This window comes from Rhipicephalus microplus, chromosome 5 (genome assembly GCF_043290135.1).
Source record: "Rhipicephalus microplus isolate Deutch F79 chromosome 5, USDA_Rmic, whole genome shotgun sequence".
NCBI lineage: Eukaryota > Metazoa > Arthropoda > Arachnida > Ixodida > Ixodidae > Rhipicephalus > Rhipicephalus microplus.
In genome coordinates this window covers 98,526,902-98,598,990 of record NC_134704.1, presented here as the reverse complement: position 1 = coordinate 98,598,990, position 72,089 = coordinate 98,526,902, and the positions used below count along the sequence as shown (strand labels likewise).

The following is a 72,089-nucleotide window of genomic DNA, read 5'->3' as shown; positions in this document are numbered from 1 at the left end:
GTGTCGAAACGAAAGCTCGATGGGCGTGCCCAACATCCCGGGAAGACGTACACTTCGTACATTGAAAACGTCCTTGCCCTTTGCCACCACGTGAACTCGGCGATGACAGAAGCTGATCGTGTTCGCCACATCATCAAAGGGATAGGCCATGTCGCGTTTAACGCTCTGGCTGTTAAAAACCCTACCACTATTGAGGACGTCATCACGACATGTCAGCATCTTGATGAACTCCAAACCATTCGAGTGCACCCAGACGACCCAGACGCCAGATACAGCCGGCCTTCCTCGGATGCGGATTTGCGCGCGCTGATTCGCACTCTGATTCTCGAGGAACTTCAAGCGCAAGGGTTGTCATGTGCACCCGCCCCTCGGCCTCACTCTCAATTTGCTGGTCTGCGTGACATCATCAAAGAGGAGCTCTCATCTATGGCTGGCGCTCTCCCATCGAACACTACGGCACCACCAACACCACCCATGACGTATGCGCAAGTCGCTGCCATGCCACCTGCCTTGGTTCAGCACGCGCATCCTGTTCCTGCGCATTCCAACGTAGCAACATTTGCACCACACTCGTCTGTCCCAGCGCCAGTACCAGCGCCTGTGACAGCTCCAGCACACTACGCCCCCTGGCGCTCGCCTCGCCCAATATGTTACTATTGTGGCATACGGGGCCATATTTCACGATTTTGCCGCAAGCGCCAACAGGACGAACGCCGTGGCTACGATGTTTACGAAAGGGATTCGGAACCATTCCCGAACCAGTACCAGCGACGCCCTACGACACGTTCCTTCTCTCTGACTTCTCCACTCGCCGCACCTCGCCCCTGCTATCCCGGACGCCGCCGGTCCCCTTCACCTCTGCGACGCTCAACATCGCCTCTGAGACCGGCTGTACCTACTTCTGACTAGCACTCGGAAAACTATCTGGTGCAGTTTTTGGAGGGAAAGCTGCATTGCTCGAACAAACACCAAGACCTCCAGAGGGCCCAGCCTATTTGTTATTAGTGTATGCGGAAGGGGTACCAGTTAAGGCATTGGTGGACACGGTGGCTGCTATTTCTGTTATTTATGCGGATTTGTGTACTCGTCTACGTAAGGTTACCACACCTTATACTAGCACTCTCTTACGTAGCGCAAATGACTCGCAGATACGGCCATCAGCACAGTGCACCGTTAGAGTTTTCATTGATGGAATCCGGCATCATATTCAGTTTGCCGTGCTGGCTTCTTGTGCTTTTATGCTTATTTTACGATGGGACTTTCTTTCTGATGCAGCTGCTTCCATCTCTTGTCGACAACGACTCATACATATGCGAGAGACGGATGATATTTCCCCGAAATCATCACGTGACCGGCTACGAACAGCCAATGACTTCCTTGTGCCACCTAACCACGAGCACGTTATCATGGTTATGCCTGACTCCATTGACCACGGTGACGTCCTACTCAGTCAATCAGCCCGTTGTCTATCCAGAGGGATTGCACTTTCATCGAGTCGTGTCCGCTTCTCCAACGGCACCGCATTTCTCGCAGTACTGAATATCACCAATGAGCCGATTCTGCTGACCAAGGGCACTGTTGTAGTTTCCAGCATGGACACACAACCTATCTCTGTAGTGGCTTCGGATACTATTCTGGTGGAATCACGTTCAATACCAACAGATGCTCCACCTACTGCGGCTCTCGTCAATGCCATCAGCACGGGTCTCACTCCCCCGCAAGCAGACGAACTACTGGCGTTGTTGTCTAAGCATAAATTCACTTTCGACGTACATTCCACTGCTCTAGGCCAGACGTCTGCGGTGGCTCATCGCATACACACCGACGGAACTTCTATTGTCCGTCGTCGACCGTACCGTGTTTCTTCCAGCGAATACGAGATCACCAACAAGCACGTTGCTGATATGCTCAAGCAAAACATCATCCGCCCCTCCTCAAGCCCTTGGTCGTCACCTGTCGTTCTCGTACGGAAAAAAGACAATTCGGTGTGATTCTGCGTTGACTACCGCGCATTAAACAAAGTAACCAGAAAAGACGTATATCCCTTGCCTCGCATTGATAATGCCTTAGATTCCTTACACAGAGCGGAATGTTTTTGAGCCTTGACCTGCGCTCCGGTTATTGGCAAATTCCAATGCACGACGATGACAAGGAAAAAAACTGCCTTTGCCACACCCGACGGACTTTCCGAATTTAACGTCATGCCTTTCGGCCTCTGCAATGCGCCAGCAACGTTTGAACTACTGATAGACACTGTATTGCGGGGCCTTAAGTGGAAAACTTGCTTATGTTACCTTGACGACATCGTCATATTTTCTTCAACATTCTAACAGCACTTGCAGCGCCTAGATGAAGTTCTGACGTGTCTTGCTGCTGCTGGCCCTCAGCTCAACACCAAGAAGTGCCACTTTGCTTGCAAATGTATTAAAGTACTCGGACATCTCGTCAGCAAAGATAAATTCCGGCCTGATCCCGACAAGATTACCGTTGTTCTTCACTTCCCGATGCCTCAACGCGTAAAAGAGCTCCGAAGCTTTCTTGGCCTTGCATCGTACTTCCGGCGCTTTATACGAACTTCGCCACCATTGCTGCGCCACTTCACTAACTCCTTTTTTCGGGAGCGTCATACGTATGATCGGGCGATTGCCAAATGGCTTTTGACACCTTGAAGCCTGCCCTCACGTCTGAGCCAGTGCTTTGTCATTTCGATAACGCCGCACCCACTCTCCTCCATACTGATGCCAGCGGACACGGACTCGGCGCTGTACTTTTGCAACGAACAGAGCGTTATGGCGAACGTGTGATCGCATACGCTAGTCGCACCCTCACTTGCAGCAGAGAAAAACTACACTATCACCGAGCAGGAGTGTCTCGCCGTTGCCTGGGCCATCCAGAAGTTTTGACCCTATCTTCACGGCCACCACTTTACCGTCGTCACTGACCACCATGCTTTGTGCTGGTTGTCGACGCTGAAGAATTTGTCTGGACGTCTCGGTCGCTGGATACTTCGTCTCCAAGAATACGAGTTTGACGTTATCTACAAATCTGGCAAGAAACACAACGATGCCGATGCCCTTAGCTGCTGTCCTTTACAATCCTCATCAGGCACTCCTGGCCTGTCCCCAACTGTGAGATAACCCATCAAAGTGTCCCCGTCAGTTCATTCACTCGCTGCTGTCGATTTTCTTTCTACCTTCGGCAACGAGACGTTTGCATCCCACCAACGCAGCGACACTTACTGTCGCTCTATAATGCAGCGCCTTCAAGGCTCCTCTCGTTCTCCCAACGCCCGCGCCCATCAACAGCTGCAGAACTTCAAGACTGAAAACTCAATCCTTTACCTCTTTGTCTTCCACCCCAAAGAACAACGCTGGGTTCCTGTTGCTCCTCGTTCTTTAAGGGCGCAGATTTTGGAGGCGTTTCACGATGACCCCAGGGCTGCTCATCTCGGGTTTTCAAAAAACCTATGAACGCATCCGCAGTCGTTTTGCCTGGCCTAGCCTTTCCAACTGCGTAGCGCGATATGTTGCGTCATGCTCGCTATGCCAACGCCGCAAGTGACCCACTTCCTCCACGGCCGGTCTTCTACAACCTCTTCCGTGTCCTAACGCTCCCTTCGAATTTATTGGCATTGACCTCTACGGACCGCTATCAATATCAGCTAGCGGCAAGCACTGGATTGTCACAGCAGTTGACCACTTAACAAGGTACGCCGAAACAGCTGCATTTTCTTCAGGATCAGCAGAGAACATTGCCACATTTTTTCTGGAGGCAATCTTTTTAAGACTTGGTGCACCACGCATCTTATTGAGCGATCGCGGCAAGGCGTTTCTCTCGAAACTACTCGAACAACTCTTCCACCCATGTAATACGATTCATAAGATGACATCCAGCTACCATTCCCAGACTAACGGCCTCACAGAGCGCTTCCATCGAACTTTGACCGACATGATATCTATGTATATCAACGCCGACCACACCAACTTGGTTACCATCCTGCCATTCGTGACTTATGCGTACAATACCGCTACGCAGCGTACCACGGGCTATTCCCCATTTTTTCTAGTCTATGGCCGTCAACCAACATCTCCGCTCCACATCTCCTTTTTTGACGTTCTGTGAACTCGTCATCGTCATCGAGGGAGCACTTAATCTCTCGCCTGGCCGATTGTCACCGACGCGCCCACCTCAATACACAGGCAAACAAACAAGAGCGGAAGACTCGCTACGATGGCGTCCACCACGTAGTTCACTTATACTGAAGACGAAGTACTGTTGTGGACCCCAATGCGGGTTCCCGGCCTGTGTGATGAGTTTCATCGGCCCCTATGCTATAGTCGAGCAGACGTCTCTTGTTAACTATCGAGTAACCCCTGCTCTCATGCCTTCCGATGGCCGTTTTCATGGTACGGAGGTTGTTCACGTGTCACGCTTAAAACCTTCATGTGCCGTACACCACCGTCATGAATAGAGGCCTAATTGAACGCTTCCGCGCGAGGGGGAAATCAGTGTAAGCACAATATTGACAACGTTTGACCTTCATCTTCTTCATCTGTATATAATCATCATCACGAAGAACGTCTTCTTCGTTCGAAGGGTTGATCAGGCGATTCGGCCGAATAAACGCCGTCGAGACTCCGACGCTGCTACTGTCTTACAATATATATATATATATATATATATATATATATATATATATTATTTAGTTTTTCAGACCATGCATTGGAGAAAAAAATCACTGCATGAAGCTCAAGTCTTCTCAATAGCATTCTTGCTCTGACCACTCCTAAACTACAACTAAAGTCAATGAACAACGTAGTAGTGGTAAATATGTGGTGGTTGAAAAGTCGGGAGTGATTTTTGCCTCGGTGAGTTCTTTGAAGTGTACATAGAGCAAAAAGAGACAACTCAGCATACCATATTAATATTATTCAATATTCCATTGGTCCCGTCTCTACTTTATGCTGATTATTGATCATCGATGCTTTAACAAGCGCAGATTTTTTTTTGCGGGTCTCCTATTAGTGTTGGGAATTGATAGTACACGCTTATCGACGAGGCTTTAGATGAGTCAGAGTGGCATTCATGAAGTTCATTAAATCACCTCAAAAATACAAATGCTCCTTAAAGCTTTACATTGCATGTGTACAAAGCAGTATTTCGGTTCTCAGTGCAATTGACCTTACCGCGTGAACGGTATCGAAGGCGCATCTGTTTATTATAAACATTGTTTCATTTTGCTTCATTTAAACGTTATTTCATGTTGACGATAGTCAACATTTTGCAGATTAATCTCACTTTTTCCTTTAGCTGTAGAGCTAACGTCTCTAACACGTTCAATGGTTAGATAGGCGCCGCCTAAGAACCCGTGATCACAGTGGCGCGATCGTCTCACGTGTGACTTAAATCCTGTTTTCATAAAACTCACTTTTATTATTATCTTTTCCTACAAAATGCCTTCTAGTGTGGGAAATTTTTGAATTTATCAGCGTATATGCATTCGTTCCATAGTACAAGGAGCGCCATCTGGGGCAGGATTGGAAACTCAACAAGCGATGGTTACTACGATAACGGGACGTTCGGGGGACGCCATAAGGAGCATCGCCCCTAAAAGATCCAGCCGTGACCAATAGTAGCAATAGTGAGGCAAGAAAAAGGAAATATGCAGGAAAAGACAGTGGTGGGAATAATCGAAAGCCTCATGTGTGATGTACGAGGATGTAGTCGATCTTCTTGTTTACCTTTTTTCTGTTACGTAATATTTCCGTCGATCTTTGTCAATTGGTCAATGAGAATGGGCCTTTACGGTCACACTTAGACACGAAAACTTCATAAAGAGCAAGGATAGTGGGATTGAAGTTGTGAAGAGGCAGATTGACTGCCCCCCCTCCCCGTACAATAACACTAGCAACATGACAAGAACTTCCAAATGTTGCAATATTGAAACACAGAGGACACTCATAAATATTACTAATAAACACATTTCCAAGCAACAAAAAAATAAGGTTAACGTTCATAATATTATTAGAATTTATGCGACTTTAGAGAAATAACGTATGTTTTCATAGCACAATTGATACTTGTCTATTGTTGAGAGAAGAAAGTAGCAAAGTGTTCAAAAACCGTAGTTTGTGCGAGGTCGTGGAACCGCACAACATTCGGTGTGTCGGTTTAAGCTAGAGGACCGGCTGGTTCACAAGTTACTGATGTTGCTCATATAGGTTAGTCCTCAGCCTTTAGTCCCTTCGTCCTTAAAGTATTGGCACCTTCTGCGCTGAGAGGGCGACACTCACTGATTTTCAAAGACCCATTTTGTGAAGGACGCGTGTCCTTCGCAGGAACAAAGCGATAAAGCAGCTCTCTGAGAGTCTCGTTATCCCAAAAGGCAGCTTTCCCAGAACCACGTGCTCCTAAGTATTTGTCGCGCTTCACACAGGTCAGTGCGCTGCTTGTGGCATTCTTGCCCCACTATCACTGAGTCAAGTTCGACAGTAGGCGACCCACATCGATACAGACATCTGGGCATAAAGCCAACGCTTACCATTAATGGCACTGTGGCAACGTTTTCCATGGCGTATTTTACACCGGTATCTCCAGCAGCAATCAGCCAATTGACCATTATTAGAATAAAAGACAGAGCTGAGTTAGTTGGTACGTATTCACTGAATAAAGAGGCACGTCAATACATCACTTCTGAAGTGTCATTGCATGGTAAAATTCACGGTTTTTTTACAAAAACCTCTCAGAAATATTGGCCTATGTGTTGGAACAAAAGCGGGAACAGAAGATGCAACTCGAACTTTAATCTGGTAGGGCGACTGAACTGATGTCACGGCCATGATGTCTGAGCTTGTTTGTTTGTTTGTTGCCTGTGAACTGTAGCACATGCCCACTCTGGGGGATTGGTCAAGCAATCATATAGTAGTCTATATGTGATAACCACACAATGATTGTATACGTATTACTGAAATGTACAAATAAAAAAAAATAAATAAAAAAGAAAATCAATTAAGAAATAGTAAAATAAATTTATTCATAAAAGAAAATGAGAGCTAATACTATATCGGAAGACTGAAACTTTAAGCTCACCAAACAGTCGAGTTTGCCTCACCGGATCAAAGTCGAAGGTAGGTCGTACCTGTGTTCACATGAACGATTATACCAGTAGTATTTGCCGAATACATATTGGTATGCGTTTGAATTGTTGAATAAAATTACATACAGCATTCAATACGTTTCTGTGGCAATGTGCCAAGAGGCAGGTATCAAAAATCATAACAGTATCTGCAGTTAAACTTAGCGTGGAAAACGGAATAAATAGAGGTCTTTTCGCAGTTGATGAATAGTTCTGACAGGATACAAAATAGTGCTCAGTTGTTTCTGTTTGTTCGCAGAATGGGCACAATGGAGATATGACCAGACCAGCTCTGTGCAAATAGAAGTTTAATGGGGGTCAGGGCATCGAACTTTGGTCGACATAACTTGTAACTTTCTAGATTGATTTCGCTGAGGTATTGAAAAATATCTGAGGGGCTGATGATAGTCTGTCTCTTTAGTAATACTCCCCATCATGTTTGTACAAATAGCTAGTTTTCTATATCTGATCTATGCTATATGTTCTATTTGTGGAAATGGCGAAAAAATAGAACTATCAAGCAATACTCTGGATAACGAATTAGTCGGTTCACTTATCTGTATGCCACACCTGAGACCCATAATAACTTCAGGAATTTAAGTTGTTGCGGAACTAATTTGCACAAAGTCAATGGGGCTAGTGATTGTTCCGAAGCTGTGAGAGCTGAAAACACGGAGAGATAATTTGTGATGATGATTGCACTGACTGCGTTTGAAGGTCGTTTTCGAAGCCCCAAAATATTAGCCATGAGCACGGCTTCAAAAACAGGAGTGAAGTCTGGCAGGCTTACTGAGAACGACCAGCCGGGGTAATCAGAGGCAATTCCAACACCTTCCTCTTCACTATTCAGAGAAGCATCTATGGTTATTGTGTTATTTTTTCTGTATTAGTTATGTAATCGCTTAGTTTGATGTTAAAAATTGGAAGGAGTGGAGCTTAGACTGCGAGGAAAGAATTTCATCCTATTTTATTATAATATTATGATTTATCTATCAGTTTCAATTCTCAATATTATTCCCAGCTTTATGTTTTCCAGTTTCTTCTAAATAAAGATTGGCTGGGGTGTACAAAATCGGGGCAATGAGCAAGAAAGAAGCTTCAGGGTCACTGATGCAGGCGTACTAAGATATTCTAGCCAATGAGCTTTGAAATTCCAAGAACGTTTGTACCGTTAGGATACGAAATCGGCAAAGAAGGGCATGCACGCGTACTTCTAGATACATTTTGTTAATAGCTACAAACCTGGGTATTCCCAAACAAACGTAGCGCTTCTCACTCAAACACAACTAAAGCTTTTGTTCCATAAGCAGGGATACCTGAAAATAATATGCACCCTAATTCTAATATTTGGCGCATGTACATTTTATATAAATATAATAAGGTGTTTCTAAGTAGCCCATATTTCTCGTTCCTCATCCTGTGCAATACGCCTGAGGTCCGTTTTGCCTTTGCTCCTATATATTCTATGCGTCGGCTCCAGTTAATTTCTCAATTATATATCGTGCCTAAATATTTGATAGTTTTCACTTGTGGATGGGGTTCCTGCTTATATAGTACTGAAATTGAAATAGACTCTGCAAGTGGAAACACCAGGAGAGCATTTTTTCTGATGTTTAGAGACAATGCAATTTACTGTGCCCAAATTTCTAGGGGATAAATATACCTTTGCAATTTTTGATGCAAACAATAAATGTCACTGTCGGCCACAAATAACGCGATGTCATATGCATAAATGTAGTCTGTAATTTCTCGTTTGATGTAAATAGAGCTCACAAGAACATTGAATAATACCGGAGATAATACCGGAGTGCCAGCTGATTAGCTATAATGTGGGACAAATACTCACAAAGGTTTGTAGCGAGTTGATGCATAGCTGTCTCCATAGCTTTCTCGATCATGTCCGCAACGAACACCGAGCCGCCTCCATTACTGCGTCATGACGGGCTGCAGCATTAGCATATTCCTAGGTTGTAGCCTGAATTTCAGCGATGACGTCTTTTCAAGAACATTGTCTGCGATGAAAACTACAAGAATTTGAATCTCACGCATCTTGACTGAGCGATTCGGATTATATGCGTACGGCACTTTATGGCAAAGATCGTACTTTTAATCACTATTATTACATTCATTTGAGTTATGCGCATCAACGCAAGTTAGGCATATTGGAGCTGTTACGGGTTCCTCTCCACGCCCAAAGCCATATTAGCCCTAGACCTGGCCAACGCTTTTGACACCGTAAATCATGAACACATAATCAAAGAAATATCACACATGAACGCAGGCGAAAAATTCTACAACTACATTAGAGCCTTTTTGGCGAACGGAATTGCCACCATACGCATAGGAGAGCAATGCGGCGAACCAGAACGACTCGGAAATATCAGAACCCCACAAGGGTCAGTGCTCTCGCCATAGATATTTAATGTGGCGATGCAGAGGTTGTCGGAGAAGCTCGCTCAAACGCCATCCGTGCGCCATGTCAAATACGCGGATGATATGAGTCGCATGTGGCCACTCATATGGTGCCTTGGAAGGAATCCTTCAATAAGCACTGACTACAACCGTAAAATTTCTTGAGCCAACTGGACTCGCACTCTCCCCCACCAAATCTACTCTGACGTTATTTCAACCTCGACAAAATTTGGACAAAGAACAGCAGCAACTATTGCCCAAAGCTGAAAAAAAATAACCAAACGATACCGCAAGTATAGACAGTTATGGTACTAGGGATAACGTTAAGCGCCAAGGAGGGCCACAACACGGAAGCAATCAAGCGCCTTGAAAAAAAAATCACGAACACTTTTGCAAGAGGCAATGTGAGAATCACCAACAAGAGAGCAGACCTCCTAGAAGACAACATCATGAAGGCGTATCACGCCTTTCTCGTAAGTCGCGTAGCATACGTTTTCCCGTTTCTAAAACTTACGAAGCCTCAAATCTAAAAGGTCGACTCCATGCTCCACGAGGGACTCAAAACAGCACTCGGCTTGCTCAATAGCACAAGCAATGAGAAACTCGAGTGACTCGGTCAGGCACAACACGGCCGAAGAAATTTTGGAGGCTCAGAGAGTGGCACAGATCACACGCCTGTCGTTGACGCAGGCAGGCCATCTCATCCTACGAGACGCGGACATTTGCCCAATTTTGCAACCAGATAGAAATACCAAACTTAGCAATGACGAGAGGAAACACATTAGAGTTGGGCCAATCCCTCGCAACATTCAGTCAACGTTACACGGCCGAAGAAAGGACAGAGTGAGGGCACTCATAAAGAAGGTAAAAACACAACACGCACGCGCTATTCGTAGATGCCGCCCAGTAATACGGCAGGGAGGCATTTGCCATAGCGGTCGTTAATATAAATGGAAACCTCATAAAGGCGGTAACCATCCAAACAAGCCATGTCCACGAAGCAGAGGAAATGGCGATCACGCTAGCCTTGCAGAGCTGCCAAGCTCATTACACAACATACACAGACTCTAAGACGGCGGCACGAACATTCGCAGCTGGCCTAGTAGCTAGAAGCACTGGAAAACTCACCGTCAACGCAATAAGAGAGTACGAGAGCAAAGAAACCCTTATTGAAGAAGTAAAAGATCAAATCCACGTATTCTGGTTCCCAGCCCCCATGGGACAGTTACCGGGACTCGACCACTGCAATCCCAAAAGAGGTCAACCGCCTGGCGTCAGCTCACACGCCGCGCCGCGGACAACGACCCCTCGATGAGTGAGCGGTACGAGAATCTCTGCAGCCAGGACAAAGCACTCACATACCACGACATCACTTCATATTACCGGGGACAAAGACGTGCCTTCCCAACACTGCACCAAAAACTTAACAAAGCATGAGCTCTAACTCTAAAAAGATTGCAAACACGTAGGTACATAACACCATCCACCTTACTCAGAGTCGAACCCTACACACCACCCACATGCTGCCTCTGCAACCATCCCTATTGTGATTTCGAACGTATGCTTTGGCTGTGCCTTACCCACCGGGCAGCACAACTAAATACCCAAGAGGTTTGGCAAGAAGCCTTCAAGAGCAACGAATACAAGCAGCAACTACAGGCGGTCCAGAGGGCCCGGGATATCGCTACAAGCCTGTGTGGAGCCTCCAGGCTGAATAAAGGGTCGGAATGGCCCCTTCTCAGCCTCCTCAAGATATGTTTAATAAAGTCAATCTCACTCACGCACTCCCGTGTGTGCGCATGGCACGAACATTTTAGGAAATGAAGGTGACGAGGCAACAATGGTTCCACTCTGTATATTAGAGGCCATGCCTTGATTTACGCGGTGCGGTTCGACCCGGCAAATGTGAAAATCACAGATTCGGTTGAGACCATATTTTTTGTCTAAAACCCGCCCGCACCTATAAGCTGCAACGGCGCCTGCCCAAGAAAAACATCTCTAGAACCTCAGCTGGAGTCATGTTGACATCGGCCCCTCGATCAAGCCCTTTGATGCATGTTTGGTCAGCGTGAATAAAGGCGCTCAGCAGATTGGTTGCAAACATTGGGCATTTTCGCAAGTCTCGAACGCAGAGCTGGTCAGACGAAAAGCAGAGAATGCCTCTCTTGCCGAATGGCCAGACGCGATGTGCACAGTCCACTACAGTCATAATCCTGTCTACCAATAGCGGTGGGATGTGATATCTTACGTAGAGTCCTGACGGAATAAATGTTAGCCTAGCTTTTAGAAGCGTTTTCGAAGGCATATTTTAGAAAAAATTAAGGGCCTTCGTTGATGTTGGGAACACATGCATTACTGCGATAATTACAGAAATTCGTTTGATGGCCATTTTTTTTATCAGAAAGTCGGAAAGATAGTAAACTTTCATGACTATAAGTATAGGTCACCTTCTCATAGTCACTTGCAATGACTCGCTTTTGTATTACCTTTGTGTCACCTTTATATAGATACAAAACACCCTTGTCGCTGGTACACTCTATTGCAGCAAGCTCGGCTAACATCCTCATAATTACATTTAAACATTGGTATCCAACGAATAGGAGAAATGAAGCTGGTGAGTCTGTGTTAAAACATAAGTTTTGCAATGTGTGGCGTCGATGCTCATCTGGTTGTTGGTGCCTATGCATTTGACTGCGGTGAAACTGAAAGCCATTCAGAATCTCGATGATACACGGTCGCCCCAGCTTGGGCTCTAAATGCTTCACATTTATAAACCCACAGAATTCTTTCATGAAGTCTTCTGGCTTCGCAACCATTTTTTCTTGTCACAAAACACGAAGCTCGGAGCACACAGAAAGCGTCAAGTGTGTGACACAATACATTCCTCGCTATATCGTTTTTTTAACGTGATAGCGTTAAAGGGCTCGTTTAGAAGAAGTTCCGGTGTCGATGTCAGTATCGGCGTAGGTGTCGATGCCGATGTCATTAGTTGTGAGCAAAAAAGTCATCATTTTGCGCATGTTGTAAAATTTAATAGGCATCCAAATAAAATAAAATAAAATAAATTAAAGAACGAGACACAGTGAGTTCAAGTATAGGTATTTAACCAGGGGCGTATGCGTCCCCCGGGTCGTATATAAAGAAATTAAATTCTCCTGGTCGTAAAAGCAATGACAGTACCTTTCATGCTTTACAAACAAGCGTTCTCTAAATTCAGAATACACCATGAAATATTGTCCTAATAATGCAAGCTACGAGCGTACATTGCCATCGAGTATCAGAACATGTGATCATCATAATGATTTCATGGTTTAAAGCTGGTCACCCCCTACAAAGAGCACAAACGATATGGCGCCTATTTCCTTAAGGCCACGTTGTGGGTGCGTGGCAAGTTCGGAAAGATTTCATGCACCAAGTGCTTGCAATATGCACTAGAGACAGCATATCACTATCACGCTCAACTGTTCAAGGCGAAGCTTACGATTCCCCCAATTTTTTTACTTCACGAGCACTTTTAGGGTCACAAGCTCAAGTCACAAATCTTGGGCTACATAGAAAGCACGTTGTAACTGGCATCGGACAGTCTTTGCTACACAGACGATCCACAACACACGGGGAAGAGGAGGGTAGGGGGGGGGGGGTGTCTTGACGTTTTTTCAGACAAACTTCTGGCGACGCCCCTAGGAATGGCGAAGATGTCTTAGATAGGATGCGACAAGACTCATGCTATTTATAAAGCTCTTGAAGCCGTTTCGAATATCTGGCAGAATCTAGAATCGAAGTTAAGTATTACGTGAAGTAACGTGCGTCATTACCTAATGTCGAGTGAAGTCGGTCGGCAAGGAACAGGAGCAACTGCTGATAAAGAGAGAACACTTTCGTTTGGCCCTATGGTAACAGATGGGGGGTCACTTGATGATCTTTATTGCCCCATGGTAATTGGTACAACAACGTCATCGGGAGCAACAGAGCTTCAGAGTTCAAATAGTAACAGAAGATAAAAAATTAGGGTTGCCCTAAGCAAAAGGCCTCAGCGAAAAGAAGATTTTGTAAGCTTTTCTGAGTACAGATGATTGTCTCTGGTCAGCCTTTGTCTTTGGAACGCCCTTTTCTTAAATATTACATTGCCCCACCGCAGTGGTCCAATGACTAAGCTGCTCGGCTGTTGTTCCGCAGGTGGTGGGATGGCATTCCGGCTGCGGCGGCTGCATTTTCGATGAAGGCATAAATGCTATAAGGCCGCGTGCTCACAATAATTATTAGCCCGTCAAAGAACGCCAGGTGGTAAAACTTTCCTGAGCCCTCCACTGCGGCCTCTCTCATAATCACATAATGGTTCTGTAACGTTAAACCCCACATATCAAACGATCCTAAATCTTTTAGATGCGGAGCATCTAATACTCGAGGCTTGTAGTGCGGCGCCGTCCGCAAGCTTCCTCCTCCTTCTTCCACCATCTGTGCATCCCTTCCTCCTCTACACACCGCGCGCGCTTCACTCCTCCACCATCTGCGGACCCTTCCTCCTCTACACACCGCGTGCGCTTCTCCTCTTCACGAACATTCGCTAGCTGTATATTGTAGCGCGCATGCGCCGTCACGCTTCGAGAACATCGGCAGCTGACGCGCGCGCATGCGCCGTTGCGCTTCTCCCCCTTCTCGAACATTCGACAGCTGACAGTGCATGCGCCGTCGCGCTGTATATATACTCAAGGTCGGCGCTCGCTCGCTCAGTTGCCGCTCGTCGGTTGGTTTGTACGGCGCGTCGACGTCCAAGGTCGCGGTGAAATGAATTCCAACGAATCCACAAACACAATGATCGACGTCCCTTCGACCAGCGCCGCCCTTTCGCATACGTGTGTACGTGTTCACTCATTTAACACCCCCTCCTACAACCACGTTAACCAATTTAGCCATCGACCCAAGTAAGTCGCAATTTAACACCCCATTTCACAACCACGTTAATCAATTTAGCCATCGACCCAAGTAAGTCGCACTTTAACACCCCGTTAACCAATTATATGCTCCGCATCCTCCTCAGTGTTCCCCCGAGGGAAGCTGCGGGCAATTTTTTTGCTTTAGTTGTGCGCCATGCTGCATAACGTCTTCAAAGCCAACTTCGGGCTCAGAATCACTCCGTAAAAATCCTACAAGCAATCACACCTCACTGCGACTGGAAGACATTAAGACCGACACTAGACCGACACTAGACCAATATTTTTTAGATGTTTCTGTAAAGAACAAACTTAGTTCAGTGAACGCTTATTTCTATAGAGTACATTTCATTGAGCACGAATGCCTTAGTTATATTAAACGTTCGAAATCATCGGTTGAATAATCTGTTTGAAATGTACTTGGAGTACGCTTAATCACTTATAGAGGTAGAGATTGTCGAGCTTCACAACAGTCTTGCAGTCTTGAATAATATCAATTCAAGAGTTCCTTATTTAGCTAAAGAAGCACACAGAACCCCCTTCTTATTTGGGTTAAACGCATTGTAAGCCGATTGGTGTAGATTTTACCCAAAATATTTACGGGGTAAAACCGTGTGTTAATGGAGGCTTAGCAAATGCACCATAGGACTTATAGAATCGAAGTAAACTTCGAATAACAGTGACACGCCCACTTTTCACGAACATACAAGTAAACTAAATGTGAATGTACTGGCACCACTTACTACGGCAATAGTAAGTGTGTTGCTATTACGTCCCAAAAACATGATAGATTTAGGAGAAACGCCATAGTGGACCGCTTCAGATGTTTGTATTACCTGTGCTTCTTCGACGTACACTTAACTGTGTGTAGACGGTACTCTTGGCGGCAAGGTTAGGGTGGCTAGAATGGGGAGGTGTGATGAGCGCGGCACTTTTTGCTTGCCGAAGAAGGCCCTACGGCGCGCCGATGCCGCTAGGGGCGCTGATGGTAGCGGCGCGGGTAGTAAGCGGCGCACTTCGCAGAGTTTTCCTCGGGTGTGCTGCTTTTTTTTTTTTTTCAGAGGCGGTAGCTGCTTTACAAGTACTTCGTCAATCGGTGATTGCGATGGGTTACTCTGAAATGCCTGAATGCGTCAACGACAAAAAAGAAGTAGATCCAGCGTCGCTGCATTACGCTTGTCCGCAAAACTTAGTGCTTCAGTTCAGCCTCTTGAAGAGTCCCAAGGGTGGCAACGTGGATCACTTAGGGAAAGAGTCGCTTTGTCCGTAGAAAAAATGCTGCATGAGATGGGATAAATTGAGTAAGACTACGAAAGACTTCCATCTGATGCACTAGCAGAATCATGCACCACTGAGTGGTGGATGGTCGCCCTGTATATTATGTGGCAAGCTACGATGTGAGAAATCTGGTACTTTGTAATAATCGTGATGAGTGCAAAATCGCCCGCCTTGTTTCGCAGTGTTGGTGGTTACGCGTTATACATAACGCCATTGCTGGTGTAGCACATTACTTCGGCGATTAGTATTCGACGCACTCGTTATACATGTAGAAATGGAGCTGCTGCTTAAAATGAGCGAGCTGTAGTTGTCAGCAAGTCGTTCCTGCAACATGGTAGCGCTATTTATCAGTTATGTTTCCAAAATAAAATTTGCTTCTGTTGATAGTACAGGTCGCGGAGCACTAAGTTTTCAGTACCTGGAAAAGCAAGGCTCACGTTTCCATAAACAGTTGCAATTCTAGCGGGCCCTGTGTAGGTTAAAGGGGCAAAAATTATTTACACTGCAAATATTTTACACTGCAAATACCTGCGATTACGGTCCGCTAGCACATGCAAGCTACCGGATTTACTGTAATTTTTTATGTCAGTGATCATATATTTGCGGAGAGGGTTGACGGTGAAATTATGTTTTGGCTTTCTGTAACAATGAGAAATGGATTTAACATAGGCCACGTTGTTATAAGCCATCACATACAACTCTCCGGTGCAAATTAGGCCACTGTGTTGTAGGTCCGGCATCTTGTGCAAATTTTGCTAGTTTAATTCACCTAAATTAGCTATAGTTGTTTCTGTCAGAGACATCACTTCTTTTCTTTCAATAGGTCGAGGAGCACGGGACTAAAAGCTCGAGGAATGGACAAAGCACCGACCCAGTCACAAGTTGGCAAAGCAGCAATACACGACAGACATTCATACCTGTAAAATTGAAAATAAACTTTACAAGTATAAAACGCCACCTTAGTACGAATACAAAAGTTATGAAATAAAGCTCCACAAATAGAGAGCGAGGAAATACACACGTATCATAACTTGGCATTAACATTAAAAGCAAAAATCTGTGTGTAGAGTGATCGAAATTCCGGGAGATCTACTATTCGGGAAAGTGAATTAGCTGGGCGAAGCATATAATGTGACGATTTTGATTATTTAAAATTACATATATCTACAGCGCTATAGTTGGGAAGTATATGTAAGAAATATTTACACATAATATTATAATGAAGTGTCAGAAATCATCAGGATAAAACTATATACTAGTACACAGAGACATTACATCTAATGATACAATACAGTGATAAGAATTATTTAAAATGCGCAAGACAGCCAATCGTAGCGCAATTGCAATATTTAAATAGATTCATAGGAAGTTCTCAATGGCAGAAGAAAGGACAATGCGTCAATGTCTTCGTGGTTTAAGGTGGTTAATAGGTAAGGTAGCCTGTAGTATAATGTTCATCCTAAACGCTTCTAGGAATAGGTAAAATGCACACTTAATTATTCGTGCCTAGTGAGACAAACACTAGGGTTTACGTTTATCTTAGCAAGATAAATTATGGTACTACAACCATGTTTAACGAATGCTTCATGACATGTCAATTATAAATATGCAGCGCGGGCACATTGATTCAAACTTCTGATCTTGGAGCATAATCGATAAGGAACCCCAGGTGGTCAAAAGTTCCGGAGCCCTCCACTACGGTGTCTCTCATAATCATATGGTGGTTTTGGGACGTTAAACTAAACATATCAAGGCCTTTTCAAGAATGGTTTTCAGAGATGAGACTTTAAAGAGCTTAGGTGCCATGTACTGCCCTGAACTTACTCGACCAAAATGATTTTACCAAAAACGGGTCATCACCACATAGCGTGGGAGCAATTTTTGTGGAGAGCGGCACGTGCTGTCTCGTTTGTCTTCTCCGCAATGTTACCCGATGGATGGATGGATGGATATGGCTGTACCCTTTAGATCGGGCGGTGGCTAGCGCCACCAAGCCGTAATACCTAATGAACCAAAAACTATATTTTTTTTCTTAAAAAGTGAGTTTGAGGATTCGTACTTTGCAGTGAAGAGTTTACTTTTCACTCGTGCCTCGACTTTAGCCACCAATCAGATAACCTCCTTCTAGTTAAGTCTACCCGCTTAAAGTCTATTTTGCCCTCCCGGTCCCTAAACCCCAGTGCTTTGAATAACGCAGCGCCATCATCCTGAACTATAGGGTGAAGCCCTTTACAAAACATTATCAAGTGTTCGGCAGTTTCTTCTTCCTTTCCACACGCACTGCATACTGTGTCTACCCCTTCATATTTGGCCCGATATGTCTTGGTTCGCAGTACTCCCGTCCGGGCCTCAAACAATAGAGAACTACCCCGAGTATTATCATAGATCCTTTCCATGACAATTTCCTGCTTAAAAGTTCGATACATCTCGTGTACTGACTTCTTATACGTGCCGATTCTCCACATTCCAGTCTCAGCTTTCTTCATCTTCTTAACCGATATTTCTTTTTGGTTTGGCCCCTGCTGTTTTTTAAGTATTTACCAGTCAACTTCCTGGTTCGCTTCCTCCATTTCGTATCGACATTCTTCATGTACAAGTAGCTGAAAACCTTCCTAGCCCAACGCTCTTCCCCCATTTCTCTCAATCGTTTCTCAAATTTTATCTTGCTGCTAGCTTCCCTGCCCTCAAATGATGTCCATCCCATATCACCTTGTACTCCCTGATTTGGTGTATTCCCGTGAGCTCCTAAAGCAAGCCTACCTATTCCCCGTTGCTTAGTTTCTAATCTTGCTTGAACTTGTGATCTCATGCACAAGACCGCATTGCCGAACGTCAGCCCAGGAACCATGACCCCTTTCCATATTCCTCTCACAACATCATACCTATTGTAATTCCACAGTGCCCTATTTTTCATGACTGCTGCATTCCTGCTACCTTTAGTCGTCACGTATATTTCGTGTTCCCTCAGATACTCGGTCCCATTGCTTATCCATACACCCAGATATTTGTATTTATGTGTTATCTCTAGTGTGACCTCCTGTATTCTAAGCTCACTACCTTCGTTGTCATTGAAAATCATGACTGCTGATTTTTCCTTACTGAATCTAAAATCTAACCTATCTCCCTCATTACCGCAGATGTCCATCAATCTCTGCAAATCTTCCTTGTTGTTGGCCATTAGCACTATATCATCTGCGTACATTAATGCTGGTAGTGCCTGATCAATAAGTTTTCCTTGTTTGACTAAAGAGAGGTTGAAGCCCAGCCCACTTCCCTCTAATTTTGCTTCTAATCCTTGTAGGTACATCATGAATAATAAGGGTGACAGGGGGCACCCCTGCCTAAGCCCCCGTTTTACCTCTGCAGGCTTGGATACCTGTTTTTCCCACTTTATAACTACCTTGTTACCTTTATAGATACCCTTTAAAAGATTAGTGACTACATGTTCCACGCCTAGTGTGTCCAGTATTCCCCACAATTCCTCTTGAACCACGCTATCATACGCTCCCTTGATATCCAAAAATGCTAGCCACAGAGGCCTGTGTTCCTTTTCTGCTATTTCGATGCACTGCGTCAGTGAGAACAGATTGTCTTCCAACCTCCTGTGTTTCCGAAACCCATTCTGCAGTTCCCCCAGCACCCCGTCATCATCTATCCACGCCTGCAGTCTTTCCTTTATAATCTGTATCGCCAGCCGGTGCATGCAGCGCCCCAGGCGGCATCGGCGCGCGTGGGGACCGGTTTCGACAGCCGCTTTTCACACCTCTCCATTTTAGCCACCCTAGCAAGGTTATGTTTGGCGTTGCTAGAGTGTACTAGAAAATGTTGAGTGGCGCTACCGCCGCTCTTTTCCTGAAGCTCCGTACGCGGTTGCGATAGAGGGCGCTACGAGCAATCCGGCTTGGTCGCGCATCGCTCGCGCGGTCGTGCGTTGCCGGGCTTCTGCGCCTTTGGCGACACGTGCGACGGCCAGTTTCTTACCGGTGTGCGGCTATAGATTTATACTGTCAGAGTAGCATTAAAAATGGTGTTTCCATACGATAATCAGGCTTTCGCCTCATAATATTGCCCCTAAATGTTGCTGCACTGGTTTCGCGGCTCTGAGCGTCTGCTACGGTGATGCGCAAATGCGCCCCTCGCGTAGGTTATTCGCGATTCTGTTTTTTTTTTAGTCTTTTTACCAATTGAGAGAAACTGTCAAGTCCGCGTGCTTTCCGTCTCATTGTGCATGGCCGCAGTAAAGCGAAGCTGTAAATAGCAGTTCAAATTGGAATGAATGTCGTGAGCGAAATCTACACGTGTGCTTTTGTCACAGCGCCTCGGCTACGGGAAGGAATGCTTTAAATAACGATGCTAATAGAAAACTGCTTTTTCTTACACCCATATTGAAAGGACAACAGCGATGTCTGCATCCCTTAGCTTTTTATTGGATCAGCAGCAAATATACAAATATCGTTCAATGTGTAGAAACAAGCAGCTGTAATTTAGCCAAAGGATAAAGCCAGGCATAAACCATATCGGTTTTTTTCCACCTGTCAACAGCATATTAAATGTGTTTACAGACACGACAAAATAAAAATAAAGATGTTTAAAACCAGCTGCTATATACAAAGAAATATCAGTCACACACACTATGCATAAAGATACATTTTAAAGGAAAACAAAATAAAATAAAGATGCTTAAAACTTATCGCTTTACATATATACAAAGAAGTATCACTGTTACACTGGCTATGTACACAGATAAACTTCAAAGTACAAAAAAATCACTGTAAATACTATGTACAAAGAAAACTGTTACAGGTATGTAACGGGACGAGTGGAGCACTCAGCTGTACGGGAATCCTACACGCACCTACGGAGCTTTAGGTGCTGCAGCCTCCTGCGCCGTTCTTCCTTAGCTCTATTGATTCCATTAATCAAAAAGGGCAATCGAGTGACAACATAAAATTTTACCACATGAGACTTCACTACTTTTGCATGTTGAGCACAGCCAAGGGGTCTCCCTTCAACCCTGACCAGATGCAGCACATCTAAAATGCTATCACTGCGCAGTTCATTAGTGCTGAAGTAGTCTGTAAATGTGTCTTCTAAATAGCTAACGAAGTCAAACAGCTCCTTAGACGGGTACAACAAACCACCTTTGTCGCAAAAGTTCGTAAAGGCCGAACACTCATGTTCCTTCCCTTCTGAAGCTGGAACAAGCAGTGAAGTACGACAAGCAGTGCATCCTGACTTCTGCACACACTTTCTAGCAACATATCCAGTCATGTAATATGCTAGGCGAGAGTAACTTTTTTTCCCACAAGGCTGTAATGCTCAGTTGGGGCAGCAATACTGTCATGGCAGGCAGCGCTTTCTATCACGTCAAGATCTCCTTGAGCGATGTGGTCATCAATTGTTTGCTGCAGGCTTGTTGCATCTGCCGAGTGTGCATCTCCAGTGTCGAGCAGTGATGTAAGCACCAATGGTGTAACGCTCGCACTGTGCACTGGCTTAGCTAGGCTATAGTAGCTCAGGCAGTTGACAGCAATTAAGAACTGCTCTGGGGTCGGATGGTCATTACAGGCCAACGACTGCCGCACAACTCCAAACAAGTTCTCGAGTGGATCTTGGCTTAGGTTACTCGTCATCAAATACCTGTAGCTTAGTTCTGTGGTAACATAGTCCAGTAAAGAAAGCACACTGGACAGCGTAACCCTCAGTCCAGTAGCTGTCTGCTTGCTAAGGAACCCGACGCCCTTGCCGACATGCTGCTCCCACTTGTCAATGTAGTCTAGAAAACTGGAGAGCGCAGAACCACCACTTGAGTGCGGCCAAAGAGCCTCGGACTTGAATCTGGAGGTCCTCAGTTTGATGAGTTGGTTCATCAGCCTGTAAATGCAAAAAATCTTCATTAGAGCTGGGTTCAACAGTGATGGCCATTAACGCACTCTTGTCTTTTGCCCAAAGAATACAGCAGATACAATATATTTAAGTACCTGAAGAATGATTCTGTAGCATCAACTGCACCGTTTCCATAACGTGACTCAAGGGTGTCCTTGTAGTGGTGTAGACCACGCAGCACAAAGTCTCCGAATAGCTGGAAGGCAAGGGACACTCTCATCTTCTCGAAGTCATTGGGCTGAAGGTGGCTTGTAGTCAGCCCTGGCATAGCCTTCAAGGTGATGCTGTCTTTGTCCAGGTTGAAAGCCTCGGCCACAAAATACACTGACACCTGCATCAATATAAAAGTGCAGTGATTAGCCAGTTGACTTAATATAAAATGTTAAGCAAGAATGTAATAAAACATTTATACCCGTCCATTTGGTGTGCTGAAACCACCTTTCAAGGGGGAGTTGCGGAGGCACTTCACTAGATGAGGAAAGTCTGACAGGAAATGAAGGTTCCTCTTGGGGTCCACAGGATGCTTCACCTTGCACGTTATTTTGCTTGAGGTTCCCTGGATGCCCATCGATGTCCACATTCGTCTATTCCACGAAGCTCCGTCGCAGGTTATGAAGTCGACAAAGAGTCCTGCCTGTTCTGCTAGGATTGTTGTTTCGATCAATATCTTGCAGAAAAGGTCGCCCTTAACATTTCCGTGCGCAGCAAACACCCCCAAAACCTGAGAAAATTTGCCTGCAATGGCACGAACATAACAACCATACCTTGGTCGCAAGGAAGGTTCGCATCTGCCCGTGGTATAAAGGGCCCCAGGTCGACAAAGCCTCCGATTCTACCAGTCTTGTCAATTGAAAGGTGCTCAGACAACTTCATTTCGTCCACCAGGATGCCGCCATGACGGCTGAAGGTGTCCATTGTGTCTGTTTTCGTCTTCAAAGTTTCTAGAACCTTTCTGTTGAAACCGAAGCCACTCCTGTACGAGGCGGTGTACTTCCGCAGAGTAGTATCGCCCGGAAGCACGAGAATGTTGTGTCTTCTCAGATGTCTATAGAGCTTCGGACTTCTCATCTTCATGAGAATGCATTTGAGCATCCATTCATTAGTGAAACGCATGCCATTTGTGCTCTTTCGCTTTGATGCTCTGAAACAGTGCCGCACATTTTCCTGCTGCTTTGGGGGCAGCGTAGAGATCTTCTCTTCCAGTGTGTCTTCTTTTGAAGCCGCGTTTTTGGCTCGCATGCCCTCAATTCTACCTTTCAGACTCAGCACCTTTTTAGAAAGGCGCCTGTGCTTTTGCAAGGTTGACCTCAGCCTCTGGGCAGCTGTCCTCACTTGCTTTCGGCGATGGCACTTGAGCCAAGACATTCTTGTGAGAAGAGCCTTTCGAAGGTACCGATAAGACAGGCAAGGAGCTCCTGAAAAGCATGGTAATGTTATTTTGTTGGGTTTGCTAAATGACTTCTCTAGTATACCACTGTGCAAATAAACATAATTCATCAGCACCAAATATATGTCACTACTCCTGAGGTAAATTAAGTTCACGAAGCTATCAGCCTTCAAAACAATTTCTGTTACGTCCCAGGAGCTCGGGCAAAATATCTCACACTTTTTCAGTTTACCATGTTGCGTTATGTGCAAATATACTACATGTACACAAGTGAAAGATTAGTTTCGCCCTTACCTTCTGTCACTGTCGTTACTGCGCATCTCTGGCTGTAGAAAGCGCCGCCAATGACGGCTGTTTTTTTTCAGGAGGCTCTTTGTTAGCTCCTCTGCGATGATCGCCAATGTAGACATGGCACCAGGGCATTTCAGTAAGCCTGAGGCTCGAAGAAGAACTCCCTCAGCTTCCCTTACAGTCTCGACACGGCCTTCAGTGATCAATTTCCCAGCGAGGAATGTCCTGAATGAGACTTCTTGGTCCTTGCTTACACTGAAGAGGACCGAGCGGTCCGAGTTTATGGTCCCAGTGGACTCTACAAGCTCTCCAAGGGCGTATACCGTACCTTCAAAGTTTGGAAACCGATGGGACGACCAATACGCAGATGGAGTACTCAGATTACACAAATTGTCAGCGCCAAGCACTGGGGAATCAAATCCGTCGCTTTCGAACGGCTCTTCCACAGCCGCAGTGCTGCATGGGCTTTCAACTTTCTTCCTTTTGAGCTTTGTATCATCAAGCTTGGCTGGTGTTTCCCGTTTGCGAGGTGCTCGCTTGGGAGGAGCTGTCGAGCTCAAGTACTTTGGCGCATTTGGCAATACCGTAGGTACTTCGTCACTCGTTAGTGCCGGTGTTCCGCGCTCAATCCTCACCTCCTTTCCGTTCACAATGTGCACGTAGTCCCGCTGAATGTACCGCTTATCGAAGTGGAGCTCACACACTGCGCATTTGCTATCCAGGAATTTGTCGCTCCGATGTAAGTTCTTCTCCCAGAGCGCCCGACGAACTTCATCTTTCGGCACGCTGAACAATGAAAGCTGCTTCTCCGCTTTAACACCCGAGTAACCGGTGCGACAGCCTGGCGCATAACAATGCCGATGCCTGCCTTTCGGCATGGCTACACCGTTTTCACACACGAGTAAACGGCACTGAGTTGCAAAACATTTCGCGCAACACGCAGTCCTCGTCGCCTTCGCTGCAAATTGCAATGGCCCGGCGGCGGACGCGGAATAAATTTCCAAGCCGCTTCGATCGCAGCACCCCCACGCTAACTTTCCGCAGTTCGGGCTTCGCCAGGAAGCGTAGGCGGCGCCCGGCGATCGCGCCACTGAACCTATTCTAGTACGCTCTAGCGTTGCTATGGTGGCTAGAAGGGGGAGGTGGGAGCATCGCGCGCTGCGGAGGTTGGCGGAGAGGGTGTCAGTTGTTCATGCCGACGAGCGGTGGCACGCGTGTCGTTTTTTAGATGCCCCTCTGGGCCGAAGCGAAGCGTGTGCGTTTCCGCGGCTTGCGTTCGTACTGTTCGCACGATGCTCGAAGTTTTGAAGCCTCTTCACACCGCATATCGTGATGGCTAAACCAGTGAAGCGCCAGACTCACTGCTTCGCGCCCGGATGCTCTACCGGGTACATTTCAGCCCGAAAGGCAGGTGTAAAAAGGTCTGTTTTTACCGTACCGAACGATGAGGACCGGCTGAAAGCATGGCAGCGGTACGTTCCACGTGGTGACAAACTGCTCGACCGAACTGCAGTCCTGTGCGAGTTACACTTCGAGCAACGGTTTATTGTGAGAGATTACATCCACATCGTGAATGCTGCAGTTGTGAAGATTCCTCGCGGCCGCCCATGCCTTACCGACGATGCAATACCGTCGATCTTCCCAAATACGCCGAGTTATCTCTCAAAAAAGCTTCTTCAGAAGCGCAGCTCGCGGACATCGAGAGGAGAAGCACTCGGCAAAAAAAGAAAAGTAAACGATGAAAACGAACTTCCTTCGATGGAGCACGACTCTTCCTTAGATGTGACAACGAACGGTGAACGTGTTCCCGGCGCGTCGTGTACAGTGGAAAAACCTGTGCATATGAAAGGTGAGAAGCTTCCAAGCAAATACTGGTCGATGTGCCTACTTGCGGATGCCCCGAACGCTGTTGCGTATACTGTTTGTGCTCAAGATGGTGATAGTGTGTGCTTCAAGAAACTGGTGTCGTGCTCTGCTGAGGATACTTGCTATCATTGTGTAGTGTTTGTGCAAGGGAAAGTTGTAAAAAAAGTGGACGTGTTTGTTGTGAATGCTGTGGAAAACCTCCTCCACTCCATCAACGAGATGGTTGTGTGCTCCGGTTTTGAGCAAGGTGCTATTCCACTGGAGTGGCTTAACAGTTCCAATCAATCAAAATACAGAACGCATGGAAACAAGTTGTACAGCAAAAGTTGCTCAGGCATGTCTCAAGATCAAAGGCCTTGTATACACTGCAGGTATTTAAGGAAACTGCTTTTGAACCAAGCATCCTATAAGAAGAGAAAAGCTAGAGTGGCTACTGGTTACTGTGCTTCGAAGAAATTAATTATGCGGGGAAGACAGTTGAGGCGAGAAAAGGCAAAAGTCAGTGAACTAAAGCAAATGCTTGCGAAAATGAAGCAAAGTTATTCTGCCCTCTCTGAATCAAACCTTCAGGAGAGTCTGTCTAAGCTGCCTGAGAAACAGCGGCAGCAGGTACAAACATGCTTTGAAGGAGCGAAAAGGAAAGGAACACAGGGGATGAAGTACAGCGATAAAGGGCTTCTGGACTGCATTATAATGCGCATGAAAAGCCCAAAGCTGTATGAGCATATTCTAAAGCATAAAATAATGGTCTTACCCAGCAAGAGTTGTTTGAACAAGTACGTAAGAAATTATAAGAGCAACTTTGGGTTCAATGATAATGTTTTTCTGCCATCGAAGAAAAAACCAAAAGTATAGATGAGTTTCACAGGCACGGAGGTCTTTTAATTGACGAGCTGAAGCTCTCGGAGAGCCTCAAAGTGAGAAGCAGTGGACTCATCGAAGGTTTCGTTCACTTGGGCAAATACACTTCTCTAGATCAAAGCACACAAACGTGTGATCACGGTCTAGTAGTATTGTACCAGTCATTTTCAGGCAACTTTCAGCAAATCTTAGGGGTTTTCGGCTCCCATGGAAATGTCAAGGCAGATGTGCTTGCGAAAATCATTGTCGATGCAACACTAGCTGCCGAGAAGTCTGGGCTTTTTGTGGATTTTGTGACCACAGATGGTGCACCCTGGAACAGGAGTATGTGGCGACAATTTGGCATCAAGGGTTCTTCAAAGTCAGTTGTTTGCAAAGTGAAGCACCCTGCAGATCACAGCAGAAGTCTGCACTTCTTATAAGACTTTCCGCATCTTGTGAAGTGCGCCCGCAACAGCATTGTGTCGATGGGTCTCCAGGAGCCCGAAGGAAGGGTCAGGATAGATGTTGTGAAAGAGGCATGGAAGAGTGTGACAATAGGGACATTGTGCGGCTTAAAGCACTGCCTCGTGTCACAAGAGTCGTCATTGATCCGAACGGATTTGAAAAATTGAAAGTGAACTATGCTTTCACTTTTTTCAGTGATGAGATGGTCAGGGGTTTGTATGCATATAAGGAAGAGATCGAGAGAGTATGGGGCGTTGGCTCTAGTGATGGAACAGTGTCATTTATCAGAAGAATGGCTAGGCTGATTGCATCCATGACTTCCCGCTGCAGCAGCGGTGCCATGCGTCCCTACTCGCCAGTCCTGGCTGAAGTGGTGGAATTTATTGCATATCTAGATGCGTGGGATGGAAACGTTGGAAAGCTGGGCCTCTTCAGCCAGGGTACTGCAGAAGGGCTTCGCGTTACTCTGAAAAGCACCATGTCGATTTTCAAATATTTCACAAAAGAGCTTGGTTACAAGTGCTTGCTGACATCAAGACTAAGCCAGGATCCTCAGGAGAATGTGTTCGGAATCTTGCGGCAAATGTCGGGAAGCAACTACTCATCATCATCAGCCTGACTACGTCCACTGCAGGACAAAGGCCTCTCCCATGTTCCGCCAGTTAACCCGGTCCTGTGCTTGCTGCTGCCAATTTATACCCGCAAACTTCTTAATCTCATCTGCCCACCTAACCTTCTGTCTCCCCCTAACCCGCTTCCCTTCTCTGGGAACCCAGTCAGTTACCCTTAATGACCAGCGGTTATCCTGTCTACGCGCTACATACCCTGCCCATGTCCATTTCTTCTTCTTGATTTCAGCTATGATATCCTTAACCCCCGTTTGTTCCCTAATCCAATCTGCTCTCTTCTTGTCTCTTAAGGTTACACCTACCATTTTTCTTTCCATTGCTCGCTGCGTCGTCCTCAATTTAAGCTGAACCCTCTTTGTAAGTCTCCAGGTTTCTGCTCCGTAGCTAAGTACCGGCAAGATACAGCTGTTATATACCTTCCTCTTGAGGGATAGTGGCAAACTACCTGTCATAATTTGAGAGTGCTTGCCGAATGTGCTCCACCCCATTCTTATTCTTCTAGTTACTTCAATCTGGTGGTTCGGCTCTGCGGTTATTACCTGCCCTAAGTAGACATAGTCTTTCACAACTTCAAGTGCACTATTACCTATCAGCAACTACTACCCGACGCCAACCTAGTTTCTGCTTTCGGCAAATTGTCTGTCGTTCTGCAGTTTGGCGAAGGCACCTGCTAACGGAAATGTGTCACCGTCAGTGCTGAAGAGCCTCATACATGGCAGCCACAAAGACCGGAGAGAGTTCCAGACAAAGCTTGACGAGCTCATTGACACAGGGTGTCTCAATGAAGTACATGAAATCCTTGAATCATCTGGCATCCCAACAGATCACTGTGCAATGATTTCGGTAAAATCGACTCCCGAGTTATGCATTACGTTGCTGGATATGTCGCCCGAAGGATGCTGAGCCAAACCAAGTGCCCTGAATGTGCAAAAGCCCTTATCCGACCATGCGATTCTGATATGCCCGCAGATGCCTGCCTAATCAGAGAAGTAGACCCGCGGGGCTGCTCTACCCATCTGATGAACTACAGGCTTTTATCGAAAACATGGAAGACTCATTCGCGCGCTGCTTTAGCTTCAGCAAGCTTAAAGCAAATAGCATAATGGACTTCATTTCTGCGTTGACAAGAAACCGGCTAACTCATCTTGGCTGCGAAAAACATTCCAGAGATGTTACTAACAGGCTCGTCAAGTTTTATACAATGACAAAGCTGCACTTCGTTGTAAAAGCGGAAAACAAGACACGGGAGGGCAAGCGACGGCAGCGAATGCACTATTTGAAGCTTCGTCGCGTAACGTGAATATGTGTGGAGTTGCGCTTTCATGTGATTGTAATTTAGGGCTGCTTGCTGTATGAGATTGGCGTAGTACAAAAATAAAGATGCAGGCTGTTAATTCCCTGAACGTTACGCATGTATACAGTTTTTAATAAAATCTCCTTGATTGAATATACGTCACTCGGTGTGTAGAAAATTCACCAGACACGAAACTCATCGAAAAAGGAAACAGCTGCGAAAACTACAGTATAATAAAATCGTTAAAAGTTACGCATTGAAATGTAAAGGGAGGTACCGAACGTTGCGATTGTGAGCATATGATCGTTTTACACCGATGTTTCAAATGGTATTCGAACTTAAACGCACGGTCTTATCGTGGAGTACGCCGCCTTGCCTTTTGGGTGTTACCGCGTATGTTTGCATGCCATTAGAGGTAGTTCATTGCCTTAATCTCGGTATACATTCCGTGCTTAAATTTTAGTTTAAAACACCCCATTGCTAGTACACACAGCTGCATTCCAGTTATTACATGGAGGTCGCAAGCTCTGCAAAGTGCGCATACCTTCTCGTGCAGCGGCTGGCCTGTTTGGCCGTCAAGGACGCTCGCCCCCACCAACCGATCTAAAAACTTGTGCGTGGTATCGTTTAAAACGCGAATGTTGCGCATATCTGAAAAAGAACATCAACATGTCAGTAAAGTGTGGCGCGTTTATTTATACTATAAAAGTCATACTTTACTAATAGTAAAAAACCTAGCATTTATCACGCAATACTGACAACGCAATGTTATGCAGGAAAAGGCAGTCGTTTCCCGAGTTTCGCTAAGATAATACAGTGGTGGCACCTATCCGCTGCGCGCATCGAGGTACTTTAACGCAGCACCTCCAGAATCCCATTCACCGATTTTCTCACGAGGAACATGCAATAAGTGTTTTATCCACTCTCTCCAAAGTGAAAATGTCGTTACTTGTCGACATTTGCAGTGAAACAGGTAGAGACTGGGCAAATGTTTTCAGAATCTTCTGCGTCGTCGTCCTTCACATGGTTGGTAGCGTCTCATATTCTTTAAAACACTGCCCCACTTTAGAGACAGTTGAAATTTAGCCTTTCTCAAAAAACTCATCCACCACTTTTCGCAAGACGATGAGCTCAAAATCATCCAGCTGTTTCCTTCAATCATGGCCTTTCCCACAAGAACACTCCATGGTGGTATAGACTTTGCGGGCGTCCACCGTCTCCGTTTTCTACCGATACAGCTTCGCTCTCTCACCTCAGTCAGTTTGGCACTCCTCGTAATATGTACTACATGCACACTTGCCCTGCTTCCGCGCTCGATGCGAAGCCCTTCAATAACGTTTAAAGAGTCACAGGTGACCGGCATCGATGATTGATTTATTTGATTCATTGAGTGATCGATATCTGGGGTTTAACATCTCAAAACCACCATGTGATTATGAAAGACGCTGTAGTGGAGGGCTCCGGAAATTTTGACCACCTGGGTTTCTTAAACGTGCACCTATATATAAGCAATGTGCCAACAGCAATTTCACCTCCATCTAAAATGCAGCAGCCACAGCCGGCATTCGATCCCACGACTTGCCGGTCAGCAACCGAGTACCCTAGCCAATAGACCATCGCGGCGCTGCACAGGTGACTCGCAGTCCATCTGGAAGAATTGGAAGCCTTAAAGGAAGCCTTGAAACAGTTTGGAAGCCTTAAAACAAAGTTTGAGCAATCTCTCAGCAGTGCTGTCTGAGAAATAATTTACGAGTGGTACAATCTGGCGTAGTATTTTCTGATCCGACTTGCGATGCCGCCATGTGTACTACTACGCCAGAAAAACAAAGCCGGTTGGTCAAACCACAACTCAAACGCATCTCTGGCAATCCTGATAGTTTTGCTTACCTCGTCTCCATACACTTTCGTGTAACAATGAGAAGCTTGCGGAATCCTCAAACTTGAACTGTCGCTAAATGTGACCCGTAGGAGTACAACTCCTACACCTATACGCCTAGCTTACCGGCTGAGTTCGCCATAAATGTCATTGGTGCTTTCTGGGTTTAATAATATGCTATGCCGAGGAGTAAGAATGACTGTACAACAGAGCGACGAAATGTGAAATATTTTCTTGCTCCTAAAGAATTATTGTTCAAGACCAATGTCAGACCCTGCAGTTAAGCAAGACATTGATATATTGGAAAGGATCCAGAATTTAGCCGCTCGGTTTTTATCGGGGATTTACAGTAGAGATATTGGCGCGGCAAGACTGAAAGAAAGATTAAATTGGGAATGCTTACGGAACCGTCGACACAAATGGCGATTGGAGTTCTTTCATGCTATTTATTGTTGGCATGTCGGCATTGATAAATCGAAATATTTACTTTCACCGCAGTATTTTTTGACCACGTTAACCTTAGCTTCAAGATAAGAGAAATCACATGCAAGACCGACGTATTTCAAAATGATTTTTTACCAAAATATTCAGAGAATGAAACCAACTGCCTTCTAGAATTGCCTCTGTCATGTCAAACGATTAGTTTTATTCTCTGTTAGAAAGAGCGTGTTGCATTTTTTACTGATATGTGTATTCATGTTGCGGATTGTAATTGAGGTCACCTAAATTTGATTATTTGTTTGGCTGACAATGTATATTTTTTGTACTCTACATCTTGTAAATGCTCCCCCACTGTAATGCCCATTAGCACTGTGGGTAATGAAATAAATGAATTCACGAGTTAGGAGTGGTGGCAACATAATTTACTCAAACTATTCAAGAGTGAAGGCTAAGTCTCTTATTTAGAAAAAAAATCGCAATGCAAACTGTGATATGAGCTTGACAGTAACTGCGAAGCAGCAGTGAAGAGAGAGAGAAATAAATAAAAGGAAGAGACAGGGAGGTTAACCGGGACGAACTGGTTTGCTACCCTGTACGGGGATGGGAAAAAGGGTCGCAAAGAGGATAGATATAGAGAGATATAAAATAAATTAGAAAAAAAAACACATGTGCACACAATCAGGGAGTTCCGATCACAGTCGTTTGGACAGGCCGGTTGAACGCAACAAGCGCAGGAGTGCCTTCCCAGCCTTGTTCTGCGAAACCAACAGTGAAAATAACTTTTATGTTAGGTTACACGAAGACATTGCCCCAACCTGCTTCAAACATGTCAAGTTACACGTGTAGACATTGCCTCATTATGATTTGCGTGAACAGCAAGCATCGACCACTTCGCCGCTGTCGATCACGACGGAGATGATGTGCGGAACGTTCACGAGGCCACTTGTTTGCAAGTCGAGAGCCGCGATGGTGATGTGGTCTCCGTCGACAGCCTCGACCGCGCATTCAACAACGTGGCCTGCGTCGTAAACCACCCCACCCTTGATGAGACACTGTGATGTTTAACAAGGTTTATCTACATACTTGTAAACGCTGGTGAAAATCACAATTACTGAAGCAACGAAAAAAAAAACACTCGAACAAATTAGTGACGTATGGCGGAAAGAGGAAAACGAGAGAGAACACACACACACTTTCTTACTCACAATGCACCGAAGCACCCATGGCTTCGGCGTTCTCATCGGCCATCCAGGGGATTTCCTGGCCCTGTCAATTGGGCCGCAACTGAAACAAAATTATAATTGCACTCGAAAACAGCAGTTGAAAGCGTTCGTCGAGCCTCGTAAAACTGTTAGTTCAAAGAAGTTTCCTTCTGGATCAGACGATATGCGTATACAGGTGTTGCGGCGACTGCAGCGTGGTCAAAAGTCGAATCTTCAAATGGACGTCACACGCGAGAGGGCGCTACTCCAAGATCGTGGCGCAAATAGTCGGCATCTTGCATGTGCTGTGCCATGATGGCTGCAAGAGAATGTATTTTCTAGAACGAACTTCTTCTTTATCGTCATCAGCATCATCGTCATCGTGCTTGGCCACATGAACGTCAACGCCGCCAACGGAGAAGTCTCAAACTTCAGATCACCCCTAAAAGTTCCTGCGTAAGCTGCTGCTCACCGACTGCTTCGCATGTAATCGGATCCCAGAATGCGTTAAATCACCACGAAGTTTTAGCCATTTGGGTCAGCGGGGTATCGAGTTGATGGGTAATACGTGGCCATATAATTTAGCTTTATTACTGTTGTAGCTTGCGAGCACCCGGGTTGCCTGAAGGCGCTTCATACGCATAAACAAAACGGTTGTTTCTATATGGTGCGGTAACGTTCCGCATTGCATTAGGTAATGTGTTACACGTCAGATAACGAATGAACCAATTACGTGAAAGAGTTCCGCGAAAGAAATATCAAATCTTGCTTAATGTTGTAGACCTTCAGTTGGCTGGTTATTACGGTCCTGACGGCAGCATGTCGACTAATCTAGAGCTAGAGCGTGCTTGTATAGTCTGGTGCGTCACAGCTAATGCGCAGTCAATCAAATGCCAATTAGCTTTATATTTACGCACGCGTGCTTTGAGGCGTATAGTGTGAAACTGTCCTGTGTGTAAAGAAAATCTGCTCATCCTCTGGAGCGAAAATAACAGTGCTGCTCTATCGCAACTAAATGATCACAGTAGCACAAACTTGCCACAGATAGGTGTCCGCAATAGAGACTTTGTTTAGATAGATAAATTAAAGCGCTTTGCCTGAAGCCTTTCCTGCATGGCTAGCATCATTACTTTGCCACTTGAAGGTCTGCTGTGTCGGCTATGGCGGCCGCATTTTCAATAAAGACGAAAATGCTTGAGGCCCGTGTGCTTAGATTCAGGTGCACCATAGTGAACATCAGGTGGTCCTAACATCCCTCGTAATCAAATAGTCGTTTTGGTATTTTAAATCTTAACAAATATTATCCATGTTGTTCATCATCAGCATTATCTGGATATTAGTATAGATGTCCTGTACTGACGTCACTGTAACCGCCATGTTAGCGCGCAGCATGGCACACGCATGGTTTACGACACCACGTATTAGCCTTGTTAATATATGACTTGCCATTTTTTTCTTCTTTTTATTGAAGCACTGATGTCAATAGAATTCTAGCTGCCTCGCTATTGTATTGAAGCAGCTAAAGCGTTATGTGATTGTACTGCCTCTACGTCATCAAGAGCGCAATGTTGCTGAGCTAGAGCGTTATTAAGATGCCTTCATGACGTCACGTGCAAGCTATCTATTAATAATATGATTGATAAGGAACACTGTGATGCTTTGTCCGTCTAACAAGTGCTTTTCAAGCTGCACAGCTCCGTTGCGTAGTTGGGATGAGCTTTTCGTAACATCGATGGAGCAATACTTGACCGCGTCTTGTTTACATATCCGACAGCACGTGTAAGCACGAACGCCGTGTTGAATGAAACTTGCATATGACCAGTGCTTATCGACTGAAATTAAGGAGGGCCAGAAACCCAATGGTAAATATTATTCCAACGCACATTGGAAAGCCCAGCATATATAGCTCTTCTTGGGAGCAGTCGAGATGCTCGTGCTCTTGCAGTACGTTCCAGTAAAAAAAGGAATTCTGGCTACATTTAGCTGGAGGACTGTTAGAGTCACATATCGTACCACAGTTCGGGAAAAAATAGTTGAGGTCCAAAGCAGTTGGAACAATATTTTCCTACTGACTTATCGTGAAGCATAGCATGCCCTTTTGACTGAGCTATGCACCTCGAGCTGGCAGTAGTGCGTGGTAGCTACTGCCTGCTCCTTGTCCCGTTTATAGCACTTGCCACCAGCACCTAATCTTCTGACAAAATAATCTACTACATCATACAACTCTTCACATAGCTTCTTTTAAATTGATATTCCCTATTCATCCGGCTTTTTGAACAAACTAGTAGTGTCATAGATATTTATTTTAGTGTACTGTATCTAGGGATCAGCGTTCTCCAAAGTTTTCTACACTGACGAGGAGCGCAAGAGGCCCAAAATAACGCGCGTCATTAAATTCTGCGGTGCATCTGCTGGAGCCGAGGCAAAAAAAATGGCGCCTGCGAAGCGCGCGCCGTAGGCGAGTGAGGAGAAATAGAGAAAACAAGGTCGCAGAGGTGAGGTCGTTACTTTGCCAGATCAAGACGCTTGAGGTTCAAGCAGCGCCGGATTCGTAACTGCTGCAGGATGTACGCACGAACGACATTGACTCGGGCTTTAGTTCGAGATTTACATCTATACTTGTATATATTTGCATAAACTTGTATAGATTTACATCTATGCGTTTTTAGAAAAAATATGTTAAACTGTTACTAACTACAAGCATTGATAGGTTTGTTGGGTTTAACGTCCCGAAACCACCATATGATTATGAGAGACGTCGTAGTGGAGGGCTCCGGAAATTTCGACCACCTGGGGTTCTTTAACGTGCACCCAAATCTGAGCGCACAGGCCTACAACATTTCCGCCTCCATCGGAAATGCAGCCGCCGCGGCCGGGATTCGATCCCGCGACCTGCGCGTCAGCAGCCGAGTACCTTAGCCACTAGACCATCGCGGTGGGGCTACTAGCTACAAGCATTCAGCTTCGAGCGTATACTACTACTGCATATCATATAAATGATAATGCATTACCGGAGTAAAACGCATGAGCTCTCGGCATGCATATATTTCAGTGATTACTACGCTTTACAAGGCATAAGAAGTATCAATAAGACAATTGATCATCTCTTGATCTTCCCTTCCAAACACAACGACGAATCCAGTATTTGGATTTCACTCGATTACATCAATTCATTTGTGCATGTGTATATATTGGTAATAAAAGTACAATCGGCGATTCACAAGTGGTAAACTGAAACTTAGACACGTTGCGATATCATGGTAAGATTATCGATATAAAAGAGTTTCGTTCGACAAAATCTTATTCAGGTGAAACACTGCCGATGCAATCGTTCTTCCGCGATAGTTCAAGGCCTCCTGGATAAGCCTAGCTCGCTTATTGTCGGCTGGTACGGATGGTACGCGATATTCTCCCAGAGTCACCTCACCCCGTTCAGCGGTGCTAGAGGCAGCATACGCGTTGTCTGTTCTATACGCTACCCCTTGTTTCGGAGTCTGCAGCTCTGCAGGGAATGGTTTCGAAAACGTTTGAGGAATGTGGGCGAGAAGGTCCTTCAGGGCTGATGGTGTCCTCTGTAACTTGCCGAATGCCAATTCCCACTCACTTTGCAGAACAAACACAGAAGTTGTACTCATAGTGGAACGCCTTTCCACCGCACCGGTGTCGAGAAAACTGCCGAAGTCTATGCTCCTAAGAGCATCGTCATCTTCTACGATGTCATCGGCAGCGGAATCGGCATATTCGAGCCTCAAAAACTTCTGCAGAGCGTCTTCAGTGGACGTGAACATCGTGTTTGCATCCACTACGGTTTGGTTACAGGGGATGGACGCGTTGCAGCCGCTCGTCATGTTGTCCGCAACTTCACCCAAAGAGTCGTCGTCTTCGTCGATTTGATCGGCGTGCTCTTCGTCAAATAAGTCTCTTTCCGTCGCCACGTGATTTACGTCAAAGATGCTCTTGCCGGATGTGCTTTCTTCAAGCGGACGTAGTAGAGGGCTTTCGTCGTTGGTGACAGACTCGTTCAAACTTCCTAGGTTATCTGGTTTGAATATACCAAGGCTACCTGCAAAGTTGTGGCACAAGTTGGTCAGAATAAAGACGTGAGTACTGGTAACATTAAAAGCTCATTCACAACTGCGACTAGCAGCTGTCACGCGACCATTTCCGAACAGCGACTAAAAGTGACTCAAGGTGACCGATGTTCATATCTGCGTGTGACCCGTCGCCTTACAGTAGTAACGTCTCCTCGCATAGGCATAGCCCGGTAAGACAAGGTGACTCCATTGTCCATGGAGCGTCTGATTTGTGTCTGGGTTTGTGGCAGTGGTAGCATGGCTAAAAAAAATTCACCGATGGCCGCTATACTCCCTAATGCAGATTCTGAGCGTCGTTTAGTGTTAAGGTAGCGCCATGTGTGCTTGAAATTTTGGCTGTCCACAGTTGTAGCAAGCGAACCATCGTTACATGTTGCCAATGGAGCTGCAAGCGCTAAAATTCTACGCACATGACTCCATTAAATGCTGGCGTCGCGAATCTAGCAAAACACCGACATACCCGTTACGACAAGCGAAGCTAGCCGTAGTTCGCGCATCAGTCCTACATTTGCGCAAGCTCCGACTGCGGGGCCAGCGCGCGTGACGGAAGTAGAAAACGAGGTTTCAGGCCAATGGTTTGCGACATCTACAGACGCCACGTTCACTCTTTCGTACTCGTACACATTATTGCTAGCGCCGACGAGCCAACAATAACAGCGACCCCGCTCTACGGTTGAACAAGCGCACTATAGACCCTTTTCATAATTTTCAAGTGCACTTCTTGGCACTGCATATTTACCCTACTAATGGCGGCACCTGTCCTACTTCAAACGGAGACCAGGTCTCCGTTTGAACTTGCATGTTTCTATAAGGTAAATTTGTCTACCTCTACAACGCCAAAACGAGTATCAAGAAAAACGCAGCTCTTAGAGGAATTTGACTCTACACTTGCCCTGATTGTTGTGCGACTACGCGCATATGCTCTGCCGGCGCCCCTCACTATGGGCCTTAAGACAGCTCACAGAAGAGAATTGGCACTCTGTCTTACGAAGTGCAGACTTATTACCATCACTACGGGCTGTACAGAGAGCCCATGGTGCGGCGGTAAAACTAGGCCTCCCCGTTTCTACGTGGGAGCGGCCCGCGACGATGCTCTAAAAAGAGTAGCGTTTCTCAGGACCCAATAAAGTTTGGTCTTTACCTCTCTGTCTTGTTGAAGACTCACTTTCTTTCATTTTTGTTGCTCAATAAGTGTGAGTTCCACGGGACGGCCTAGTTCTCTCCCAGAGTACCAAGTACTCTAAATCATTCCCTACTTTTTTTAAGCACAGCTTTTTCTAAGCACAATCGGATACACAGAGATAAATTCGATTGGGGGAATAATTTTGTATACAGTGCCTTTACTGATTTTTATTTGTGTACTTAAAAAGTAAGTGTACAGTAAAACTTCCCTTTTTCAATCTTATAGAGTAATTTTTGCCAACAGGGCCTCATTAAGTGTGAAACTTACGGGACGGCTTTATGCTTTCCCATAGTAGGTTACGAAATTGTTACCTACTTATTCTAAACGCACAGTGCATGCACACTAATGCTGTGGTACGTGTTCTGCGTTTAGTAAAGGCTGCTACATTGACGAACGGTAAATAAACAAATAGTGAACTTGTTCACGGTGTAATTTTTGTCAACAGGGCCTCATTAAGTATGAGACCCAAGGAACGGGTTTGCGCTCTCCGATATACTCGGCGACAACTTTTCTTGGCACCGAAAAGAAAGCTACGGAGCCAAATAACGTGCATTCTACCGCCAGTGAATGTAGTTCTAAAGTAGCGCCCGTATTTTCACCTTGAAATACAAAAGTTCCCCTTTTATTTTTTTTACGTGGAGCTTTTTGAGACAGAATGCAGCTCCTGTAATCAAAACAGTCGTGTTTAATTTATTCGTTGTGACTTCGAGTGTTTGAACGTGCCATAAAGTCCCGCCATTTTTACTTGCACCTCAAACTCGAAGCGGCGTCTGCGTCTATATGAAACGATATGGTTTGTCCCCGTCGCTTTTCATAGCGTTACGAGACGCGCAGCAAATGTACAACTTCCCATAGTGCTACATCAGCAGAAGCTCCGCCGCCGTAGCTTTCCGTTCAGAGCCAAGAAAAGTTGTCGCCGAGTATATATATATACTCGGGGACAACGTTCTGTGGCAATGAAGGGAAAGCTACGAAGCAAAAGTGGGCATGTGCCACCGCTGTAGAATATAGCGCCACGAACGCGTCCGTGTTTTCCGCTTGAAAGTATTAAAAAAGAACGACAACATTTTCTACTAGATGCTGTTTATAAAGAGAAGCAGCACGCACCGAGGAGATACTATTATTCGTCGTTGCTTTCCGAAGAGTCGCTTCACGTTTCTGAACGTCGTAAGGCTTCGCGCGTTTTACGTCAAAATGACGTCTTCATCTTTAGGTCAGCGCGTCGCCCTCCAGCTATTCCTACGACTCGCCGAAAGAGCTTGTGTCAAATTTCTCTCACCATTGGCTGTGGAAGCAAGCGTACAAAATTGTATGCAGTGGGATTACAAGAACGCGGTCGTCATTCGAAACGCGAGCCGAACCGGACTACTTCGCGGAGGAGTACAGGAGCAGTAGCTCCGCTCACGCAGCTTTCCCTTCATTGCCACGGAAAGTTGTCCCTGGGTATAGGTTACTAAATCTTTACCCCCTTCTTCTAAACACCCAGTGCATTCTCACTAATGTCGTGGTACGTGTTCTACGTTGAGTGAACGCTGCTGCACTGACGAACACCTAAATATTCTCGTCGTGAACTCATTCGCGGTCTACTTATGGATAACGGGGCATCATCAAGTGTGAGGCCTACGGGACGGCTTTATGCTCTCCCATAGCAGAGTACCAAGTATTCTAAATTGTTGGCGGGGCCCTCAACACTTTTTGAGCATGGTCAGTAAGCGCTGCTGATCAGTAAGCGGCCTGGAATGCACAATAAATTATCAAAGTTAGCTAAAAACTGTTTTCTCTTCTATCGACAAATGACGGAAGACACTCAAAAATCACTCCCGGAAAGCCCATCTATCAGCCATTGGCTGATTTGAACATGGCACGCTCGGTTGTTTCAGCGATTTCAGCGGGAGGCCTAGTCTAGTCCACGCGTGCGCACGCAATCACACTAAAAAAGCCGTGAATATGAAGGAAAAAAAAGGGCTCAAGGTCACTAGGCGCACCTGACGTATTTTTTTTTTTTTGCCCCTGCCATCCCTTCCTTTTTCGCTTCCAGCACTTTCGTCGGGACGAGAAAGAGAGAATGCAATTTGGAGCATGCGACAAATCTTTGTAATTCCACTAGCACTGGACGGATTCTCAACATTTTTGCGGCGTGAATTCATTCCATGGTTACTTGAAAAAATTGTTTCAGGGCCCCTTAACAACTTTTTCAAAACACGGCCTTTTAGAATGAAATCTTTTATTCATGTATACCAGTGAAATTTAAACTGCGACAGCTAAATTTGCTCTTACGGTAGAGTGCATCACACTCTAAATAGTTGAATATGTCTTGCAAACACACACTAAGCGGTATCATGTTGGATGGAGGCGGGGTCTTGCATTTACTGTTAGGTTGTAACGGACCGTGTTGTGGTTGCGCTGAACGAAAGCGACGATAGGCTTAGACCAGTAATAACTATGGCTGGGATTTGCGTGCCAAAGCCACAGTGTGATAATGCCGTATCTGTAGTGGAGGGCTCGAAAAATTTCGACCACCCGACGTGCTTCAAGGTGCACTGATATCGCACAGAACCTGGGCATTTAGCATTTTACGTCCATCAGTATGCGGCCGACGCGCGCAGGAACAAACCTGCGACGTACGGGCCACCAGCCAAGCGCCGTAACCACTATACCACCACGGTGAAGAGACGTAAGACGAAAATAACATGACAAGAATGTGTTCTTTGTCCATATGCTTTCGGAACTTTCGCTCAGCGCAAGTACACTAGAATGTCGTGTCAAGCCCTTGAAGCCTTGGTGAAGGTTACTTTTAGTAACTATAATATCTGGAGATTTACGTCCCAAAACCATGATATGATCACGAGAGACGTCGGACTAGGTGACGTGTTTAGGAAATATTAATATATCTGGTGTTCTTTAACGCGCACTGAGATAACATATTATACATGGGCCTCAACCATCTCGCCTCCACCGAAATACGACGGCCGTGGCTGGGATCGAATCCACAACCTTCGGGTCTGCAACAGAGCACCGTAGACACTGATCCACCGCGGCCGACGCAACGTTATTCCTGAGCGAGGATGCTCACAGAGGAAGTTGGAGAACCTCCTGGGCGTCAGGGTGAAAGCCACGTTCGCTACGACGAGGCCTGTGAGGAACAAGACGAGGATGAGCAGGCAGCACTTTCGACCGCATCTGGCTGTCGCCGACTCGTACGCCGTTCCCAGTTCCTCTGGCTCCTGCTCCTCACCACTTTCGTCCTCGTCAGACCTGAGCAGATTTCGAGGGACGGATTGAGAAGGACAAAGAAAATGCGGGGAGGTGAATCAGAGGTTGACAGATTTGTTACTCTACACCGGGGGCAAGAAATTATGTAAGGAAAGTAATGAGAAAGAAAGCAGAAGTGCGCGTGGACCCTATTCACTACACGCCTACAAGTGATTGCTCAACTCGTTCGATTCTCGAAATAGTGTCCATGCCCGCGGCACTTTGCTGGTCTGCGAAGCGCAGGAACACTATCTCAGGATCAGCGAGAAGCTATGCCTGATGATACTCATCTTTGCTCGCACAGTTTTTTCCACATTTTTGTAGGGATCGAGGGCGTCACCAAAAAACATTTTGTTCCTGCAAGGACGAACATTCGGTAGACGACACATTATACACAAAATACGCCGTGTGACAGCGCATACCGAGTCAAAAAGACGATTGTAAAGAAGAAGATCTGCAATAGCACTTGTGTATGTCCTTTTTTTCTGCAATCCTTTCACTGGGTGTATGCGGCCTTAAGATGTTATGACCAACCACGCAACTAGCCCACCAGTACAATTTGTACAAAAATTAGCTTCATAGTTGATTCTAAGGTGATTGACAGAGAAATGCGTTCACATCTATTGTAATTATCTCAGTATGCCTTACCCGATGAACCTCGGTAGTCAGCAGTAGTAGATATTAACCACTAACGGCGAACAGCAGTTAAACGTGGGCTGGCATTTAGGCATTGCTCGTAGCAGGTGAGAACTGTTGGCTTTACAGAAACTATAGCTCTAATATACTTCATACTAGGAACGTATTAACAATTTTGTAATCATAGTGGCCCTCTGAGTGTGCAGTTAACGAAAAAATAGCCTAGAAGAAAGCCACGTCACGCTAGTGATTCTCAGCACGCTAGCCAACCGTCAAGCTATTTTGTTTGCATAATGCCCCACAATAATGGCAAAGAGGCAACGATCAATATTCAGATTCTTGATCGTGAATGTTTGATCACCGGCAGTTTACATTCAGTACACCTTTGCACGGCAGCCTTGCCTTGCAGATCTGTAAGAAGAAAGCAAAATTGCTAAAATTTACTGCACTATCTTTGTGTACATCGTGTCTTGAGGCGACAAGCATGTGTTAATCGCGTCGGACTATAGCATTTCGCATGCTGCCTTCATTGCTCTTTATTGCGATATCAAGTATAATAATTGGCCGAAAATCTGCATGTTACTGCAAATGTCGCCAAAATACGATAGTCTTGCGTCTGGAGAGAGTGAACAAAACGTTTATTTGATGTTCTGTGCAAGAAAATCGGTGAATGGTACTCTGGAAACTTTGCGCCTCGAGCGTGTAGCGGAGGCGAACGAGCGCATCGAGGCACGTTGGACATGAGCGCCATCTGGCAGTTATTTTTGAAAACAAAGGCGTGCGCGCCCGCCGAGACACATGCGTGCCTGTCTCGGAGGTGATAAGGTGTAGAACGCAAAGCGACGGGCAGGTGCCACCACCATGTTGTCTTAGCAAAGCGTTGGAAACACTTACTTTTTTTAGCATCGCGTTGCATTGTCAGCGCATCGCGGTAAACGCTACAGTCCTTATAGTTGCTTGTGTGTGCCTCTTTTAGTATAAAGGCACACATACAGAACATCAACGTGTTGTTATGGTGCCTCAGATATGCGCAATAATTGCTTTTTATTTAATTAACAAATGCACAACTATGAACGATGAAGCTTGAGCAGTATTGGTGGGCGCTGCGGATGGAGTCGGCCGTTTGGTGCCGTTTCAGGTATCCTTAAGGGCGGACAAACAGACAAATGTACAGACAGACAGACAGACAGACAGACCGACAGACAGACAGACAGACAGACAGACAGACAGACAGACAAACGGATGGACAGATGGACGGACAGACGGACGGACGGACGGACGGACGGACTAAAATTTTGCCGTAGAAGGTCCCCAAGAATGACTATCGTCTTTAAAACCCTCTCTTTGAGTTTTATGTCATCGGCGTTGGCGCTGCTCTGATGTGCCGTGTGATGTCCAAAACTGATAAAATTATCTCGTCGTTGTATGTGCCACTTTCCACCTTCGTCCTTTTGACTGGTTAATTTTTTTCATTGTTATATCCTGGCTGACCGAGACTTCAAACCTTGCTGTATGTTACACGTGTTAGTTAAAGTGTGCGAAGGCCGCTACAGAACGCGGCTCAAGTGGAACTGAACCTCACCAGCTGTCTTTCGTCTCGCGAAAAGCCCGTTGTTTGCCCGTACAGCTCCACGAATAGAGGCACGCTTACTCAAAACACATGGTTCCTCACAGAGCCAGCGAGACCACCAACATATATGAACTTAAGGAATGCAAGACTTCACCCCAGAAATATGTACCGTGGCAACTGAACAAAAATTAATTGATGAGATTTCTGTCATAAAGAACCACCTAAGCGGTACCCACTCCTATCAACTCAATGCGCACGCGAATGTTAGGCGATGGGCTAGAGTTCAGAACAGTTAGAGCAGAGGGTAGTTAGCCGTAGTGTTGAGCGCACTTGTCTGCCATTCAAGAAAAAAAAAGAGGAGGCAGTGGTTGGGACAACCTGCTTATAAGCGACAGCAATGCTATCATATTCGGCCGACAAGTTGCCCTTACTCAGAAAATACTTTTTTTGTGCGTGTAACAGCGCATTAGTTGAACTTTAATTTAGCACAGCGATTGTGAGACAGTGTGCCCTACATTTGTTTTTTACATACGAGCTCACTGTGTAATCAATGAACAATATCTGCCTTTTTACGTGGCAGAAACGAGGGACACCGCATTGGGGAATAGACTTTACCACCTGGTGCTTTTTAACATGCTCGTAAATTAAGTATACGCGCCTGTTCTCGCACTTCATCCGTATCAAAATACGCCAGTATTGCTGGGAAGCGTACCCACGTCTTGCAGGCACGCCTGAGCAAACAAGTGAATTTCAGTTACTTACTTTGTGGACGTAGTTGAGTCTGACGAATCCAACAAAATAACCTCGTCTGCTCCACTCTTACTGGCTGCCGCGGCCGGCTCTTCCTTGGTCTCCTTGTTGTCTTTGTCGGCTGGCTCTGGCTGATTCTTGTCCTCCTTCTCTGCTTTCAGCTTGTTTTCCTTTTTCCTGGCCGCATTCGCAGTGATCACGGAGAGAACGCCTTTGACGTCTTGCTCGCCCTCACCTGCATTGTTGCGAAAGTGTCACTTGCTGCCAAATACTACCTAGGCTTCTTTTCTAATGATTGTTCTCAAACTGTGCTAACGACACTCCAAACTACCAGTCACATGGTCGATTATGCGTCTGCGTAACATAGCTTGAAGACGAATGCCAGCTGCCCGATCTTCTCAAACGATCCCCCTCCCCGAAATCTTTCTTCTTCTTAGTTGATCCTCCTCCCTGAAACCATCAATCTCCTACCCCGGAAGCTTTCTTCTTCTCAGTGCAGCACCTCCCTGAGAGCAGTGACCTCCCTCCCCGAAAGTTTTCTTCTTAGTCCGCCTGTTTCCCGAAAGCAGCGATCCCCCCCCCCCCCCAGAAAATTTCTTTATAGTGAATCTTCCTCTCTTCCTCTTAGTCTATCCCTTCCCCAAAAATTTTATTCTTAGTCCGTCTACCTCCCCGAAAGTTTTCTTCTTCTTAGTCTATTCCCCTCTCGGAAAGCAGTGATCCCCTTACCAGAATGTTTTCTGCCCCTAAACGTACTTATGCAGTCCCTCTGTGATCTACTCACGTTTGACCAAGCTACAATTTCAAGTGACTTCATAATAACGTCATGACGACGTAACCAGATTTAGGTCACCCATGACGCTAAACTTCCCGTGACGTTCATCATGTCTGGCGTCGTAGGGGGAAGCTACACATCACATGATGCTGATTTTTTTTCGCATAACCCTTGTTGACGCCACCCACGACTGCTTTTGACATTTTATGAGGAATGTAAGGCCTTCATACGTGCTTCTTTGCTGATTCAAAGATCGCAGGCTCGGTCTCTGTCACGGCAGCCGCATTTACACGTGGGCATACTCCTTTCAGTCACAAATTTCAATGTGCTGCCAGAAACGCGTCAAATTCGCGTGGTGTAATTCCAAGGCATTCATTATTTCATTCCAAAGAAACAAATGAAGAAAATGATAAGTTCGTGTGAGCTGCATACTTTAGAGCTAATGAATGTATAAACAACTATCAAATTATTCGGCCAGCAGCTACAGTACTTGCAAAAAAATAATCCACTATTAGACCCTCAATGCACGCCCAGTTTGGTTTTTAATTGTATTTTTTCGAGCAAAGAAAAACTACTTTTCTTTTTGACCCTAGAACGCATCACCTAGGACAATCATCGAACATGGTGGCGTATCCAGTAAAGTGATCCTCTGCAGCAACACACAGCATAATCAAGTTGATCAGCAGTTGTCTACTCAAGCGGCCTGCACAAATGTGCACACTAAGCTTCGAGCCTTATGATGAAACACACGATACGTGACGTGCCATTAAAGTCGGCATCTTCATTTTTACACACCTGTACTGAAATGGGCAATACTGAAAAAATGTAAGTACCACCGCTTACCTAGGTTTAGGCTCACGTTAATGGACCCCAAGATGTCAAAATCGAACTGGAGTCATCTATCTACCACAGCGCACGGAAAAACAATATGTAGATTTCAGCCCGTACAACATTTAGAACTGTAATACAAATATTTCTAGCACGCTTCTGGTTGTTTTGTTTCAAACGAGCCATTGTATGAAAACGTTCCGAGGTTACTTATTAGCAAGTGCTTTCAAAGCTGGAGAGCACTTAGCAATAATTTAGTGTGGAAGCATGGGCGCGTTGGTAATCCATTTTACTACAAGCTAAGCGCTGAGAAACGGAGGCAAGAAGGACACACCTCTCGGCCATCGCTGTATTGATTTGTGTTCTCCTCTGTTTGGCCCGTCATTCTATTTTGAGCCTGTTGCCTGTTCCTGTGCCTTTTCTTTAAGGCACAAGAACAACCAGATTCCTCGCGAAATGTGAAAATCGATCATCGGCGTGTCACGCCTTCAAAGTTAATGCAAAAAATCGCCCTGACGTGATGGCGCGACTATTTATCATCATCATTGCATAACAAATCACAAAAAATGGGTGACGTGCTGATGGCATAGCTGTGTCATCACATAACCTGATGTCACTTGATGGCGCAAACGCGTAAAATGAAATGTTCACTGGGTGAAATGTTTGCCGATGACGGAGGTAGTACAAAAGCAGATGAGGTCGAGACCGCTTGGAATGCCTCCGATTCTGGAGGCGGTGCGAATGCAGGGCACATGAGCCTAATTCTCAAGGGATTGAGTGGCGGAGGAATAACACATCTAATGGGAAAAAGTAGACAATTTTTGCCTTGCAGTCACTATGAGCGAATACATAAGAGAGCATTTTAAGATTTCTTTTTACAAGGAAAGCTGTATACGTGCCTATAGGAAAAACCAAAAGCCGTTTGGAATCGGGCTCACGAACGGTATCCATTGGCTGTGCTGACGATTACTTCGTTTTTAGCGTCTTACTCAAGCACGTGTGCCATTGGCTGCGTTGTGAGTGACGTCGTTCATCCCGTCGCTGCAGTGGCACTGAGCACACGCGCATTAGTTTCCACTGAAAGCTTCCACGTGGGTATGCCACGGACAAATTCAGAAGAGCACAGGCAGGGGAAACGTGAGCAAGGTCTCATTCGCCTTGTCGTTGGTGCAGTATACGGGCACAGAAACAGGCCCAGGAAGCTGAGTGCCGGCAGCAACTGCGTACCGATGATTCGGCAGCCTACCCAGCCGCGCTAAATCTTGAACATATCGAGCCTACATGACCATGACTACGGTCACGCAGGCTCTCTACTTGAACGGGAATGCAAGCGATGGTGGCGGTCGGACCCTGCAAACCACACCACTGATTTCGCTCGCGATGTCAAACGCTTGCGACGACGCGCATCGAACAAGCGGCCTTGCGGCGTAAACGTGATGTTTGCGGGAGAATTTGGGGCCAGCGAAAGCGCGCTTTCGGCCGGATGTTTCTCCAGCAGCTCTTTGGCCTCGGCTGCAGCGTCTTTGACTGCCTGTGGTTCGTGAACAACCACCATAATTTATGCATTGCGAAACGCATTTAACCACTAATAACATTCCTTCATGACCATGTTAATGCGAGGTACAATGTCCAGCATGTGAAGTAAACAATGTGGTAAACCCAAGCCAAACGTGTGTCTAACCTCATTAAGAAGCACAAATACGTAATCAATAATTGAATTGTCACAGGCTTCAATGTAGCGTGTAGTTGAACTCACTGCTAAACAATGGGGCGGCACGTTTCAGCTTTCACTAGTTAAACATCTGTACAAAGTGATTGGGCAGTAATCATTTTTATTGATGCTTGTACTATACTGCTTGATATATTGATACGTGAAGTTTAACGTCCCAAAACCACCATATGATTATGAAAGATGCTGTAGTGGAGGCCTCCGGAAATTTTGACCGCCTGGGGTTCTTTAACGTGCGCCCAAATCTGAGCACACGGGCCTACACCATTTTCGCCTCCTTTGGAAATGCAACCGCCGCAGCCGGGATTCCATCCCGCGAACTGCGCGTCAGTAGCCGAGTACCTTAGCCACTATACGACCACGGCGGGGCTGTACTATACTGCTGTAGAGCATCTTTAATTGCACGAAAAGAAAGAAATTTTTGAGAGCATGTGGCATATTTTACCCTGGTAAGTATGTGATATCAAAAACTTGGTTTCACCTTCTTGAGCCGGTTGATCTGACGATTGTTTCTCCTGTGATTGCGAGTCTCGGGACGGAAACAGGTCTCCCAAGCTCCCCTTCATGGTGTCCTACAAATGAATAATGACTCATCATACACGTACCACATTGTAACTTTCTAACGATGGCGCAGAAGAACCAAGCAATAGGGAAGCTGCGAGCTAGGATTCTGAATTTTGGTTCGTAGGACTTGTGCCCCATGGGCACGGAACTCTCGTATGAAGACAGGTAGCAGCGAGCACGGCCATCGGTCGTCGAATATCGACACAAATGAACGAGGGTATGCGCTATTTATAGTTGTTTCACCACCCGATTTAAGCTTACTGGTCGATTATTTCCGAGTGCATCATAGAATATCGTACTAAACTTGCGTAGCATGAATAGTCTAATTAGACGTGTCCGCGTAGCATCTACGACTACTAACTTAATGAAGCTTCGCACTAGCGGCGCTAAGCCCGAACGAAGTGCAGAGCAGGGCAGCCTTGCGTTTCTCGTTGGTTTTCTTTTTTTCTATTGTTACAATTTTTTATACTGTTTTCAATTTTCCTTTTAGTTTATCTATATTTTTCATCCGATTTTTTTATTTCTTGTTGTCTCTTTGTGTCACACGACAGACCAGTCCACTGAAGTGCTCCGTCTAAAATATCATCATCAAGCCAATCGAGGAACAAGACGAGGAAGAATTCTTTTTTGCACGGGTGCGAGCTCAATATGATACAGGTGCCATGCTTTGTGTGCGTTAGGCCATGCGATCCCAGCATACCTCAGCATGCAGCATACTACTGCGTGGGCCCCTTACGTGCTCGCCACCTACAAGGCTTTTTGAAATTCACTGGGCGTATGTTTTTCGACGATTGCAGATTTTTGAGAAGAGGCTATGAGGTGAGGAGGCTGTAGAAATACTTTGCCACCACTAAAGTTTCCTCGCAAATAATAATTAATAAAACATCCAATAACTACTATGAAGGTTAGAAAGAGATAACTTAGGACGCATCCTGAGTCCTAATAAGAACGGTGTGTGCGTGACGCGTTTTTCGGGCAATCAAATTACCTTAAACGTGACAACTCTCACGGTGAGATGTTCAAAGGCATGAAAACCATTTTTCAAAATAACGGCAAATGGACATCACTCTAGAAGAAGTTGATGGTATCGAACGATACCATCACGACAATAAACTCAGCATGTTTTTTGTTCTCGCCTACTTCAGCTCTGCTGACATATTATATATTATAATATATTGGTGCACGCAGAGGTATTGAGTGATGATTCAATAAATAACTGTGAGTGTTTTACAACGAACACGTCTTGCGATCAAAGTTTATATACCTAATGATTTTCACAACCATGTCGCTGAAAGCTGTATATTTTATTTCATAACATTTCAATTTTATTGCATTTGATCAGGGGCCAATTTTAACGACGTAATGAATACATAAGGTATACTGTACCACTGAGCAGTTCCCTGGCCTTTAAGGAGTAGCTTGGAGTTAAACAAATCTCGCAAGTCATTCACTGTTACAACGATTCAGCAGCATTGTTGTAGCCACACTATATAAAATAAACTACATTGCGCGTGCAAGATCCAGTAAACGACACCTGTGCAAGGGAGTATATGGTAAATGCTGTCCTGTACAGCCATTGCCTTTAATGTTTTGCCTCTTTCTTCACCACTGAGTGCGCGTGCCAATGCGGTCAGTTCATTCGGAAGATTTACTAGCTTTCGCTTTCACTACTTGGCTTGTATGGGGAGTATTCTCAGCTTCTCAGTAATATTACAAGTGTATGGCTACTTTAGGTTTATATCAAACTGACGGGAATAAGGCATTGCTTCAAGCGTTTCATTCACTTCGTTAAGAATGCGTTCATCTGTATTTAGTAGATGTCAGTCAGCTAGCGTTACTTCCGTAAACATGACCCCCAATTTTTTTTCACAAGACAGTGAGACCATCAAAAGCATATAACTCATTTATTGTGGTTATTAGCTCTAGTTCGGTAATATGAACGTAAGTTGAAACGAAATGAAATGGATGAACAATCGCTCTTTCTGTGGGTCTAATCTGAAACCACGCTTGGTGGGGCATCGGGCTGACTTGCCCGATGCTGTACTAAGTGAGCTGCGACGGACAGAGCTTCCCCTGTTCACCTCGTCAGGTATTTCACCATGTGTAATTGCTGGGAGTGTTAGCCAGAGCCGCTCGTAGATAAGGCGGCAAGTGCGGAACACCTTTTCTACTTGACGACATCATGTGACTCGCCACCTCTGCACAAGATGGCTGCTGACTGCCCCGCATGCTAACCTTAGTCATTAAATCGGCAATGGCGAGGACCTCGCAGTGTATAGACGATACAATGCAATATTTTTTGGAAAGGCTTTCACGATATCTTACTGGAATATTGACGACGGCCTCAGTTGTGATTCAATGATTATGGTCACTTACCTTAAGCATCATGGCCATCATAAGTGAGGTCATGTCCTGCAGGGGCGTCGTCCTGCTCTCCAATTGTGCCGGGGGAGGAGGCGGGGGTGGCGGAGGAGCAGGTGGATTTATGATCACTGGTCCGCTGCTGGAACCGGAAGGGAATGGCACCGGCACCGTGATTGGAATTGGGATTGAAATAATGGTTGACTGTAAGGCAACGGGAAGAAGTCTTAGTTCGACAGACTGGAAATATATCTCAGCGCCAAGTGGCGTTGCACTGTGTCAGCTCCAGGATGCACTTTTGATATCTGGAAGTTTGATGGGGACCGTAATTAAGCACTGCATAAAGAGAGTAGGAGAGCAAGGAAACTGGACAGTGTTTGGACGACAAACGACCGTGATCGTCCCCAAGTCACCAGTATCCTGCTTTCAGAATTTTGTAGGGCCTCATCGCGAAACGGACGCCAAACAGAGCTAGCCTTCAAGGGCCAAAGTGGGCAGTAGGACCTACCACTCCTAGCAGTAGTCATTTTGGGCTATCAGGGAGAGCGTGTTTTGAGAAAACCCCCAACAATGTGGGATAACGTGTGCGTCGCTGATAATTTGCTGCATACGCTGTCGTGCAGTTCCGGATGTCGCCTTGATGATGATTGATTTGTGGGGTTTAACGTCCCAAAACCACCATATGATTATGAGAGACGCCGTAGTGGAGGGCTCCGGAAATTTTGACCACCTGGGGTTCTTTAACGTGCACCCAAATTTGAGTACACGGGCCTACAACATTTCCGCCTCCATCGGAAATGCAGCCGCCACAGCCGGGATTTGATCCCGCGACCTGCGGGTCAGCAGCCGAGTACCTTAGCCACTAGACCACCGTGGCGGGGACTCCGGATGTCGCCTTCAAGAGTGTCCTGTGCGGAAACACATTCGCTTCAAGCGTCTTCCATATGACAACATCCTCTCTTGTGAGCTTAGGGTGTGGTAGCGGACACCTTGAGGCACAAGTATGCCTTGTAGCGTGTGAGCGCGTGGCTATTTTAGGGGTGCTGCAGCCCTTTCCTACAAAGAGAGGAGAAGCGCCGCTACGTGAAGCTGCATGCCCCCTCTGCCGTTAGAGAGGGGACGCTGCGCCACGTGAAAGATTCACGTGCTGACGCGATGCAACGCGTACGTGGGTACGAGGCTTTGCTCATGCCTCATCAAACGAGAAAATTCAACGTGAGCGTCAGCGGCATCAGTGACGCTCACGTGGTGAGCGTCACTGATGCCGCTGACGATGATGTCAGTGGTGATGTCAGTGGTGTGGTGACGTCAGCAAGACATCGCATATTCTTAAACAACGTGACTTCATTATAACATCAACATGACGTATCGTGCCGTGACGTCATATTACGACGCCAAAACATGACATTGTGTATTGGTCAAAGCTGCTAAACCAGGTGACTTGCAGAGAGCTTGCAATGCCTCCAATCCGAGAGGCAGCGCCGTACCACGTGAGCTGTCGATAGCTTTCGCGAGGCGGAAGATGAGTAATTCTGCTGAGAAAAAAAAATGGCAGCATATCTACGGAGTGAGAGATGTGTGGGGTGAAGCGTCCATCGGTCCGTCCGTGTGTACATCCGTCCGTGCGTCTGGATTCTGGAAGAAGGGAAGTATGAACGGATGGACCGATGGACGGAAGAAAGCTCGGATGTACAGGTAGACGGGAGCACGGATGAATGGATGGGCAGAAGCACGGACGCTCGGATGAATGGAAGCATTGACTCACAGACAGATGGACGAAAGCACGAACAGGTGGACGGACAGGAGCACAGACGCACGGACGGACGGATGGATGAAAGCAAGGACGGATGTACGGACGGGAGAATGGACGGACGCTTGACCCACTCATCATTCACTCCGTGGATATGCTGTGAAAAGCCCTAACGCCACCTGGTTATATTATTCCCATGGACATATACACAAAACGCCGTCTTCGAACAACTGATAAACTAGAGGTGGCTATAATACTGCTGCTACTACAACTATTATTATTATTATTATTAATATTATAATTATAATTATTATTATTATTATTATTATTATTATTATTATTATTATTATTATTATTATTATTATTATTATTATTATTATTATTATTATTATTATTATTATTACCACTACTAGTACTATTACTACGGCTGCTGCTGCTACTTCTACTACTACTGCGGAGGGAATGACCCATGGCCCAAGGAGCTTCGCACCTAAAAACCTGCAGTACCTGCGCGGAAATCACAGCACAGTCTCAGTCGAAGCTGGAAGAGCGCTATTTTTAAGTCCAAGTACGCTGACAAGGTACCCAATACTTAAATAAAAATTTGGTAGGTGATGACGATGAAGAATTATCGATGAGACTTCGTAATAGGTTGGCAATATTGAACGACCCACTTGTTTTGTAATTCATATTGAGTGACGCCCGGTTACACAGATCGCATTCTGTGGCGCATGGTTGTTATTTTGTTCTTGTACCACGTTATACTGCGTCTGTTCATGCGGTTATTTCCCAAAACAAAGCTCGAACAGAGTTTTTGTGCGCAGGAGGTCCGAGCCCCGGCATGGCTCACTGGTGAAATACTAGGCTGGAACGGAACAGACTAAGGCTCGAACCCCATTTCATCCTGGATATGTTTTGTCTCATGTCAGGTATTTTTCTCATTTCGTGCGATACTGGTGACAAACACCGGCGGCGGCTGACAGCTACGTCACTCCTTGTTTGATTCTCACAAACACCTTGACTGTAAATAGAAAATGAATTCCACCTTGGAGGTGCCTTAGACCTGTGGATAAGGGTCAGGAGTGGCTTTTCTGCCGATTGAGTCCATAATGCACCACGATTTCGGTATATATTCTCTATGCGCTTGCGTCGGTGTCTCATGCATTACGGAAGATCATAAAATAAGGGTACATTGCATCTGAACACGAAAAGAGAAGATAAGGGTGCTTTCGCCCCACACATCTCTCACTATCAATGGCCAAGTATGCGCGTGAGCCATAGAGAACACGGAAACAAGTCACTTCGTGTTTGTGTCCAAAATGATATCATCTCGATTTTGGTTCACTGTTGACGTTTTTTATTTTTATTTTCATTCATGTTTATGCACATTTGGGACAAGAAACACAAAATGACCTATATATATATATATATACATATATATATATATATATATATATATATATATATATATATATATATATATATATATATATATATATATATATATATATATATATATTGATTTGTGGAGTTTAACGTCCCAAAACCACCATTTGATTATGAGAGACGCCGTAGTGGAGGGCTCCGGAAATTTGACCACCTGGGGTTCTTTAACGTGCACCCAAATCTGAGCACACGGGCCTACAACATTGTATATATATATATATATATATATATATATATATATATATATATATATATATATATATACATATATATATATATATATATATATATATATATATATATATATATATATATATATATATATATATATATATATTGTATGGTCGCCCATTCGATGTCGTCACCGAGCATCATGCACTATGCTGGCTTTCATCATTGAAGGATCCCTCAGGCCGTCTCGCCCGTTGGGCTCTTCGCTTACAAGACTACGATATCCGCTTGCTGTACCGCAACGGACGCCAGCATGCTGACGCCGACGCCCTCTCGCGCTCCCCTCTGCCTGAAGGTGATGTGCTCTGCTCAGTATCCTCGGCTGCTGTTTCTGCCATTGATGTTGACATCATCGCTACCGAACAGCGAAAGGATAATTGGATCGGTCCGCTCATCGACATGCTCTCTGATACATCCGCAACGCCATCCACGCGTGCATTGCGTCGTCAAGCTCGCCATTTCGCCATTCCTGACGGCCTCCTACACCGACGCAATTATGACGCCGACGGCCGGCAGTGGTTACTCGTGATACCCCGCAGTCTGCGGTCAGAGATATGTGAATCCTTCCATTCTGATCCGCAATGCGCGCACTCTGGGGTATTCAAAACCTACCATCGCATTCGACAACGCTACTTCTGGCGCGGGATGTACCGCTATGTGCAGCAGTTCGTTCGCTCTTGCCTCACTTGCCAACGCCGTAAACCGTCAGCTCACATGTCGCACGCCAGTATACAACCGTTACCTTGCCCTGACCGTCCCTTTGGGCGCGTAGGTATCGATTTGTATGGACCACTTCCTCTGACGTCCGCTGGTAACCGCTTGGCCATTGTTGCCGTTGACCATTTAACGCGATACGCCGAAACCGCCGCTCTCCCGGCGGCTGCTGCGCGCGATGTTGCGTCCTTCCTGCTGCATCGATTTATACTGCGCCACGGACCACCCCAAGAGCTTCTCAGCGATCGAGGCCGTGTCTTCTTGTCGGAAGTCGTCGAAGCCATTCTGACGGAGTGCCATTCTGTCCACCGCAAAACTACTGCTTACCACCCACAGACGAATGGCCTCACCGAACGCTTTAACCTCACCCTAGGCGACATGCTTTCTATGTACGTCGCTGCCAACCACACTAATTGGGATAATATACTGCCCTTCGTCACCTACGCCTACAACACCGCCCCTCAGAGTACGACTGGTTTTTCACCTTTCTACTTGCAGTACGGAAGGCACCCGTCGCACACCATGGACACGATACTCCCGTACACGCCGGATCCATCTGAGTGTACACCTATTTCCGAGACAGCCAGGCTTGCTGAAGAGTGTCGTGAGCTTGCCAAGACTTTTACGACGCAAGAGCAAGAGCGGCAGAAGAGTATCCGTGATGGCTCCACCACTTCTGAGCCCACGTTCCTTCCTGGTGCGCTTGTATGGCTCTCGATTCCGACCTCTTCCGCTGGCCTCTCTTCCAAACTACGTCCCAAATACGAAGGCCACTACCGTGTCATCGAGCGCACCTCACCCGTCAACTATCTGATCAAACCCGTTGAACAATCTTCGGACATGCGCCGCCGTGGGCGAGACATCGTCAACGTGGAGCGCCTGAAGGCTTATTATGACCCGCTCATAATAACAAGCTGTTAGGTCGCCAGGCGGCTCCCTCTTCGACCCCGGGGTAATTGTAGCGAAGCCTCCGAACTATCAAATGGGTCGAACTCTTGAGTACCTTCTAGTGGGGCAACCCAACAAGGACGCCGCTCGCGCTGAGGGCCCGTGCTTGGCTGTGACTGTCGCCATTTTATATTCTCGCTCGTTGCCGGCTAATAAACGCCTTAACAATATATATATATATATATATATATATATATATATATATATATATATATATATATATATATATATATATATATATATATATTTATATATTGAAGAGGACGCATGAACGAACTGTGGTTTTATCAACGTTTATCTCTTCTGATCCATCAGTCAAACGTCCATAAAACCACGTTTCATATTTTCGTCCTTTTCTTGAATCACATTCATAGTACGTAAGCTTAGTCTTCACGGAACGTAAGCAAAGCTGTCTTTAATGAGGTACATGGAAAGGTCGTTGCAAACAGAAACCGAGACAAAAATAGACGTGCTGGAGAACATTTTCCCTGCACAAGCAAAATTCACAATAGGGTACTCGTTTGGGGGGGGGGATGCACGGCTCTGCTTTTTCATCTTCACAAATTGCGAAGCCGACAATATATTGTCGGCTTCGCAATTTGTGAAGATGAAATCTACCCTGTGCTTACGCGATGACTAATCTATCCTGTGCTTACGAGATGGGCAACACTGTGCAAATAACCATCGTTTCAGCGAATCAACGCTTTAAAAGAGAATGAAGTTTACGCTGAGAAAAGCATTCCCGGAGAGAAAAACACATGTGGAAACGATGTCGAATGCCGGAGCTTCACTTTGATGGTAAGGCCTGACTCCTTCGTTATTTGCAGTGGAGTTGTCAGAGGGTAAAACACTGGGCCCGTGTCCCGCATCCCCCCTTCTGAATTTTGATGTTTTTTTTTTGCTATAGTATACAGACTTGAAAATGACACTCAAGCGCATCTGTGTATCTGGCCTCGCTTCAGGTAAAGAAGTTACTCCTCCCCCCCTCCCCCCAATAAACACTTCTACCAACGCCCCCTCGCTCTTTTTGGGTATTCATGTGATGGCGTTAAAAGAGCTTCTTTCGCAGAAACGTCTTCGTCGTTGGTTGCAAGCGAAAAATCATCACGCCCATGACCGAAAAATTGAGAAATATGCGCATAAAATAAAAATAAAAATTTCTACTTAAAAGTGTGAATCGAAACCAGGCCGTTTGCGTGGGAAGCAGGCGTTCAACCACACGGCTACACGTCTGCTTGCAAATGCTGCGCAAATACAGTTCACGCTTTACAAACACACTCATCCTGTATACAGGCTTCACAACACATCATGCAATATTGCGTGGTACAAGCGCATACTGCCATCGCGCGTCAGAACATATGATTATTACAATGACTACATAATTTGAAGCCGGCCAACTGTTACAAAAGGCTCACACGTTACTGCACCTATTTCCCCAAGGCCATGTAGTGGGTGCATAGCAAGTTCCAAAATATTCCGCGCGAATGATCGCTGGTAGTTTGATAGATCTACTCATTACACAGAATGCATGCATATGCGAAATTTTCACTGATATTAGCAATTTTGAACTTTATCAATTACGTTGTAGCAATCCACGTTTTATACATCTGGAGTAACATCTTATAATATAAGTATGCACTAAGTGATCGAAGTACGCACTAGGGACACGATATCACTATAGCGTTCAAATCTTCAATACGAAGCTTAAGAGTCCCCCAATTTGTTTTGTCAACCTTGCTTATAATGCGCACATCTTTCCCGGTATTCTACGTGTAGCATTTCACTGTTCGATACTTCTGTTTGTTTCAAGCTGTATGCGAACGGTAGCCGCAACTATTTGTTAGTTTACATGTCAGAAAGGCACAGGCAAGGCACGCCAACTTCTGTGAAAGGCAGCATAACTTCTCTTTTTAACACCAAAAAACTTAGAAGCTCCTGTGTGACCTCCGTAGCGTGATTGTTTTGCTTTTTCTTGGGACGATGTAGACTGAGTTTTCATTTTCTCTTCCGTTATTTTTATATTGAAGCAAACGCACTGATGAACCTATTTCGCTCAATTCAACACATCAAATTAAATGCCTAGAGTTGCCGTGGAACGCATGGGAGAGCCTCAAGAATTTACACGAAATAGGAGTTCACGCAGTCAAGACGTCAACCAGAATCATGCCCCCATGGTGTCACCAGGAATGGTTAGCAGCTCGATGTTGCCCAACTACAACATAAGACACTACTCGATCAATTATGTGTGACAACTCGCATTGATTTTGAGAAGAATATCGAACGCACGCAATGGACGCGAACATAATGAAATAAAAGAAACTAATTCAAACTCGCACCAGCTCGTCTTCCTTTCTTATGCCCTCGTCTATGGTGGGTGCACTGATTTCTTTCTGAAAGGTATTCATACCAACTCGGCCAGCTCTCTATTCCTCTACAAGTCGTGTACACTTCACAGTTTGCCCTCCCATTCTTTTGTCTAAGCAAGCGACTTACTTGGCTCTGTGGCGGAGCGTTGCGACGCCTCAGGTAACCGTGTACGGGACAGCTTGGAGAAGGAAAACGATGACGGAGACGGCGATTTGATTGATGAAAGGGATAGTAAGGTGGCGACGACTCTATGCCATACGGCGCATAGTAGGGCCACTTTTCCTCCGGACGCCATTCTGTGAAGGTTGTGAGGTGCTATACATATGCTTCACCCGAATCCACAAGAAGCTCGTACTTAGAACTGTTTTCTAAAACATTTCAGCTGATCACGATGTTGGTAATATTATTAGCAAAGCGAGAAAAACACTGATGGTTGATTTCAGTGAATTCCACCCCACATGTATGTGAAGAGCATTGTGTGAATACTTTACATTAGAACGTTTTAATTTCTCTTGTATTCCTCTATACGAAATATGCTTTGCGCCTACAATCTGAGAGTAAAGGCGGAAAACCTGACTGCATAGCCACAAGCGGTGGCCGTCCACGTAGAATTCTGTCAAGTGGCTGTCGGGAGCTCTGTAGCCTGTTAGCTTTGAATTGATACTTATGGTTGCTTTAAATTCATCTACCCAAGATTCGACAGTGAATTACTGATGTCGATTAAGCCTCAATTTAGCATTGATGCTCAAATAATCGATGCTATATAGGTTTACAGAGTGACGATGGACACTTCCAAAATTTCGGAGTACATAGGTCACTTGTTAGATATTTTATTTGTTTTTTTTTCATCCTCCATAGCTGGAAGCTGCATCATGGTGCGGTGACAGCTATGGGACACACTATCAGTTATTACACTACGCCTTTTTGATACCGGAATACCTTTCAGGCTAAAAAAAAATGCTGCTGATGACAGACAATTTTATGGTGACGCTCGTCACCGTATACACGTCAAGTGCAAGTACCTTTGTGAGGCGTTACGGTACATGTTAGCGTAATTGAACACTCTAGCGTGCGGCGAAGTAGGCGTAAAACCTTCCGTAACGTCAGGGCTGCAACGCAAACTTGTTGCCGTATGTGTGTAAGCCAAACATGACCACCGCAATGAGTTCTGGCAACACGCAACGACGCATTGCAGCAGCTAATTACGGAAGCCACGAGCTGGCAAAATTTATTCAAAATGTCTCGTCGTTTATAGGATCTCGCACATCGCACGTTCGGAGACCCAGCGTCGGACGCCGGACTGCTAAAACTAGTCGCTCAATCACTCAAAGCTTACGCTACAGGTGAACGTATAGATGAAACTTGAGCTTCTAACGGTCAGTGACAGAGGTAGTATGGCAATTACGAGATAACACGACCCGACGAAGACCAATGCTGGTGTCATGTTCGGCAAGCTATCATTCATTAGCATACGCAATCATTAGTCATATTATGATTGAAGTATAACGCAAGTTTACGCTACGGAAATAAACAAAAAATAATGTCTAAACATGCACAATGATTACGTTCCATGTCATATGTTCACTTTACACTAATGGTCTGTGTAGCTGTTTCAGGTGCTTGCGTACAGTCATTGGATGTGTAAAGTCTTACGTCACATGCGTCGCTGCGTATAAAAAGTTAACTTATCCCTCCTTCATATGAATAGGTATAACGCGAAAAGCTAAAACAGTCTTTATAGAGGCAGTTGAACGGTTATTGCAGATAAAAAAAGTGCTTCTACAAATATCTATCAGTGCTTGGGAGTTATAGCGTTTCACGTACGCACAACTGTGCACAAGATAAGCGTGAATGAAACACTCTCGCTGAAGTGACTTGTTTATGTTTGAGCAGTGCGCTCCTTTCATAATCACAGTCGCTGGAGATAATGATGTGAGCGTTACATTTGTGCGCTCTGTGGTGAAAGCTCAGGATGTGCAAACCAACCCATCACGATACAGGCACGCGCGCACAAGCGACCACGTCTTGTGAGGCATAGTGCAGATTTCAAACGTAGGAAGCAAGGCGACGACCTTTAAAGTGCACCCTATGTACCATCTTACCAGTTAATATCAAAAATACAATAAAGCACCACCAAGCTTTGTCTACTGCCAGCGGTAAATGGTCGATATATATAACTCGTTGTTAGTATGGCTACGAAAATGTATACGTTTTGTGGCTGAGTTCTTTAGCTTCGCGCTCCATGGAGGGCGAGATATGGATTAGACTCTCGGCGCAATTGGGTAGCGCGATCGGCTGTTAACCGAAGGATTAGACTCTCGACGATGGAACTTTTTTTTCTGATTATAGGTTGTCATCTGTTGGTGCGTATTTTATAACGTCATTCGCATAACATAAATACAGTGAAGTCCTGCTGGACGCCGGCATAAAACGCTTTCAAGTTAGAAGTGTACAGGTGTAAACAGTTGTTACACTAATTGAGTGGATTTGGCATGGTCTCGATTAACAATAATGTAAACTGTATAAAGCTTGGCGTAAACTCCTGGCGTTGTCAGTAAGAAGATGGATTGAAATGTCGCGTACAATTAGGATAGACTCGACTTGGGTATGTCCCGTTCAGTTGTAAGGTTCATTCGTTTAAATGACAATCAATAGCCATCATGGTCCTTTCGTTGTTACCCGACCGCCTACACGCATATACCTGAATGTAATTCCGGCCGTTCCGGAGCGTTTTCAACGGAGGCGAAAATGCAGCATGCCCGTCTATTTATGTGCACGTTAAGGAACAGCAGGGGGTCAAAATATCTACAGTTCTTACTACAGCGTCTTTCAATATAATATATTATGGGTTTGAGACGTGATACCCAACAAGTATTATTTTAAAGAATCGGTTGGTAGGACAACTCTACTAGGTCGACTCTTACCCTTCCAGCGCCACGAAGAAAAAGAGCTAGAACACGTGACTACGAGAGGGGGGTAACAAAGTTACTGCACTGCGTCGCACATGTCACATGACCTGCGCATCATGGAGGATTGGTCCAGTCAGAGAGGACGTCTGAAGTGGACAATGGGCATCGCACGGCTCAAGCGTCAGCAAAAAAATCGAATAGCAAAGCATGAGCTTTGAGAGCAGGAAGCGCAAGTCAAGTGGCACTGCTCGAAAGCCGCCAACACTGAGCTTCAAGAGAGTAAGTGTACGTGGAACAGCAGAAGCCCACCACGAAGAAACATGCAATCACTGTAGTGATACACAAAACATAACACCGCTAATCACACTAAAACACACATAAACACCAAAACGCCGAACGAAATTCACATAATCACAGTAAGACACATAGAAACACAACAAGAACGACCACAGCCCCGGTGTTTCCCCGAGATTTCACATCGTGGATCTGCGCTGTTTTTGAAATGTTTTTGAAAGCGTAAAAAGAGGCCTGCTGAAGTCAATTTTTTATGGAAAAATAGGTAATGCCATTCAGCAATTATTGACAGTTGCCGTAAAATACGTCCAGAGCTAGAAAGCGAGTTCTTCAGCAAATCATGGCGTCAGTATTAATTACATGCATAGCGATTGCCGTTGCTCATTTTATTGTCGTCTTCAGTTGTAAATTACATGTTGTTTACCCAATTCCAAACAAAAATAGCTTACTTGTCTCAGTGCGCTTTGATAAATGTATTTTGCGCAAATTTGTTGAAATACAGCAACGTGTGTCTGGAATATAATTAGGGATGACATACGATTGGGCACCATCGAATCAATACTTTGCGAGATGCTTCCTCAAATAATGCTAGAAAGCAAAAAATAAACACTGCTGTCTGGGGATTTGGGGCTGTTTAGGAGCTCTGTAGGTGTGCTCGCAGGCTAGTTGTAGTCTGTAAATAAATAAATAAATAAATAAATAAATAAATAAATAAATAAATAAATAAATAAATAAATTTGAATTTCATCAGAGGCATATTTCCGAGCAATGGAGAAATTCAGATTCCCCCTTTTCCATTAGCCCACGTCTCCTTCGAAGTAGAGGCCATTTTTCTATTTTCTGTAAATGTATCAATACCCTTCCCCCCCACTCCGAGATCTGAAGTGAAGCGCTTTCAAATTGCCTTAGTGATCGGCCCACTTTTCCCAAAACAACAATGTAAGTGGATGACATCATCTCATTGCGTCACAATATCTTATGAAGTGATATATTGTGACGTGCAGTACGGCTAAAATGCTAATAATGGCACCACCTAAAATTAACTAGAGGTGACTGGCTGAACGCTGCGACCGTTCAGCCAGCATAGATATGATGGCTAGTACATAGATTTGGCAAGTTTTCACGCTTGCGGCTTCGAACACTCTTGGCTTCATTTGTTGTTGGGTTTCGGATTTGTTTCGAATAAAAGAACAAACCATGTAAAATTTTGTGACCAGATTTGAATTGGTGAGCCTATAAAGTTAAAGTGGTGCCATCCAACTGCTGACCATTTGGTGATTGTCATCCTGTGACAAAGCGGATCCAGGTCTATCGAAGTCAAACGGAGGCTAAAAAACGAAGTTTAGACAAACTAGTGTTGTACCCATCATTTCCATGCTGGCTGAAGCACCGTGTGTTGCAGCTGCCATAGACGCTAGCGCCACAGTTTTCTCTAATATATGTATAGGGAACTCTATGAAGTATGATACGCATTTGGACTAGGTGCATGGTTCATGATTACAAGTGAAAAATAACGCCTTGTCTATCTCGTATTGTTTCTTGCCCCAGCCTTTAGACGGGGCAGGAAAGGACGCGAGATGACGGCGCCATGGTCCCCCACTCTTTCTCATCCCGCCTTTGAAGCGCTGCTTTTTTCCTTGTATTCATGATGGCGTGACAAATCATTACGATCTATGATGTCATGATGAGATCATAGATCTCATCGTGACATCATAGATCGTAATGATTTGTCATTACGATCTATGAATTTTATTCGCAGCGCAGATCTTGAATTTTATTCGCAGCGCAGATCTTGAATTTTATTCGTCCCTCGTTTACAAGATGACACCACGCGACGCCAACGCCAGTGACGCTGACGGTCAATTTCTATGTTTATGAGGCATAGCCGACTTTCACCTTAAAATAGCCGACTCACCTACATAGGTGCCGTAGTATCCAAACTCGTTTTGCGGGTTCCAGGAGTCAAGATCGGGCTCGTAGTAGGACCCGTCATCCAGGCCATCCTGGGCGCTTTTCGACATCCGGCTCTGGGAGTCCATCCTGTCGGCTTCGTGGCTCCTCGAGGCTTTAGGTTCAACGCTCCAACCCCACTCGGCCCACAAGCTTTTCACTCGCTTCTCGTCCTTCGCTGTTTGCCTTGAAGGCTTCTCAGCGGCACGTGTTTTGTCCTCCGTTGAAACTATGTCTCTTGGCGTACGAGCACCTGCTTGTCCCGGTGATGGCGTTGCGGAGCTTGCCGAACGAAATGTCTTGGCTGGTGGCTTCGTGGGCGATGTCGGGGAGTTTGGCTCGGTGGTATTCCTGGAGTCCTTAGAAGGTACGGGGGATGATGCTCCCTTACCTAAGCTTTTGGGTTGTTTTTCATTTGGAGAATAGGATGATGAATCCGGAAATTCCACTGCATTCTTGGAGGGTGCTTTAGAGGAAGACTGCGATGGTGGACCAGCATCTTTTTGTTCCTTTCGTGCTGTGGTATTTCCTTTTTTCTTTGCTTTCCTGTCCTCTTCAGCCATCGTTGCCTTTCGCGTTGCTTTTCGATAAAACGGACCCTTGACCAAGGATGGCGGAGATACCAGTTGTCCACCAAGCACCTTGCTTTACGAAGCCTGGCGCCTTCAGAGTGCCCAATGACAAAGCTGACGGACTAAACTGCATAACAACATTATGCCAGAGCTTGCTTTAGCGTCTGTAAATTGCCATAATTAAAGGAATGCGAAGTTTAAAGTAGAAATGACAAAAACAGAAAAGTCAATAGGACTGAAAAAAATTCCGGGTTGCTTTATGGCCAGCTGGCTCAGGGTGCGTGACGCAGAACCATGGCCACGACTCTCGCCGAATTCAGGACAGGCACCAACAGGCAAGGCAGTGATAGACGATATCTTTGGAATGTCACTCTCTCGACTTGATGAAAGAACGGAAGGAAGAAAAAGCACACAAATAGCTTATTACTTCCGCGCATGCACGTGTGTGTGTGTTTGTGCGTGTGGGTGTGTGTGTGCGCGCGCGCGCGCGCGTGTGTGTGTGTGTTATGGCATTATAGATGAAATAGTTGTTGCCAGAAATAGTTTATGTTCCTTCGGAAAGAAATCACATGAGACACCTCTGATGATTTAAATTTTTTCCCGTAATGAGAAAATGGGTTGATGTAAACCTGGCGCTATCTTTCATACGAATAGTAGTGTCAGGCGTTAACTTCTTAAGATATACGCTAATGATAACTCGACAACACCCGGTCTCTTTTTCAAAGCACACTTCGCTATCTTGCGATTGCCGGAACTAAGAAGCATCTGCTCTTGACCTGTAGCCCCTCTTCCTCCACCCTTTCACCTAAAAAAACTAGATCGTCATGCATTATTCAACATCAACTTGTTTCGCAGAGTTGTCAAACTGGTGCAAACCACCCTGAGTGATACAAATATGTACGCGGAAAGTGTACTCTGCACGCCATTGGCCAAACACAGGTGCCCAACATTTAGGGCACTTGCACAATAAGACCAAGTTAGCAATAGTTCAGTGACACGGCACGTGAAATTCAAGATTAGAATCGAAGCATGGCAGAAAATTGTTGCTTTAGGGAATCCTTCACGTTTTCTGTCACATTGAATATGACACGCTGCACTCATTTGTGTCTCGTACTACGCGCAATAACAAAAGGCTTTGGGGGTGCGATGCACGAATTGCTTTCATAGAAACTTGCATGAATCTACTATTCATTTTGATGAAGCCATGGAGCAACTGCGGTCTTTACGCTCACACAGAGCGTAAAGAGAGCACTAATGCGGTCATTTAAGAGGTAATAATTGCTCTATGAATACGAACAGCTGTAACTGTATATAACCTAATATTCATAGTTAAGGAGGCCTTCGAATTTGACTCACCCAAGCAACGGGAGTCCTTCTTCTTCTTTCTTGCTCGAATTTTCTTTTATGATGATGATTCGCATTTTCAAAAAGGCTCACACGCAATAATAAAGTTGAGCCACAAATTACGCTTTCATGTATAATTAAAGTAAAAACCGAAAGGCAAGTGGTGCCTTGTTCCAAAATGCAAGTCGAGGTATCGTATTTTCGTGAAGCATGCGTCACTTTTCGAGGTTCCGTGTGAAACAGAGCACTTGAATAAGCGGTGGTGGGTGATTCCGACCACTGACAGGGCCTTGCAGCCTACTGGCTATGTGTGCGCGAAGCATCTCCCCGAAGAAGTGATCTCTGCCACATATCCTCCTGAATACAAGGGAACCATCCTGTGGCACGCACCAAATAAACCTGCGCTCACAACAAATTTTGAGCGTGCCATTTTACAGGGCTGCCCAAAATACCTGGCTTCGCTGCGAAACACCAGGAAAGCTCTGGAAGTGGCTGGCTCTACTGCCGACTTCCGGGAGCGATGGCGGCCAAAAAGTTCCACTGCATCTTAAGTGCTTGACACGACCGCTGAAAGTACGCCTGTGCGTGGAGCATGCCAAAGCAGCGCTTCGATTTCAGCAGCGCTAGGCCTCCTTAATGCGAAGAGGATGATGCCTCTCAACACGACACTGACAGCGTGCGCCTATGCTCTGCCGACTCAGTTCCTCATCACGTCAAAAAAGTAATTTCCTGTTTTAAAATGAGATGACAGTTTCTTGCAGCGAAAGCTGTTATGAGATCACAAATCGGGTCAGGCGCAGTTGTCCGCTGCCACCATCACTGCCGCCGCAGCCGATGGTGTCCATAACCACATCGCAGGAAATTAGAAAAAAAAAAACCTTTCACAAAAGAAACAGTGGGGCTCGAATCCAGGGTCTGCTGGGTGCCAACCCAGCATTCTACCACTGGGCTATGCCGGTGCTTGTGACCTGCTGGCAAACCTAGCACAAAAGACACAGTGGGGCTTGAACCCGGGTCCGCTGAGTGCCAGCCCAGCATTCTACAGCTAATCTACGGTGGTGCTTGTGACTTGTTGGCAAACTTGCTTTAGGCAGGCTTAATGCCGGGATAGCCATCGCGTTAATACGACTTATGAAGAGTTTTAAAACAGCGAAAGAGCAACCAGTCGTCGCACAATGCGCATAGTTTAACGAGTGGGCCGTCCAATGCTCCAACCCATTACAAAAGCTTGTCCTTGTTCTCCTATAAACAGTGGTGCATGCCCACTTCAGCCATAATTCCTTATCGTCGTCAGCCACTGCAGGAACAATTGGCACAAAAATCCTTGCAAATGTTTAGCGGATGCCATGCTTCTCAAAAGAATGACGAAAAATAGCATAGCGAATGCCGGCCTACTACCCAAAAGTTTAATATTATTGCCCTATAGTGGATATCAAGCAAGTGTGCTTGCAGTAGTTACCCAATGAGTGTTTTGAAAAGGCACGGAAAGGCCACTCGTCTAGCTTTCGCTGTGATTGTGCTGTGCCTTCCGCGCGGGCCTGGCGTTTTTAAATGTTGCAGAATAACCAGTGCACAAAAATCATTGCACATACTAATTCTGCGATGCAGCCATCTTTTTTAAGGTTCACTATATTCAGGTGATTATAACTACTTTGCCATTCTTGATGTCGTCAAGCCAGATTTTCTTGTTTTCGGGTGTCTCTATTACTTCTTGGGTAACGTCTTCAAACATAGCTGGCGCACTTACGACCACGGTGTTTACGACACAAGGTGAAAGCGAAGGCCTTAGATAGCTATATATACCTCATCAAACGCGAAATACAATTGTCGGCATCCCACGCCGGTGGCGTTAGAGACAAGCTACTCGATATATGCTAATTTAGGTAATGCACTCGCTTTTACTGTCTGATAAGCATTTCATCAAGTTGAATTTTGCATGGCTTAATGAAATATCGCAAAGTATGTCTGATGACGCTGGCCCGACAGCCCCGTCATGAGTGTCGTACGGGTTAACCCTCGGCCGACCTTCGGGACCTAATGAAGTTCTTCCCACCATACCATGCTGCTTTCATTGGCCGAAATGAAGTTATCTGCGTGACGCTAACAGCAAGACTGGCAAGGATAGCGTGTTTATTTATGTTCCTAATGGAGCGCGCATTAGTTGAAAGTTTTTTTTTTCTTTGGCGCGCTTTGATGGTCTAGTGGCTAAGGTACTCGGCTGCTGACCCGCAGGTCGCGGGATCTAATCCCGGCTGCATTTCCGATGGAGGCGGAAATGTTGTAGACCCGTGTGCTCAGATTTGGGTGCACGTTAGAGAACCACAGAGGGTCGAAATTTCCGGAGCCCTCCACTACGGCGTCTCTCATATACATATGGTTGTTTTGGGACGTTAAACCCCACAAATCGATGAATAAATCAGTTGAAAGTTTTTGGACGAAGTGTTTCTTTGGTTGAATTTGCTAAACAACCAGAAGGCAACAGTGATATGCGCGCGTGCACATGCACACGCACGCTTACGCAGCCACACATGCATACACACGCGCAAACACACGCAGAAGACTATCGGTCTCCTAGCAACTAGCGTGTCATTGCCCTCTGGCTGCTATCCTTATTGCGAACACTTTAAATTTTATTTCATTGATAACGCTGCTTTTTTTTTGTTTTTAACCAAAGATGCCGACGCCGAGATCGCCGACGCCAAAATCTTAGTAAAACGAGCTCTCTAGTGCTGTCGTGTCAAAATGTGACCACTATCCGGGTCAACGTTTGCGGTGTTTGGAGCATTTATATGACCAAACGCTATAAAAATACTCTTTGTATTAAATTAATAAATGATTTTACCTAATCGGTCACAGTGTATTAGTTTCCTGACATCCATGTACACGTGTATATCGAGCGCAATAAAAAAGTGAGGCTCTTTAGCAATAACTGTTATAATATGTGTACCAACAAGATTGGAAAAAAAACCAAAATATTTCTTTTTCTCTTGGCCTAATGCTTTTTCGATTAAATCACACTTATAAAAACAAATAAAAACTATAAATTGATGTTCCATATCTCTGTCTGGTCAGGCAGAATAACCTCATTTTCGCACTACTTTTGTCCTTTATCTCTACTTTTTGCCACTGATAATCTAACCGTCTCTTACTTGCTTCTATCGAAGACGTGTTCAGCTTTCCATGTTTGTCCCTAAAAGCCAAAGCCCCATGTAGGCTTGTACCCACACGTATACCTGAGTGGATATCACTGTATTCAATCAGAACATGTTCCATCGTTTCCTTAAAGGGACACTAAACTCAAACAACAATTTACGTAGAGTGAAAGTTCAGTGTATAACAACATGTAAAACGACAATATTATCGACAACAGTGTTCTACATAACGAGAAACTAAAGTAAATGTACAATAACACAAGCACCGCAGTAGGACATTTTCAAAATGATCCCGATGACATCGGACGAACCACCTACAATTAATCACTAGCAATCGATATAACTGTACTAAGTAAACAACGTTTGGTGCAGTAAGAGACGCAATAAAATACTGCCTGTTCGTTTCTGTTTGATTCATGGAAATATAATTCACGGATGTTACTACGGGGCATGGCGCGAGTGGTTCAAAAATTCAATGTTCGCGTGAGAGAGAGAATAAAACATTTATTTGCGACCGAGGAAGGAGTGTCAGTGAGTGCGCTCCTTGGTTCGGGATCTCATTGGCACGGGCCGCTGTCCTCGCTCGTCTCACGAGGGCCTCTTAGGTCTTCGGATCCGAGCTGGACAGAAGCTGCCTCCCGCCCTACAGTGTTGTGCTGTGCTCTGGGTTGTAGAGGTGGATTGTGTGGGCGTTCCCATACCATGTGGTACAGGGTGGCTGTTTTAGTGACACAGAACCTGCATTGTGGTGCGTATGCGTCAGGGTCTATCTTAGCACGGAGGAAGAAAATTAGACAGTATGTATGAATTTTCACGTGGTTGTACGGGACAGGTAGTGCCATCTAGCGGGGCGCATGCAAAGGATGCTCGTGCGAGTGAGTCAGCCATCTCATTTATAAGTATAATACGATGCCCTGGCACCCATATCATTCGCACTAGACCAATGTTTTCTAATACTAAATATTTAAAAATTTTTAGTACTGCTGATGCCGATGACTATGATAAACATGAACACACGGAATACGAGTCAGTCACTATCACAGCTGTCGAATGAGTCGCAGGAAGTTTACGAAGAGCTAGTATAACGGCCGTTCATTCCGCTTGAAATAATGGTGTATATTCTGGGAGGCGTCATGAAAAGGGCCAGAATAATGAGACAGAAAAAATACCCACACCTGCTTCCTCACTACTCATAGATGCATCCGTTCCAATTATTATACTAGTGCCTAATTGAGACAGGTGTTTTTATAATAAGCCGATCAAATATTTAGAGGGCAAGTGTTTAGCATTCGTTGGGAAGATATCGTCAAATTCTATTTGCACTTGGCCGATTGGTTTGTCAGATGGTATGATCTCGAATATATTAGAATTTAAAGCATCTAGAAGTGTTTGAACAAATAGCACTTGGGGTTTATATACACGGGACCAATTCTTATTGAAAAAGAAACCGGGCTCGGAAAATAATACTGCCACCCACACGTAGTGGGTCGACTGCAAGAGCGGCTCTACCATCTGGAAGAAAGAAAGAAGATTTGCGTGTCTCTTCTCGGAAGAAGAAGAAGACCTGATCGGCTAGGGCGCCGGCCGTCGGTGGTGGTCAGCTCTAGCCGTTGAAGCTTGCTCTCGGGGTGTGGCCAAGAATTAAGTAGCTGTTGTTGGTTAATTGATCTACCATCGTTTCTTATACTGCAATAGTTGTTTGATCAGTGTTTTTTGTGCAGTTCAGACAAGACAAGATGCCCTTATCTTCGCCAGGGCCAGGGACTTTTCTTTGGTCTGCTTATACGGATCCAAAGGAGGTGCCAGTCGATCTTTTTTTGAACAACGGAATATCATCGGTTCCAGTGGCTCTAGTCCCGAACAATGACGGCATCATTCGGATGAAAAACCCGAAGATCATTCAGGCGGAATTACGGTCAGTGACGGCCCAATACCAGTCCATAACGGAGGTCCGCCAGTTCGGCAGAGGAGGCATACTGCGCTTTTCGCCAGACCAGTCCTGTGTCCTAGATCTGCTAAAGTGCTCAACGTTTGCATCCCAGCCGGTGAGCGCGTTCATACCTTCTCATTTAGCATGTACCCGAGGTCTAGTGCGTGGTGTCGATACCAACATGCCACCCTCCGAAGTACTAGAGCTGTTTTTGCCAGCAGGTGCTATTTCAGTCTATCAGTGTGGACGGGTGGTTGATAACAACAAAATACCAACTGAGTCTGTAATTGTGACCTTTGCGGGATCAGTCCGACCATCAGAAATTAAGGCTTGGCCTTTAATTTACAGAGTAGAGCCGCTCTCTCCTCGTCCGCTCCAATGCATAAAGTGCTGGCGTTATGGTCACACAATGAAAAGTTGTAGGTCAGCGGTCAGGTGTAAGGTATGCGGGGAAGGTCACAATTCTAGCGACTGTCTGAGTGATAAAGAAAAGTGTTGCCTATGTAGCGAAGCTCATGCGGCCGATAGCTCTAGTTGTTCGGCAAAGGTACGTGAACTGTAAATTCTAGAGATAGTAGAACGAAGATGGTGTTCACGGAAGGAAGCAGCACTTGAAATACAAGCACGAACACAAGGCTGCGCCGGTGTTACAGCTCGTAATATGCCAACAATGGAAGCTCTCTCTGTCCCTATTGCGGAAGCGATTGAGAAGGAAGTGGAGAAGGCAATGGAGCGCATCGCTGGGAATATTTGTGAGTCCTTGGCCCAGGTTCTATCGAACCGGATGGCTCAAATGTTGGGTACAGCGGAAAACAACCACAGTGCACCACGTAACATTAGTGACTCCTCGGAGTTTGCAAAGGAGTATGACTCTGCTACGCCACATCAGGCTACGGAAGCCCTTCACATTCGTGACTCCCCTAAAATTTCAAAGAAGTATGGCTCCGATACGCCACAGCAACCTATGGTAGCTGCAGATTCAGTAGAGGAAGGTAGCGTATCTCAATGCGAGCTTACCAAGAAAGTGGAGGACTCAGGCGAAATGGAGATGGATCCCCGATCGCTAAAGCGCTCGAGATCCCCTTTATACAAAAAAGGCATCGCACCTGTCGATTCAAAAACCAAAAAGTACCAGAAGAACACCCTGTCTAAAGCTGATTTTCTTAAAGAAAATATTCTAAACAAGGCCATCGCTGAGGCTATTTTAGAGCAAAAATAGGGTCACTTAAAATTCTTCATTGGAATTGCCGATCAATTCACTCTGCAGCAACTGATCTAATATATTTGGCATCAAAATTTTCTCCAGATATTATTGCACTGCAAGAAACTTGGCTTTCAATGCATCAGTCTTTTCAGTTAAATAGATTCAGATCTTTCCGTCTAGACCGTCCATCGAAAGGTGGAGGTTTGGCATTTTTTATTAATAATAGAATAAGTCTCAAAGCAAAAATTGCGTATAAGCTCATGTCACCTGACAGTGAAATTCTCGCCTTAGAAATAACCTTACCAGGCTGCATGCCTTTTTTGGTGGTGAATGCATACTTTCCTAAAGGTGTAATAGATACTCGATGTTTAGACGCTGCAGTGACTTCTAGTTATCAAAATAAAATTCTAATCGGCGATTTCAATTCTCATCATACGTGCTGGGGTTTCCGAACTGATCAATGCGGTAAGAGATTGTGGGAGTGGACAGCGGATAATAACTTGTGTTGCCTGAATTCAAGAACACCCACTTACATTAGTGATAGGTCTCGTTCAGCCTTAGATTTAAGCTTTGTGAGTTCATCACTCACTAGTTTGTCGTGGAGTGCGTGTGATTGTGCAACTAACAGTGATCATTTGCCAATGTTATTCGAGATTGCTTGCCACGTTATAATGTCAGGCTCTCAGACTCGAGTGTTTATTAATTACACCAAATTTAGGAAAGATTTAGAATCTGCTTTGGCAACTCATTCTGAAGAGCAAGAAGATACAAAAGCCATGAGACTGATCAAAAAACACTGATCAAAAGAACATATAAAAATGCAGAATTCGTTGTGGAATCCGCAAAGAGCACAACCCACAGTCCGTGGTGGAACTCGGACTGTGCCCGGGATTTCCGACGAAGAAAGGCAGCTTGGAAAAAACTTATATATAACCAGTGCCCTCAAAACTGGTCTGATTACAAGTATCACGCTGCAATTTTCAAACGCACGATCTCTTTAGCTAAGGAACAATATGATATAAAACATTATGATCACCTTTCAAAAGCTTGTAACAAAAAGGCGCTGTTCAGGTTCATGAGATCACGTAAAATGATGCCATCTCAAAATAATATAGGGTTTGAGATTATGTCCTTGGAAGAAACAAAGAAATCCTTAGAAACCATGGCTAAAGGCCTGGAGTGTAGATTTACATCAACTAAGCCTTACGATCCACAAAAACCAGCGTCAACGATTGAAGTTACTGAAGTTACAGAGGAAGAGTTAGCACAAGTGATACAAGGTTTGCCCTCGTCAGCTCCTGGTCCGGACGGAATCACAACTGCTATGATAAAAATATTATTCAAATTATCACCATGTGACCTACTAAACACTGTAAATTATTCGTTAAAATATGCCTGGATTCCGTATGAGTGGAAATTAGCTAAAATAGTGCCGATACAAAAAAGACAAGAATTCGGATCTGTCATAGAAAACATTCGACCCATTTCTCTTACATCTAATATGGTGAAGCTCATCGAAAGAGTGCTCAAAAAAAGAGTTATAATATGGATGGAGGAAAATTCGATATTAAATCCAAATCAAATTGGCTTCAGAACAGAT

General features: G+C 45.3%; 1 protein-coding gene across 1 annotated transcript; it reads right to left on the bottom strand.

Annotated features, from left to right (window-relative positions):
• Positions 1-39,551: 39,551 nt before the first annotated feature.
• On the bottom strand, positions 39,552-62,376 carry LOC142817522 (uncharacterized). Its single transcript, XM_075894550.1, has 5 exons — positions 62,257-62,376; positions 49,694-49,882; positions 47,235-47,325; positions 43,434-43,656; positions 39,552-40,468 (listed from the first exon to the last, which is right to left on the bottom strand). Exons 1-5 carry the CDS (start codon positions 62,374-62,376, stop codon positions 40,138-40,140), a joined length of 954 nt encoding a protein of 317 aa, XP_075750665.1. The 3' UTR covers positions 39,552-40,137.
• Positions 62,377-72,089: the final 9,713 nt, after the last annotated feature.

Coding starts and splice junctions, on each gene's coding strand:
- LOC142817522 (XM_075894550.1), bottom strand. CDS start 62,376: ATGGACTCCCAGAGCCGGATGTCGAAAAGCGCCCAGGATGGCCTGGAT. Junction 49,883..62,256: donor TTGGATACTACGGCACCTAT/GTAGGTGAGTCG, acceptor GTTGCCTTACAG/TCAACCATTATTTCAATCCC. Junction 40,469..43,433: donor GACTCAACTACGTCCACAAA/GTAAGTAACTGA, acceptor AAATCTGCTCAG/GTCTGACGAGGACGAAAGTG.